This window comes from Charadrius vociferus, unplaced genomic scaffold (genome assembly GCF_000708025.1).
Source record: "Charadrius vociferus isolate BGI_N301 unplaced genomic scaffold, ASM70802v2 scaffold161, whole genome shotgun sequence".
Taxonomy (NCBI): domain Eukaryota; kingdom Metazoa; phylum Chordata; class Aves; order Charadriiformes; family Charadriidae; genus Charadrius; species Charadrius vociferus.
In genome coordinates this window covers 6,951,378-7,002,731 of record NW_009646928.1, presented here as the reverse complement: position 1 = coordinate 7,002,731, position 51,354 = coordinate 6,951,378, and the positions used below count along the sequence as shown (strand labels likewise).

The 51,354-nt window shown below is 36.3% G+C and overlaps 1 protein-coding gene across 1 annotated transcript; it reads left to right on the top strand.

Moving 5' to 3' along the window:
- Window positions 1-3,057: 3,057 nt before the first annotated feature.
- Window positions 3,058-48,414, top strand: PSMD14 (proteasome (prosome, macropain) 26S subunit, non-ATPase, 14). The gene is made up of 12 exons (XM_009894619.1): window positions 3,058-3,106; window positions 5,224-5,314; window positions 8,301-8,352; window positions 23,216-23,287; window positions 23,613-23,732; window positions 24,847-24,917; window positions 25,883-26,033; window positions 38,466-38,573; window positions 41,943-42,017; window positions 44,334-44,459; window positions 45,730-45,792; window positions 47,991-48,414. Exons 3-12 carry the CDS (start codon window positions 8,305-8,307, stop codon window positions 48,087-48,089), a joined length of 933 nt encoding a protein of 310 aa, XP_009892921.1. The 5' UTR covers window positions 3,058-3,106; window positions 5,224-5,314; window positions 8,301-8,304; the 3' UTR covers window positions 48,090-48,414.
- Window positions 48,415-51,354: the final 2,940 nt, after the last annotated feature.

Below are 51,354 nucleotides of genomic sequence, written 5' to 3'. Positions count from 1 at the left end.
AGGGAGGGGTCCGTCGGCGGAGCGGCCCGCCTGGGCCTCGGCGTCTCACGGGCCCGGGGTGGCCCTGCTGCCTTCCCGGCCGGGAGCAGCCGCCGTGTTTCGCCTCGGCAGCCTCTGGGTTGCAGCCGCTGGCGTGTGTCCGGGGACGCCGAGTGTCGCAGGCGGTGCCTCCGAGCAGCAGTTTATTCTAGGGTAAGCAGCGATTCGTTTCTTATCAGAGGGACTTGACGGATTTGAAACGCTTCTGCTGCTTTTGGAGCGAAGCATTACGACGATCCTCAGCGCTGCACGGCTCGATAGAGGGAGGGGGAAGTGAGGGCAAAACGCTGGCTGGGATATGTGAAGGGGAAGGAATCTTCAATTTGTGTCAGGAAAGATGAAGCAGAATCAAGTAGAAAAGGAGCACTAATCAAAACTAACAGTGCTGTTTCTAGCGCGCAGCAGACTTAGGAATCGTTTTCAGAACGATGTGATGTAGTTGGATACTTGTAAACAGTTGATGAATCTGAATGTGTGCTGATGTCATCTCGTAAAGTTGTTCATGTTTCCAGTACACTAGAAGATCAGAAAACCAACAAGGATCGAGACTGACTTTTAAAAAAGTTTTATGCAAATGTATTTGAAAGCTGCATAGGGCTGAAAAGCTACTAAGCAAGCTGAAAAGTCTGAGATGTTTGTGTTAATCTTAAAGCTTTCACCTCCTGTGAGTCCAAGGTGTACTGCATGCCTTGGATATAGGGAGTACACTTGGAAGAAGATTCTGCCAAGAAGAGCACTGTTGTGCTCTGTTGAGCTTATGTTATGGAAACAAGGAAAAGATTTGTGTTTTGAAGAAATCCAGAAATTGATTTTCAAATTGATTGCTTCTGAATCACTTAATGTGGCTGTGAGCAACTAGGTTTTGCCCATAGCTTAATGACAGATTTGTGTTCCATCAGCTGTTATAACATCAGGGATTTTGATTTGATATCTATGGTTAAGAAAATTAGAAGTTAGAGCACACTTCAAAATTGAGATTAAATAATACCAAAATATTGATAGGTTTATAAACTTTCCAGGAAGTGATTCAATCTTGACAAGCATTGTGGAGTGTACACTAATAGTAGCTACAATTATCTATCTCCTAAGATCTAGGATGATGGGGAAAGGACAGGTAGTTATGATACCCTGAGTAATAGAAAACTGGTGTGATGTGTACTTGCTGGAGTTGGTGGCGGGGGGCAGTTCCACAACAGTTGTGTGCCTACCCTCTCTCTTGCAGATTTCAGAGAAGCTAGATGTTTTATACATAGCATAAAATTAAAATTAATTTTGTGGGTTTCTGTGGTGGTGTAATTTGTTAATGAATCTCTCCTTACCTATAATTTTCATGTGGAGATACTTAAGTAGCTTTAGAGGAGTCTGCTTGCATCTGGGTTACTTTAGTACTGCAGTTCAGCAGTTAATGTAGTACAATTGGATTTGCTGTGCTTCTGGAAATCAGAAAGCAGAGTCTGAGAAGCTAACCTGCCTGCTTTCTAGTCCAGCTCAGGTCTATTGAGATTCAGGTCTATATAGTCCAGAAACATGGGGTTAACAGGGCTGAGCACATTATGGAAGTGAAATAGTCAACTCTGGACATACACTACTGAGACTGCATTCATTCATGGTGTGGTTAATCTTTAGCTTTAGTGAACAGAATACTGAGAATTGATGGTAATTTTTTTTTTCTTCTCTTTTAATACAAAATTTATAGAAAGATAGACTTCTCCCCACCCTGTTGTCACGTGTGAAATCTCTGTTCTGGTTCAAGTTTCTGTCACTCAGCATTTGCTGACTTTAGCTGCAGTGAATTTTTGTTCTTTTCTCTGTGAAATAATGTTTATCTGCAAGATCGAATTCCTCAACTAATTTACCTTTATCATCCCTAGTGAAGTTGAAAATGTTACAGTTGCAGCAAGAACCTTAAACCATGTTTTTGGTTTCTGTTAAGAAGATTGTTAATCCATCTGCTAATGTGGAACTTCTCAGGAGGAGATCTGGAAGTGCTTATACAAAGCTTAGTATGTAGTCTTAGGTGAAGAAACTGAGTTACCAAAGATGAAATTATTTGCATGAAGTCACTCAGCGTACAAATTGCAAAGTGTGGAGTAAACTGCTGTCACCTGAGTCTAGCCTGATACTCTCTCCACTAATAGGGCAGTTTAGTAGCCAGTGTTTTCTCTTCCATATATGTTGAAGCTAATTTTGATTTTACTTATTTTTTTTATTTACCAACTCAAAAGTTGTCAACCCAGGAGAACCCTCTTTCATTGAGGGATTGCATCATGAAGTGCTAATGCTAGATAAAAATAGTGCACTGTAGTGTGAAACTCATGTGTCTCATGCAAAGAGATGCAGTAATTTAAGACTGTTTCAAGTCGATTTCAAAATACATGGTGAAACATGCCAAGTGTAAGCACCGTAGCTATTGATTTATACCTAGACGTATGTATACATTTGTGTGCAATGCATTTTCATTATTAAAAGTCAGCATTTAAGTCAACATTTAAGTGTCTTGAAAGTAATAGCCAGCAACTGAATGGTGAACCGGAGCTCTCCAAATGGACAACTGTTGTCAATTATTACAGTTACCTAACAGTAGTATTATGAACAGATATTAGATTTTTAAAAATTTCTGTTTTCAGATCCGTTTTGAGATGCTCTCTGTAATGCTTCCACTGCATTATTAGTAACTGCAAACTTTTCCCTTTTGAGGCCAGGACAGTTAAAAGAAAATTGCAATGGTGGAGATTTGGGTTTTCTGAATACCATCCTATGACCAAGGTTTTTTAGCTGAGATGTTTCAATCACAGACATAAACAAGCAGAGAAGCTGCTTAACTTTTTTTTTAAGCCATCAGTGACCACATTGATCTCAATGACTGCATATCATCCAAATCCTGCAGTGCACCACAATGCAAATTCATGATGATTATAACTGGCCTTCTGCAATTTTCTGGTATGGATATTTGATACGTGTACTCACTTCCTTAAAGCTTCACTTTAAACAGAGACTGTTAACTCTTCCTTGCAGACAGAAGAAAATATTACTGAAATACCGTTTGCTGACTTTGGAAGGAAAGGAGGCAAGATTTAATGTGAACTGTTTGTTTACTTTTCTGTGGGTTTTATATATACCTGGAAGTGTATATGTGTTTGTGTATATAGGGGGAAAAAACAACAGGTAAGTGTGTAATCAAAACTAGCCTTTTGCAGTTTGCAGCAGAGAAATTCTCAACTATGGGTTACCATGTGCTGTGCCTCCCTCAGGGAACCAACAAAGCTCACAGAGATCTGTTTCTTTAATATCTTTGTAGGAAGTGGGGAAGGGAACGCAAGACCCTCGGGTGGCTAAATGTGCATTGGGTTGTAACTCTGAAGTCCGCTTGTGAACTGGTTGCAGTTCTGTTGCAGCATGTGCTAATACAACTGCTGGCTGTTGTGTTCCTGTCTCATATGATCTCTCCTGGATCATTTCCTTGTGCAAAGCTGGCAGAAATGTAGCAACTTTTCTTTTGACTTGTTAGTGGAATTCCACCCCAGCCTGTCAGCACCAAGAAACTGACTTGTTCTTTCTCCTCTAACCTTCCAGGAAGATTAACACATCTTCCTTTGCTTTTCTATTTCTGTTGTGGTTTAACCCCAGCCAGCAACTAGGACCATGCAGCTGCTCGCTCACGTCTCTTCCCTCTCAGTGGGATGGGGAGAAGAATCAGAAAAATCAGGAAAAATCACAAGTTGAGATAAAGACAGTTTAATAGGACAGCAATGGAAGAGAAAATAATAATAATAAAATATACAAAGTGACAAAAGGAGTGATGCACAACACAATTGCTCCCCACCCCACCCCCCTAGTCAACTCCCCTGGTTTATATACTGAGCATGATGTCATATGGTATGGAATATCCCTTTGGCCGGTTTGGGTCAGCTGCCCTGGTTGTGTTTCCTCCAGCTTCTTCAGTGCCCCTTGCCTCCTTGTTGGCAGGCCAGTATGAGAAGCTGAAAAGTCCTTGACTGCTTAGTAACAACTAAAATATTAGTGTATTATCAACATTATTCTCATCCTAAATCTAAAACGCAGCCCTATACGAGCTGCTAGTAAGAAAGTTAACTCTATCCCAGCTGAAACCAGGGCAACTTCTTTGGTATGAGGTTCAGAAGGGTATCTGTTAAATTACCTCAGTTACTGAAAAAAAAAAACCCAAAAAACAAAACAAACCAAAACAACAAACCAAAAAAACCCAAACATATTCTTTGGGCAGCCTTAGCTTAATGATTTGACATAAATGTCTTCTGGAGTCTGGATCAGTGTTAAAAGCAATCGGCTCTTCCAAGACCTCTTTTTCTGTTATGCCAAGACAACTGTTTCTGGGATGCAGTGTGAATCCTCTCAGAGAAGTGAACAGGGTTAAAAACAACATTTTTGTTAGCCTATCAGTTTGCTGCAAGGCTGCACAAATGGCTGTCCTGGCAGTACTGAGAAAGCAGCATCAAGTTGGTAAGCAGCAGCAGCAGCTTCCCCACTGCTCCTTATGTTAACATTGACATTGAAAAAAATGCCTATCAAATCATGGCTACAGATCATTTCACAGATCTCTTTTAAAGCACCGAACTGCAACTGATTGAGTGGCTGCAGTTAGTGGCCAGTATTCTCTGGGAGGAGGACAGCACGACTTTTAACCCCTAAACTGAATGTGAAGCAGCCTTTCTCAACCTGAATTCAGGCAAACCTAAGGCCATTGTGACTTTCCCAGTCACACCAACTGCTCTTGCAGAAATAGACAAGAAAACCATCCATCCTTGCAGACTGCTCTTTGGCTTTGTGCTTAGGTCATCTTAGCCAGGGCAAAATATTCTAAAATAGTAATAAAGGACCATAGTTTCTGTTTCTAACAGCACTTCACATTATTGATTAGCTTTAAATTGTTTAAACAGGTTATTAAAATACTTTGCTCTTCCATGTAATTTTGAGAAACTTGGAGACTTCTTTCAGTGTTACAGATACTTGAGCAAGATGTGGCATGTACCACTTCCAGGGATTAATGATACAAGCAAAAAAAAATAGAAGGATTCTTTGGGTTATTCTTCAATGGTGCTTTGTCTTTCTGTAGGCCATCAATGTAATGTTTCTTTTTACATGTGCTACTATTTCTAAAGTTTATTGGTTTTCTGCCCTTCCCCTCCTTTCTATTTCCTTCTGTAGGAAAGAGACCTACTGGCGTTATCTTTGTAGTCAAAAAGCGGGAGCTGCTGCTGCTGAGTTTGTTCTGTGATCACCTCTTGCTGAGCACCAGGTTAGAAATGCGCGTTTGCTTTATTTGTAAATGCTAAAGTTATCTTAACTAAGGTCTAAAAATTTTGCTCAAGCTGTTTTAAGGTTGACAAAAGCCTTATTTCATAAACGGCATTTATAGCTGAAATAATATTTGGGCACAGTGGATTAACAAAAAATAAAATTAGTTTTAATTTGGATTGCTAACCTAAATTCTTCAGATGTTTATACAGAGTAAACAAATATGTTTAGATCTAAATATACTATAACCTACTAAAACATTTTCAGTTACAAATAAGAAAGTAAAGTATTAGTTGCCAGAACTAACCAGAGTCAAGCTACGGCACTAGTGAAATAATTTGCAGTGCATCTAGAACTCATTTGTGGAGATTTTCTCTCTGTGCTAATGTCTTGAGAATCTGAATATCTTCAGTTCAGTGGCTAGTCTGTGATAGTTAGGTGGGAAATGTTACATCCCTCCAACTCTGTAAGACAATGAGATTTTGTTGTTCCAAAACATGAAAAGTTATGCTGATAAATAATCAGTTTGCATAACTAATTAGTCTAATCCAACTTTAATACAGCAAAATATGCTTCCATAAATGATGTACTATTCTGTTGGGTTAGAAATGGGAATAAATTATGTGAAGAAAATATTAATGATCTAGAAATAACTATTGCTTTTTACTTGCTAAAGGGAAATATAAATAGGTATAAGATTTGTTATTCAATATTATTTCTTAAATGTACATAGGTAATGCACCTCATCAGCTTATGGAAATTGCTGTAGTTGTAGGAAAGCCCAATTTTATGGTTACCAGCCGTAGAGACTTAAAAGAGTTTCTTAAAATAAATGTACAACCATGAGTGATTAAAATCATCATTTTGGTAGTTTAAATCTACTTCTCAGCTACTCTTCAGCCCTCATTAGTGTCATGAAAGATGAATCATTGTGGGTTTCAATGGAGGAGTATCTACCACAGAGGGGTAAAATGAAATGTAGTTGGCGTTAATTTGTACTCGTGACTGTATTATTGGAGCCATTTACCATGTCCTTACATAATAGCTTTAAACAGCAACTTAACCTTTCCATGGATATCCTACAACTTGATTTGGAATTTATTGTAGTTCAGGATAGAAAACTATATATACTCTGTGTGCAGCTTTTGCTTGTAATGAAGAAGCTTGGTTTCAATGACTGTCTGAAAAGAAAAGCATAACCACTGGCCCTTTAATAAACTCCTTTTTATTTCATAAAGTGCCAAGGTAGCTTTAAGAAAGTACTTATTGTTAGTTGAGGCTGCAGTTGTTGGGTTTGCATGTTCTACAGAGTCAAGGTAGTGAGTCAAATGAAGCTAATAGCTTGCTACTGCATTAAACCAGGAAAGTAAAATTAGCAAATCGAGCAAGTGTTATTGATCCATGTGTCTTAGATATTGTTTAAAATGGGTGAAATTCCATACATGATTAAAGTAGGAGTTAGATAATCTTGTCTAGTGGTGGGTTTAAATGCTGCCCCTTTGTGTGTTAACAAGAAGCTTAAAATACTTGTTTTAAACTTAAACTGAAATAAAGTCTGTTGGTATCTAGCCAGTAAAAATATTAGCAAATTTCAGGAGGAATAACCCGATGACATTGACCTTCAACATAAAAACTTTTATTTCTAATATACAGAGCAAATTTATTTTTCATGGTAAGTTCAAAGTTCTTTTGCATAATTAATTTTAAAAGAAGCTTCTTGAATTACTATTGTTAATGTGGTCTGTTGAAATTATGCGTATAATTCTCTAATGTGTAATGTAACGTCGATTTTGAGGATGAATGTATTCTGGAAATAACATTACTTGCTGTTCTCAATTGCTCTTATTTCACGTGAACAGGCTTTGTTGTGTTGTATTAAAACTTCTGCAATTATGATCATAGTTTCTGATGCTTTACTTTGTATCTTCTATTTCACAAATAAAACAAGCCAGTAAAATTTACTCATTACTGTAAGCCTTGGAACTGGCTGGATTTGCTGAAAGCAGCTGTTTAAAAAGTAATACTCAGTATTTTATCACTTAGTTTTGTTGTATAAAACTAAGAAGTTGCAAAAGCCAAGTAAGCAAGATAAAGGTTTGTTATGGCTGAGACAGAACCCTTACTTAGATACCCACAATTAAATAGTAGATTGCCTTTCAACAATAGAAAGTGAATAAACTGCAGACAAATAAACATCAGTGCAATATTTTTTAGTTGGGCACCTTAACAATTCTTATTCCTATAGATCACTCATGTGAAAGTTGCAAGATAGAAAAGCTTCTTTTTTTTTTTTTAAGTAACAAGTTAGTTACATTGATTGGAATAATCTTGCACTAAAGCAATGGCACATGCAACCCTGGAAATGTATTAAATGACTGTACTGTCACTAGTGTTCTAACTATATACACATTAAATGTTTACTTTACAGTATTTCTTTTAGTATAATGAGTTCATTAAAAAAAAGCTTTTGATGCTAATTCAGAGATCCATAATCTGCTCAGTGTCTTTCACATGTAGTTTTGATGATAACTGACAAGCTGTAAGTTAATTAGCGCAGAACTTACTAATGAGGATGCTAAAATCCTTACTTTCACATTTTTATTGATGCTTTCTGAGCAAATTGGAGTAAACTTGATTGTATATCTAATAAGTTTTAGGCACTTCCTGGATGTAGGTGCTGTTCTTAAGCAACAAAAATCCCCCAATTAACTGAATGATAGGAAAGTTTTGAAAAGTTTGACAAGAGTGCTTGTCTTCAGAACTGGGGATAACCCAAAACCAAAGCAATAAAACAAGGTCTGTTAATTAGCATGGAAGACAGCTTCTTGAATTAATATGTGGTGTTAATTAACAGGAAGTCTGATGTTGTGTTGTAATTACCACCAATATTTTTGACATACTGAGTGACTGAAGGTGAATTATATAGATAGCAATTTAGTAAACACTTCAGAGCTTGGGAACATTTTCCCTTTGTTTCTGTTTTCTAGAAATATGGATAGACTTCTGCGACTTGGAGGAGGTATGCCTGGGCTGGGACAGGTTAGTATATAGCTTGTCAATGTCTTCTCTTTAATGTTAATAAATTCTGGAATAATTTAAAAACAGCATCAAAAAACAGAGTTCATTGTAATAGCTGCTGACTACAGAGATACTATACAAGTGTATGCAAACCATTGTTACAGCCTGACTGGATTTTTTTGTCAGTATGAACTTTTATGTTGGCACTGAGTTTACAGAATGTTTATAAACCTTTCATTTGGTGTCTGAACACTTCAAAGTTTGGATTGAAAAGCATTGGAAACACAGAATAAAATTTAAAAATTAATTTCCAATAATATGGATTTTCAGAACATGAAGGTTGCTCTAAATGGGTGAGCATACCCACTTACTCCTTCATAAATGATGTATTTTGGTCCTTGGATCATGCTGTGATGGGCATTAAAAGATACTGAAGTATATGTAAATTTCAGGAGGTAATTTGAGTTGAATTTATCACTTGCAGGTAGTTGTAGCCACCTCTGCGTGTGTTTTATTGTGTCTTGTCTTGTATGCTTTGTCCTCACCTCTGTAACTCTGCTCAAAGCAAAAAGGCCTCCCTGGCACCTCTGCTGTTCCAGTGGGAGACCTACGCACGTTGTATGGCTTCTCCTACCACTAAAGCAAGTCCTAGTGCTTTTTTCCTTGGCCAACTGGTGTGGCCAGCAGTCTTCAAAAATAAAACCAAGCTGATCCTATTACTTTGTACTGACTACTGTGGATACAGGGGAAAAAAAATAATTTGCAACAACTTTGTCTGCAGCTTGTAGGAAGAATGATTTCCTTAAGGAAAGGGCTCCAGTGTAATTTCCTTTGTAGTCTTGGCTGGGCGAGGTAGCTGGTCTTTCTCTGCTTTCCTCATCTGCCTCCAGGGCTCTGTTCTAAATCAGGAATCCAGGCTCTTCTTCTGGAGGAATCAGTTCTGTTTGCCTTAGGCTTCATGATGTGTGTGTGTTTGCTTCTGGGATGACTGAAATTGCTCAGCGCACAGCTTCTTTTGGTTGTGTGTAGTGCGTTTGTGCCCAGTGTAACTGGGAAAGGAGTGGTTTAATAGTGAAGCATTTGGTGAAATACTGTAAGCTGATTTACAGCCTCTTGGTGTTTTTGCCAAATAAGCTGTAACTTTTGGTGCATAATTTTTTTCCTTTTTATAGCTAAAATTCTATTCACGCTCTCTTACTGAATCTTCAAGCAGCCCTTAGTTATTTTTAGTTTCACTTTCTTAAACAGTTATTTCTCTTGTTCTTCTGAGCTGCCAGCCTGCTTCATGACTCTTCATTTTTTTTTAACATCTGTGCAGTCTAATCACTCAAGCTTTCACTTCTTAGTCCTCTCTGAACTTGACGCATATCAAAGCTGTTTTTCAAATTTACAGTTAACTCTCTCTGCTGCTTTCTGAATTTCTCAGCTTTAACTTAAAGCTTGCTAGGAAATTGTGGCAGACAATAGAACATAACATTCAGAAGCAGCTCGCTGAACTCCTCTGACAGCTTTGGCCTGCAAAGCTGCTCTGTGTTTGTTTAAATATGGAATTGTCTCTTAAATGAATTGATGAATATGTGTTGGATTAAAAAAAGAAAAGCAGAAAACTGAATTGCTCTTTATACAAGTTGCTGCTTGCACTGGATATCTTGACTACTTTTGTAGTCTTTTGGTTTATTGAATCAGCAGGGAGGCTTTTCAAAAAGAATAATTTTATATCCTTAAAATATGGTGTTTCAATAGACCTTCAAAGCTCACTTCTTTTCTGAATGTTGCTTGATTGATAATTGAAATTGAGAGATAATCCAGAGTGAATCAGATGGCTTTGAGGTAGAAGAGAGAAATTGGGTATTTCTTGGACATACTTTGTCCTGCTAGAAAGTAAACAAAGTTATTACTGTTCATTTATACTAGACTGCTTTAAACAACTGTACAAAGCTTTCTGTTTTTCTTGTTGCTGTGTTACAGTTGTTCGGTCTTTGGAGGTTTTGCTTTTAAGGTTGAACATAGTAAAAAGACTTGACAGTCATTCTTGCTAACACAAGAGTCATCTGTGTGTATAGTTGCATAGAAAACGAGAAGCATTTTCAAAGTGATTTTATATCACAGTTTACTTTTTTTCCCTTGTAGCTAGGGTTTTGCTTAGAAAGAGGACTGCATCTCGTGAGGTTTGCTAACAGTTGGTTTGATTTGCTTTGTAATTAATGTTCAAGTAACTACGAATGCTTGGTCAGCACAGTTCCTATTTGATCGCTGCCAAGGAATTCTTTCTCATTGACTTGTCTTAGCTTCTTCAACAGCAGTTACTTGGCTTTTTCCCCTTAGTAAAACCACCTTTACTGTTTATTATCTAGTTTAGGTTTTCATTTGTTTGTTTTTCTTCATTTCCCAACTGAAATAGGCTGTCCCAAGTGCTGTTTGGATTCATGCTTTTACAACTTTCTTTTTAAGTCTTTTGGTGTCTTGTATTCCACTTGAAAAGTGCTCTCAGTGAATTCATGGTTCTCTTTTCTTACTACTTACTCCTTCAGTGTGCTATTGAGCGGCTGATTGGCTTTCAATGTTGAAGAGGTGGTCGGTGCTCAATTCCGTTGACCCTAAGCCTGTCTTCATGTGGCTAATAAACAAATATTTAAGGAAGTGACCTTAAAGTGATATTTCAACAACAAACTTTCCCTCCAGTGACTTGTGGCTTAGAAATTTTGAGCCATTTCCTCTCTTTTAGTCTTAGGGGGACAAAAGACTATCTTCATAGGGCAGCAGGTGGACAAGAGATGAGGGAAGAGACTAAGCCATCACATAAGCCATCCACAGTATTTTCTGGCAGTGAAATTCATCATAAACTTTGTGTTCTTTGTATGGGAAGGTACCTGTGTTTAGTTTTGAACTTGATACCATAACTAAGACCTTCTTTGCAGCACTGCTTCACGCAGAAATTGTCTTACATGCCTGATATTGTAGGCATTTGAATTTCTGCTCTCATGATACACGCATAAGAAGAATGAGTGATTGAAGCTTTTTACAAAAGATGTGGGGGAACAGTTAAAGTTTGAAAGTGTTGTGATGTCCCAGACAAAATGCTTATTACTTTAATTGCTCTTCTGTAGTTCATGGAATTTCATATTTTGGCAATGGCCTTGTTTTCCTTCTCCTGTATGGTTTCCTCTCTTCCTCCTACTGCCCCTTGTCATGTTGGGGTTTTTTAAGTTATTGTCTTCCCTTTCCTGGTTCATTCTTTTCCCTCTCTCCCTGTTCATCCCCCAGGAATACTGCCTACCACAGAATTTCATTAGTGATTTAATACTTCACTGTGCATTGTACACTTGCTGCAGACAAATTAACAGGCTTTGTGGGGTACGTAAAAGCATTCTACTTATGTAGCAGGCAGGAATTTGGAGCAACACTCCTCTTCATTTTGTTTGCGGAACTATTGTTTGCAAGTGAAATCAGTTCCACATATGCCTGTATTAGGCAATTCTACTGGATACCATTTAAGAGCGTAAGCAAATTAAGTGTGTTTTTAGCAGACCTCTCTCTCCCTAATGCATTCAGAACAATCATCTATGCTATACAAGTTCCTGTCCATGCTTAACACATCCTGTCTGTTTTTCTGAATCCAGATGTGTTAGGAAGCAGTGAAATAATGACACTTTTAAATGCTGTTGAAATAATTTTTCATTACTTGATGGATTTTTGAAAATATTCATTTGCATTGTTCTGTTGGTGCAGACAACTGATCTAGTGCAATAAATGGAAAATAAAACTGATTCTGTATTTCTGAATTAACATATTTGATGGCAGAGGGAAAGGGAAAAAATCCAAATGGGAAGGGAGGGAGAGACAGAGAAGTGACCTGTGTCTTATAAGGAGTGTTTACACCTTGACTTGGAATATAGAAAATAGAAGTGTAGATAGCTATTTTATTTGAATAATGGACTTGCCAATTAGCCATCAAGTGCTTCCATCTGTGAAATAGTTGATCAGATGGGTTATCTGGGATGTTTCCAGATTAGGGCATTGTAAATGGCACTTGAAAACTGTCACTTTGATTATGAGGTTTCAAGTATTGTACTGCTTGATGCTGTGGAACCTTTTTGCCTCATATTATCATGTTTTTTTAGAACATGCTGATCCCATTTAGTAAATCTATGGCACCGTGGGAACTTGGGAGACCTGCCACTGATCTAAAGTTCTGTTTCATCTGCTGATCTAGCCAGGATGGTTATTAGAAAAGAGCACTACTGGCTCAGTATTTTGCGGGGCTTCAGAATAAGAGTTGGTAATCTGGCAGGCAGAGGAGGGTCAGGCTCAGTGTAGATCATTCTCAATTAACAATTAAATGCAAGTTTCCTTGAGTTAGTTCATTAAGCTGATGTGTCTCCTGAAGTAAATGATGTGTTCTAGCTCGCTAATCTGCATCCTAAGATTCCCTATGCAAAAAAACCAAACCAAACCAATAAAATGCTTCTCAACAACAAAAAAATCTCAAAATCAAAACATCCAAACAAACACCTCCATCCCTCCAGCCCCCCAAAAACCTCAGACCCCAAAAACCCAGGAAAAACCCCAACACCTTAATATCTTACTGAAAATTGTTTTGATTAATTGATTCTTGAAACAGGTTGGGGTTTAGTTTGAAAGGTGCAAATGTGTTGTCTTTAATGTAATGAAGTGCTTTTTCTTTTGGAAAGCTGTAGTGTTTTGCTATCTCAGTATCTGTTGCACCTGCATGACTTTTTCCTTCCTGTGTCTCCTGGGTTTATATGCTTTATGTGGTTTGAATTGTGGTGATACACTATTGTCTGCTTCTCACAAGTATTTGAAGCTTCAAATATTCCTTTTGAGAATATTCCGCCAGGGGAATAAATCTGAATTATTGCTCTTAAAATTGTGCATCATTTCTGTGCCATTGCTTCTGAGACATTTTCCAGCAAAGTTCTCAAGTGCTAAGAGTGTTAGTATTTCTAGAATTCCAATATACCTCCCAGTAATAAGATGGTGTACAATTTAGGTGGGTTATTCCAGTTCTACTTTTTTTTCCCCGGAAGGTATCAACCCATTTAAAGGGCAGAAAAACTTCCTCGGTGACAAACACATTTCATCCATTAAAAACATCCAACATCAAGTCCCATAAAAAGTTCAAAAGATTTAATTGATTGCCTGTGTTATCTATCTCCTGTAGAAAGTCTCAGCATCCATTTATGTATCCAAAATACATGATTTTGTTATACGGAGGGGTAAAAAACCACCTTAGCTACAGTAAACTGGGCTGTTTTACTTTCATTGACTGGGATGAGTATTTTACTGTATTTGTTGGTGTTTTAATAGAGGGCTGTTCGACCGAAATCTTCATATAAAATTCAGTGTAGTGGTGTGGCCTGGGTTTGCTTACACTGGAGATGATGACAGCTCCATGGGTAGTGTAGGCTTATTTGAAAGTTGTTGTGGATTGCTAAAGGCTGGGTATATTTTTTTTCTACATTTGAAACACAGTTGAGTGAGTCTAACGTGATTTATAGCTAGAAGTGCTAATGGGAGAGAGAAACATGCTAGAATTTGGTTTAGAAACAGTCCTACGATTGTACTTACAACACAGTGTGTACTTTGTTATAAAAGCTGCCTTTAAGTATGATGGGCTGCACGATCACAAACAAACAAAACTAAAAATAACAAAGCTGGTGGGTTGTGCCTGAGCATTATCAGTTTCCTCTGTTCTACTATTTTCCTATAAACTCTGGAGACCATTTTTAGCTGCCTCCTCTTGGCTTCAGATCTTAAACTTCCGTATTTCTAATAATTAGGCAATTAGCTTCTCTCTCCTCAATTTAATTGCCAGTGTAGTCCAGCCGACTTTCCCCAGAAGAGACAAAGAGGCTTGGACAAGGAAATGAGTGTAGCCATAATGAGAAAGAACAGGGGGAAAGACTAAACAAGAACAAGCGTCTTTGCCTTTTGCATTACACCTGTTCACTTGAAACGTTGCTTTCTGTAAGCAGGAAACAGCCTTCTTACAGTGATCGATTTAATTATTTCTCTTAGAAATTGTTTCTTCTTTCTGAGATCCCATGCCATCGAATATTAAGTTGGAATGCTACTATATAGCATCTTTGAACAAGGGCTTCTGTTTTCTTCCTGTGGTGTAGAAGAATCCCCTTCAGATTTTCCTGGGAATTTGAAGTGGTGTTCTTCTATTAATAGTGGTGTGGGTTTTTTTGGTTTGTTTTTAAAAAGTGTTACAAACAACTAACCTTCCTGCATTATTGCCACTGGGTATCCCAGTTCACCTGCGTGTGTCCTGAGGGCAACAGAGAGCCTGTGGGCTTATAGAACCCAGTGCATTCTTTTACATATTGACTAAATCCCTTTTAACTGCTCTGCTTCACAAAGTGTACTTTAGGGTGACTTCAGGCAGCACCCGCTGAGGTCTACCTTGCTTTCTTAGCAGAACTGTGTCTAGAATGAAGTAATTAAAAGTCTGCATTAGAGCAAGACTTGTGGAGGCAGACAAAATGTACAAATGCTGCCTCGTTATCTGCCTTGAGGCTCTTATTTCTAAATCCCAATACCTTCTGTAATGGTGATAGGAACAGATAACAGGTTAGTCCTGGTTTTATTCTAGAGTGAAACTGACCTTTGTATTTTCTGGCTTTTCTTTTCTCCCAGCAGCTTGAGGTTGGGGAAAATAGTAGTTCTTTTCAAAAACGTGTACAATGTTACTGAGGATTTTTGTGTCCCTTATCTTATGGTTTTTCGTTAACCATAACTTTGTCATAGAATGGTTTGGGTTGGAAAGGACCTTTAAAGGTCATCTAGTCAAAACAGTCCTTAAGCTTGATAATAAGGAATATTAACTGCAGTGATGCAACATACCTCCCCTTGCTTTTTGCGTGTCTCAATGAACTTGTAGACTGTATGGGGTAAAGAGAGAGGAAACACTAGAACCAGGAAAGATTATGCTTAAGCAGCCATTTCGTGCAACAGTTGTGTTGGGAACATTGCAGAAAGTCTGTCTACTGCAAATTGCATCAAGGTGATATATGTAAATAACTTTATATCATTAATATATGTTAATATGGGGTAATAAATATTTCTTAAAAAATTAGACTAAGTAGAATGACTTTCTGTAAGGTACACTTTGATAAAATTAAGCTTATCTGACCTCAAATAAATTCAACTAGCATCATTTGATGCCAAATCCTGCCAAATTTGATGCCAAAATTTTTCTTAGTAAGCTTTAAGCCTCAGCCTTCAAGAATATTTTCAATGGTGCTATTGGAAAATAGGAGTGCTGTTTTTGTAAAAGACCTTTTAAACTTTTTTTGGCAATTTTGGCGAATTAGATGAGCAAAACACCAAAACATTACATTCTATAGGTATATGGGAAATCCTGCATGTGCCTGTGTTGGTGGATTACTATACCTCTTCCATGAAACTGTTAGAGGTACAAGAGAGATTACTGATAGATGGATAGGATAGAAACATGAGCTAAACTTTGGCTTCTTCTCTTTCTTTTTTGCTTTCTTTAACGAAAATTCTGGCCAGGCTCTCTGTGGTGTGTCCCCGTGAACTAGAGATTTTTTTTTGTTTGTTTGAAGTTCTGCTTAATTTAAAAAACCAAAACCCAGATAAACAAAACAGAAAAAGTAGGTAGTAAAGTTTTGGCTCTGCACAGAAGACGTGTTTGCAAACTGGTGATTCCAGCCCATTTAACCAACTGCTCAGAGCTATACAAAGTTCTGTGTTCTGTAATTTTGCTTTTTGAAAAGGAGAGGAGATGGGAGATGTTACATATTTTATGTCCATCTATATTGCTGTTTATGGAGTTCTGTTGTAAATGTGAACCTGGATAAACTTTTTTTAGGAGACAGGGTTTTGTAAAACATACTGAGGCTTTTTTTTTTTATCTAGCCAGTTAAGTTTTTTTGGCAGATATTTTTAATTTAAAGTAGCAATTGATGCCATAATATTTCCCTAGTATCTCCACTCCATTTTGGAGGCTATGAAACTGTCTATGAGACTAAACATATTACTACAATTTTTATTTCATCTGACATATGGTGTAACAAGACAATGTGATCCTTTCAGAAATCTAGGCTGTTTGTTGAGACTTATGGTATTTTGTGGTCTGTTATGTATGCTTGATTATAATTGGTATAAAAATGGGCCTAAACATACAAACTGTTTAGACATAATGCTAGCTTCAAAATATAATCCTGTTGATGTGGAACTAACTGTAAAATTGTGTGTGTGCTAGCTTGAAAACTGCAATAAAATTTCAAATTGCTACTAATTAGTGTGTGATTCACAGTGCAAAGTAATATATTTTTCCCTTTTTATGAACTCTGATTTTTTTCAATTTTTTTTTTGAACCGGATCACTTTCTCTGTCAGGACTGATCATGTTAACTTCCTATACTGCAGAAAATGCAATACATGGCTTCTGGTGCTTGTCATGACAATGTTGCTGGAACCATTGAGATCTGGGAATATGGCTTACTCCCTTCACCCCTTCCACTGATGGAATACAAGTTGGTATTTTCTGTAAGCGTATTCTCTCAGTACAGGAAAATTTTTTCCAAAATCACAATTTTGTTTGGATTTGTAGGCTTAGCAATGTGTAAAAAGCACTATGCTGATCTCGGAAATCTTTTATTCTTTGTCACTATATCATCAGGTTATACCACTTACTGACAAGGGGCAAGTAGAGAAGAGCAGTGGTACTCTGGTGAACTTTTAAGGTCTTTTTGTTATCACTAATACCTATGCCTCCTCTGCACGCTTGCTCGAGTTTGTGTCCTCTCTGCAGGTAGTATTCCATAATGTTTTTTTCCCCTCGTACAAAGCTATATGCCCACCATTGGGTTTATCTCCACAAAATGGTAGTTTTGAGCTCACTTTAAGGGCCTGATCTTTCCACACATCCTTTAATATGATAAATTGTTATTTTACAATTATTGTCGTTGCAATTATACCCCAGTTGCCCTTCTCCCCCCCCCCCCCCCAATAAATGTCATGATTATCTGAAACACTTGGTTTGGAGGAGGTAGAGAAGGGAAGGGAAGTGGGGGAGGTGAATAGTTTTTAAATTCAAAAGTAACGTAAGTTTTTTCTATCTTGTTTTTTAGTTAATCTTTCTCAATTGTCTTTAGATATAACAGCTGAAAATATGTACTGAAAGGGTTAAGTCGGCATGAAAGAATTCATTTCCACTTTAATGACCTAGCCTTGCTGGGTTAGGACGATGGGGAACATGCTTCTGACTTGTACTCCTATTGCCAATTAACACCTCCTATAACAGGTTGCCTCAGCTAGTCATTGAAGCAGAGGCAGTAGAAATAGTTTACATGCAGCTTGTTTTTCACACTAGTTGTTTAATACTCACAAAATTAAACTATTAAAAGGTTCTTTCTTAGCTTACTGGGAAAGAAATAAATGCTATAGCGGTCAGTGTTCGCTTCTGTGTCCTATGTTCACATTTAAACTGTTCCAATTGCAAAAATAAAAAAAAAAGTAGTAATGATTGTAGCAGCTCTTATATTTTACACTAAAATATGTTGTTTCATGCAATAAAGCCAAGATTTGCTCTACAGCGCTTTAGTTCACTGCCTTTTTTATTACCGTTCCCCTTGCAAAACTGAGTTTCTTTGTTAAAACAGCTATGATGTATTTTAAAATCATCTTTTGTACCATTGGCGTGCCACCAGAGCAGTGTGTAGGATCCATTTAAACAATAGACAGTGCCTCAATGTGTGGAATATTTCTCGGTTGCTTGTGTAATTAATCAAGTCCGCTTTCTGTACCTATTTGAATAAATGTAAAATAGTACAAATAAAGAGCAGTGCTCTAAAATGACACTTTAGTTCACATTTAATCAGCAGGTATTTTAATAACATAATAAAATTGGCTAAATAATTGATACCAGTTCACACTAAGAGAAAGGTGGAGTAATATACCTAAAAGTGTTAACAAATTTGCTAAAAGGCCTGAGTAGCTAACACTTCAAGGCGTTAGTTTTTATCCTGTTAGAATGGCAAATGCCTTTAACACTTCATCAACAAGGGCTGCCCAAGTAAAGGGCTGCTTTTTATATTGGATCATCTTTTCAACGGTTTGAAACAAAAATAGTATCATGCATAATTTAATATTGCAATGTAATCTTCTGTTCATAACTTGAACGTGATTTTTTTTTTTCCATTGCAAGTACTACTGAAAAAAAAATAAGCAAAAATAACATTTGTTTTAATAGTGGTAACTTAATTTTATCAATTATTATTGAAATTGGGATTCTAATATTCTAAACAAAATCAGAGTTTGGTTGGGTTTTACGAGATGGCTGGCCATCAAGCAGCTCATTTCACTGACTGACAGCATGTATAGTTGCTTCAGAAGAAACATCCATTTTCAGTAAGTAGCACAATAATGGTATTTTTTAGAACAGTTTTTGGATTTTAATAATTACTGTATCCAGCTTATACAGGAATCCCTGGGAAAAAGAATGTTCATTATTCCTTGCAGTTTCCAAATTCATTTCTTCTCCGGTTCCCCAAGAAGTTATCCAATAAATCTGTAGGCAGGCAGCATGACAACAATATTCGTTGTTTTGCAGTGAGATGGACAGTCTTACAAAACTCTGTGCAGTGGGAGAACTGTCTGACCTTCTTTGAATACCATAATGTAACCAAAAGTACCAGCAGATCTTTTGCGTTGCAAATACAAATGCTTTCTTGTTTGTGTTTCTGACACCAGTTAATTTAATTTGGTACTCTGCTTCATAAGGATGGTGCTCCTTTGTTAAAGTTGGCAGGCAGTGAAGTTTATGAACAGTGATAATAGCACATGCTGTGGAGGGTCAGTGTAAAATACTTTGCCTCCATGTAGAGATTGGCTAATAAAGTCTTTCTTCCTCTTTGCTTCATGAAAGAAATGCATGAACTTCTGTGGAAGACTAGCAGAAACAGGCCAAAGAAATCTCAAAACATGTAACCCGTAGCTAGCTCCCACATACTGTGTAACTCACACACAGAAGCTGCGGCTGTCGCTCCAAGGCTCTCTTAGGTTATCAGCCATTTATGGAAAAGGATGTGGTCTGAGATGGAAGTAGATTGGTTCCAGTTTCCAAATGTCTATTTTTTTTAAATGGCATCACCTAAAGCCAAGTAAACTCCTTCAAAGACCCAAGATCTATTCTGTTGGAACTTTAAAAGTTTTAAGTTAAGAATTTGAACTTTGGGTTTATAATTTTCTGTAGAAAGACAAGTGTACAGCTATAGTATGTTATGTACCAATTTTTCTTTGGTAGAAAAGTAATGTGAAATTAAATCTGTGGTGAAGGTAGATTCTGGACAGGTTTTGACCTATGGATCCTTTCCTCCTCAAAATTCTAGCATTGGTACATCAGAATAATTTCAGAACTCTATTGAGCAGTTCATTCTAACCTATATTCAAAACAAAGGAATATTGACATGAAAATTAATACACATAATTGGTACAGTGCAATGAGTTGTTTCCTTTTCTCGTAATATAGTTAGTAATTGTAATCTATAAGGAGAACAGAGCTGACTGAAAAGGAGATAGTGAGGTCTTCACAAAAGAAGTGTCTGTGACCAAGGAAATACTTGGTATGTGCTGTATTTTCTAGGACGACTGCGAATTAGTAAACCTACGTTATATTTGTATTGTATACTACAATAGCTAATTTTTAAGTATTTGGGTAAATTGGTTGAACTGTGTGAGAAGAGTGGAAGCTAATCTTCAATATTTTTGCTATCTTGGGCATGTGCTTAAAGTGAAATAGTGAAGTTTGCAGTTGATATCTCCCAGCACTTAGTGTAATCACTTTTATATCTATTTAAACTCACATTTAGTGTGCAACATCATTCACAGTGAAGACTATGGCTCAAAAAAGAAAACATGCTAAGCAAGTTGATTTACACCAACGTAGCATTTCTTTATGAATTAGCAATATTTCCTGTGCTGAGAATGAGTTGTTGGCTATGGGTGCTGGCAGCTGGAGAGAGAACTTTAATGCCTAAAGGATTGATAAAGTATAATCCCTCTTCTCACCAAGGGAAACAAGCATTTGAAAGCTCCAAGAAGTATAGAAATAATCAAAGAAGGAAAGAATAGGAATGGGCACCTTTCACTTAAACTAAAGGTAATCTAGTTGCCTTGTTACAGAGACAAAATGTAATAATGTTTGTCTCCTCCCTATAGCGTTGAATCTACTGACTGATTTTAAAATAGGAAAAGTTATGAAGAATAATTAAACTCTTAGAAGTTGTGAACACAGTTGCCTACACAGGGGACAGAGATGTGATTAATGCCTGGGCTGCAGGAAGGGTGTCAGTGTGATCTGCCATCTTAACAGACGTTACAGATTCCATATGGAAGAGGCTATTTAAGAGCCATAGTCTGTGGAATAAACCTCAGTTCAAGCTCCTGATTTTTGAGAAGCTAGTCTCAATCAAACATCACCATTAGCCTTCCAGAAATCACAAAACTACTTATGCTAGTTTGGGGGAGATTTTTTTAATGCTATTCTTTATCTAAAAAAAAAACCCAAAACCTGAAAGGTGTAATGGTGTGCTTGCTTGCAGTGAAATGTTAAACAAATTCTGGGACAAATATAGATGTGTATGATGGTTACAGTATGGATGTTATGGTTCTTCCTAAAGCAGAAGGTTACTGTGTTTGTGCTCTTGCCCTTGTTTCAGACCCTTTTTGGTCTAGAACTGGTAAAAAATTGGAAGAGAGCTTTATGTATGAAGAAGGGGGTTGTTATCCAACTCATAAGCTGTTTTGTGGGGTTTTTTTTTAGTTAAACCCCAACTCATTTCTGCTTCAGTCCTTAGCAATGATTAAGTGGAAATATGAGTCTTTGTGCTTTCCAAAGTATTAAGACTTCTAAGTGGGGAAAAAAGATCATTTAGAATAGACTTAAAATCAAGCAGGAGCGATATAGTTAAGAAAGTGAACTTACATGTTTATGGAGGAAAAAAAATATAGTAACAGTATCGGAAAACGATTGGGCATTTGAAGCTTCATCAGTCAAACAATTTAGTTGTAGTAAAATTGGAATAAGTGATTCAGGTGCCCTGTGCAGCTGGTTCTGGGAAAGGTTCTGAAGAACTGCTCTCAGAGTTTCTCATCCTAAGTGTTGGAGGAACACTTCTCCAACTGGAGCATGTCAACTATTGTGTTAGGGGTAGTGAGGGAAATACTTGATGAAGAGATGGAATTGATTAAAAATGACCTTTGGTGAGAATATTATAGAAGGTGAAAAGGAAAACCTGCTGGAAGATTACTGGTGGAAAGGCCAAAGCGTAAGAAGAATCAGCAATGGGTAGTAAAAGGTGAGGGAGAGCAAATATCAAAACATGATGGTCAGCAGTACCAAAGCTGGAAAAGGTTTGAAGGTGTTAGGAAGCAGTTGTGGTTGACACAGATCCATGCGTGTATGTGAGTTTTCAAATGTAGAGATTGGATTCAAAATACAAGGATTGGATCTGGAGCTAATAGAGAAGGAATTAATTGAGATTGGGGGGGTTGGACGACTGAATTTTCTTACAGTCTTTAAAGCGTTCTGAAGACTAGATTATGTTTTTCTGTATGTGTAAAAGCGAAAGTATGCAGAAAGGACAGTTGCTATACAAATTCATGCTGTTTACTTAAGTTCATGGTTTTGTCTTCAGGGGGTGATGGCTTGTGTCAATGGCTGTCTCTTCTGTTTGATGTCATGTGGACACACATTGTACTGAATTTTTCCACTTAAAGTGAAAAATCAGAAATTTACTCCAAGCTTTTATTTTGCCCAATTTCGCTTATAACTGTGGAATCAAAGTTCTAAGTCTACAAAATGTTTATGTAAAGGCACCATTTTTTTCCTCCTTTAAGTTAATGTGGGGTATTTTATTTTTTTTTTACCTTACTCCATAGTTGCTTTGTTGCCCTTCTAAGTTTACGTCACGTAGTGCAGTAGTAACCTTTTGTCTTTTCAGTGGAAATTTGTTGTACACAACTTGGTAATAAAGTAATGAATATACTGTTAATTGGCTGTAATGAGGTACGCTGATACAGAATTCTGCATATAAGAGCAATATGTCTCTTGCTCCTCGAGAAAGGGACATTTAAACTGCTGCCTCCTGTGTTTTTCATTTTCAACAGTACACAGAACCTGTTTCAACCAATCATTCACACCTGGGACAGTTGTGCTAATTTTTGAATAACTACTCATAAGGCAAAGAGCAAAGTATTTTGTTCACAGCTTTTCCACCTAGGGATCGGAGGTCCATTTTTTCTCTCACTGTACCAGTGTATCTGCAAAGTACTCCCATAGCCTTTATCTGCAAGTCCTCTTTAGCTGAAAGCTGATGAAGCAAAGGGAAATTGCTGTTTGTGTTGGTGCCAGTTAATCATGCTAGCCCAGCAGCATTTACATTCACACCACTGTAAGAAACACATAGTTAATTGGAGAACTGGCCGTATTTTGCAGCTGACGAAGGTTAGCATTGCGGCAAGGCTGACTAATGGAAACTTCTCTGACTCTTAGCCTGTGTGTCTTGTAACAGGTTTGTACCCAGTGCAATACTTGCAGGTTTTTTATTTGATGGATTCTGATAAGGTTGCTCTTTAAATTTGTATTGTTATGGGGTGGGGGAGACAGGATGATGGCTAGGTGACTTGTGTTACAAAATAGGTTAGTGAAGGAAGTGTTTGGTGTTTAGGTGTGCTTTTTTGTTTTGTTTGTAAGAACTGCATCTAACACACAAAGTCAGAATTATATATGCATTTTTTCTGTAAGTTTTGTAATATGGAAAACAAAATAAAATGTTTAGAAACTGCAAAATAATAATGGTGGAGAAAATAATTATTTCTTCTTTTCAAAGGGGCCACCAACAGATGCTCCTGCCGTCGATACAGCGGAACAGGTTTATATCTCTTCCCTTGCACTGCTGAAAGTAAGTGTTCTGCGTGTACTGCATCTGTGTATAGTGCTGGAGATAGAGCGCCTGGCACCTATCCAGACTTTATGGACTTGTGCTCCTTAGGTCCTAGACAGACTAATTTTTAAAATAAATTAATACTGTTTGGAACACTCAGAGTAAGAAATTAATTTTAATTCTCGTTTCCTGGCTCCATTTTTACTATTTTACGGCTCCTTACAGTTTGCAAAAGTGCTACAAGTTGCAAATTATCTATAGATCAGCAAAGACTGAAAGAAGTATCCCAAGTCAAACTTGAACCTCCTTTTAAACACACAGTGTCGTTTGGTCTTAATTCCAGATGTTGAAGCATGGTCGTGCTGGTGTCCCTATGGAAGTTATGGGTTTGATGCTCGGAGAATTTGTTGATGATTACACTGTGAGAGTGATTGATGTTTTTGCAATGCCACAGTCCGGAACGGTGAGTTCTTTACACCTAGACCTTGATAATATTGTTTGCTTGTTTGTTTTTTCCTTATGGTAAATGTTTTTTTTTAAAGCTTTTTCCGTTTTACCACATTTATGCAATGTTAAGGTATAACCTACTAGGTATAATTCAAACATGTCTAGTGGATTTAAGGTTTTCGGTAAAAAAAAAAATAGTTAAACCAGATTTATTTTATTTCTTTTTTGTTTTAGCAAAGACTAGTACGCGAATGTGTATGTCAATATATGGAGATCTTATGTCTTTACGTATGTATGAATGTATTGGTATAACATCGCTTATGAAATTTATGAATTGATTGCTTTAAGAACTCTTATACTATGAGTCAGGGGAAGGATTCAAAATGTAGAAGGTTTGATTAGAAGTCTATCATGCCCTTTATTGTGAGGTTGATATATATACTTCAAACTTGCTCTGTTTGACAGATCTTACAGTGGCATGTCTGTTAAATGATATTTTTGTGATGTGAAAAAAATGATGTATTTTAATTTTGAGTAAGAATATTCATGTTATGGAGAGATATTTTAAAGAGATGATGAGCCAATGAGTATAATTGAAATTTATGATCCTTTTTTTGTGTAACTTAAATGAAATACTGTTCTTAAAAGAAACACGGATTCCTTTGTAACTTGGAGCTGCACATCAATGGATTTTTTAAATTCTTTTGTCCTGAGTTTATTCTATGCATGTGCGTAGTATAAATAGGATCTGCAAAAAGCAGTACGTGATATTTGTCTGGAGTAAAACCTGTAGAGCTGAACTTGTGAGAAACAACAGGCCAGAGTTTGCAGAACAAAAGGAGGAGGAAAAGATTAATTCCTGTGCCTATTTAGCCATGTTTACTCATAGTAGCGATGACTTAAACAGCAATTCAAAATCTTCTTTCAGCATTTTAAAGTCACATTGAAATACGTTTATAAAAATTGTATTTTACATCTAAGGGTGTTCTATCAAGTAGTTCTAAAGTAGTCGGGTTGCCAACAGATGCGTATGAAAGGTGTTTAAATTTTTGTTTGCGGAAAGTAACAAATGAAAAGATAATACTGCTTTATGTACAGCTACTATGATTTTTCTCTGTCTTCTACATCAGGGTGTCAGTGTGGAGGCAGTTGATCCTGTTTTTCAAGCAAAAATGTTGGATATGCTAAAACAGACGGGAAGGTAAGTCACCCTAAGGAGGGCTGACAGTAACAAGTGATCCCTGCATGTTATTTAGAAGAAACAGCTGGCTTTCCGTAAAACTAGTGATCTTGGGGCTATTAATAATCTTTAAAAAGAAATAATTGGCCCAGAAATCAGGTGAGTAGCATGGCACGTAATTCAGTCCACCTCATGCATTTCAATTGTCAGGAGATCGTCACTGATGTTAAACCTACAGCTTGATTATTGCACAGAAAGATTAGAATGCTGCTCCATTTAGTATAGGCAGTTACTAGACAGTACCTGCTTAAAAAATTGATTTTTTTAAAAATTTCTTTTACTTAAGATAAAAAAAATTACACAGTTATAGCTTATTTATGAGCAATTTTAATGAAAAGGGAAAATAATTTTGTAAAAGATCCTAGTATTTAAACAAATTTTGATTTCACTCCTACCTCTCAACAGTTGTCGTCTGCTTGCTCAAATTCTTTTACTGTGGGAAAAACTTCAAAATTAATGTTAGCAAAAGGCTCAGCAGCTGAACAGAACAGTGCAAATTGCTTTTTGACTGAGTTCCTAGTTCTACTGCTGGTTTAATTGATATTTAATCCTTTCCCACCGTTGGTTCCCGTTGTCCATGTCTGAAATGGACTTTCTGCCGTGAAAATTCAACCCTCGACGCCAAGGAGTTAAAGAGTAGATATTTACTCAAGTGCTGAAAGGGTAAAAACTGCTTCAGTGAAGGTGTGGTAACAGGGTGAAAAACTGAAAGCATGATCTACCACTGCTAATGTGCATCCCTTAATGATAGCCCTCTTTTGTCGCATTTATTCATGTCCATGTTTTCACCATACTATGGTGAGTAATTTAAATATTCCTAATGGTGTTTTTTTCACAGCTCATCCTAATTTATGCCCTGATACATTACTATTTCTTCTTGTTACATGTTTTTATTCTGAAGAATCTCAATGTTCTCTTTGTTTCAGACCTGAGATGGTAGTTGGTTGGTATCATAGTCACCCTGGCTTTGGCTGTTGGTTGTCTGGTGTAGATATCAATACTCAGCAGAGCTTTGAAGCCTTATCAGAAAGAGCTGTTGCTGTGGTGGTGGATCCCATTCAGAGTGTAAAAGGAAAGGTATAGTAGGCTTGCTTTTTTTTTTTTTTTTTTTTTTTTTTTTAACTTCAGTAAGATTTAATATAGAAGCACTGCAATTACATTTAAGTTCTTGAATTTTTTGGAGGCCCACTCTGCATTAAAAAATAAAAATAAAAAAAGAATTCTCCTTGTAAATGAAAAGATCATTTTTAGCTTGTTCTGTATCTTGCATCAGTAGTCCTTAAACAGGCTGAAAGTCTTTCATATTGTCAGTATATGTAACCAATCATAATCCTCCCTTAATATTTTGCTGTTTGTGTGTCACTCAACATGTTTGCAACTAATAATCCAAGTATGCATTGTTTCAGGTATTACATTTTAGCCACAAAATCTAAGACCAATTACGAACAGATTGGAGTAGGTTCAGCCCCTTAACGTGGGTACTAGGGTGGCATCGATTTATAGGCGTCGCATACGATGACTTTTAGTATCGTTTCTATTCCAAATGTTTTGGGCAATAAAACTTTGCAGAAGGCTTGGTATCAAGCATTTGAGTTTTCGAGAAGCATGCGGATAAATGATTAAGTATGTTAAATGATTATGAAAAGAGATTAACTTGCAAAGCATATTGGGTTATAGTTGTCCTTTGTTGAAATCTCTTTTGTTCTTGTTTAGTTCTCTTTTTATTTCTTTCTAGCCCCATATGCCATTTTCCTATTTCCTGCCTCATGACAGCAGGGAGCAGCTCTATTATCACCTTCACAGAGCTGTCTGCAAATGTGAGAGGCAATTCGATTTTGCTCAACCACAGGGAGAGTGGATTAGAAAAACTACAGAACGTACAGAAATTGGCTAGGTGGTTTACTGCTTTAAAATACTGCTGAGGTGTTTTGTTTGAGCATGCACTCCCATTGTATTGTAGAATAATTATTGAAATGCGTCATGGTATATATGGATGATATTAATATAAATGTATAAATATTTAAAAAATAAGTGTTCATCTTCTGTAAAGCTGTAGTATCATATTTCCTGTGAGACAGATCGTATTAAAGCTACCAAACAATTCCCTTAAGGGTTCCCTTAATTTCATAATAAAATATTCTGAAGCTTCAGTTGCATTTTCAGTTGGGTTTTTTAAGTTCTGATTTTTATAGCAAATTTGTTTATGTAACAAGCAATTGAAAAATTAATAGCTTCTGGTTGTTTGGAAGCTATTAGACATCTGAATCAATTTTGCTCCCTTTTAAATTGCAGAAAGAGTAGACAAAAACTTAAGTAGTTTTTGTGGAGGAAAAAAGAAACCCAAACCGCACAGTAGAATATTTAATTACTCCTGACTTATTTTTTTCTAGAACTTTTTCCTTCCGCTTTTTCATATTTTCCCTCTCCATTAGAAATGTTGAAATAGGATTCTTTTAATTTTGTCAAGATATGGTTTTCAGGACTATACTAATAATTAATTTATACCTCACTAGCTATTAAATCCATTAAGGAGAAAGGCCTCGCAGTAAGTGACACTACTGTTATACCACACTTGCTCACTAAGTGCTTTTTTTATATTTTTTTTTTTGCCACTGTTGTTTGACACAGATATCAACTTTGATGGTCTTTGTTCTCCTCAAGAAAATAATCTTTGGCATATTTATTTTGACTGCGAATAAATTTTTGTCCTTCTAAACACTTCTGGAATTTTTGTCCATCTAAACACTTCTCAAATACAGCTTTTCTTATAGCATTGCTGCCAGTACTTGAGATCACTGGAAGTCTTGCAATGTTTGTTTTTCATGCATGTCTAGCTGCTACAGTCAGATTAAATTACATTCTCAGGATTCACATTAAAAAAAGTTTACATCTGTTGTGTTTCTGGCAAGTGCATCCTTAAAAGCTGAGAAATAGAAAGAATCCCCCAAATTATGAATACCACTTAGAATTAATTTCTTGATTTTGGGGGCGAGATTGGGCTATGGAATGTCTATGACTTCTGTGATCCTGGTTGGCAAGATCACTTTTATTAAAATGTATTTTGATTTTAGGTGAACTGAGAGAAGAACAGATACATTAGAGTGTAAGGGGGTTTCCTAGGTCAGGTTTGACTGCTTCATGTGCATGGCTGCCTTAGGATGGCATCTGGTGCCTCTTCGTATGTTGGACAACTTGAGCTAAGCCTATTTCAGGGAAGTACCTGCTTTTTCTCAGCGCCAGCAAAAGAACTGCTTGCAGAGGTAGTTTTGCTGGTGTAGGAGCCACTATACTGGTGGGCTTTTGCTCGTGTATATAGCTATGTGAGTCCAGGATCATTACTCAATATACCTTTTACTAGTGTAACTCTCTGGCAAAAAATTATAGTGAGCATGTGGCATAGAAGATTTTAATATGGTGTGTTTTGACTGAGATTAGATGTATTTAAAAACAAAGTCCAAAATAACACATTAGCTAATTTTAAACCTGCCTCAGGGCAGGTCCATGCCCACATAAATTGCTATGGCTTGTAGTCAGTGAAGCAGTCATGGTTGTACTCGTGAAGAATAACCGGGGCAGAGGTTATTTTCATGTGTCAGGAAGTTGAAATGAATTCTGATGAGTAGCCTCAGGTTCACCTTGACTAGCTAAAGCATTAAAAAGCAGTTTGCCCTGTCACTGGTAGAAAGGGGAAACTTGTTAACTTCTTTGTTAGCTGTCCTCATCTGGATATGCATGTTCCAAACACCTAGTAGGACAGGGGTATATGACTGCAATTTAAAGATAAGATAATTATTTTCAGTTAAAAAAAAATAATCATTTTATGTTGTCTTAAAGCCAATGAGCAAAAATAAAAAGTCACATAAAATCCTTATATAAAAATAAAACCCTCATATAGGTCTGTAGATTAAATGCCAACTGCTTTAATGACCATTTTAGGACTGGGATGTTATTACATAAATATAATAGGACACATGAAGGACAAGTAATTCTAAATACTGATCTTATTGCTTTACATATATGTTCTTGCACGTGCAGTATGCTTTTTTCATGACTGTGTACATATATTGCAATTTTTAGGCTAATGTTCTAGCTGTCTGTGAAATAAACTCAGAACAGATTAATGAATTTTGTCTGAAGGTCAATGTTACCAGAACCCAGAGAGAAAAGGCTTTATGTTTTGGCTTTTTTTTTTAATTGATTTCTGTGAATGATGTCACAGGAAACATGCTGAAATATGGCCAGTGGGGCAACCTGGTTAGTTGCTGCTTCATCTTATACTTACTAATAAACCTTTTTTTTTACCCCCTCCAGTTTTCCAGTCTGTGCGATGGAAGTTGTAATACATATTTAGAATATTCCACAGAAGCAGTAATTTCATTAAAGATCTGGAATAAAGCTAAATATTGACATTTCATATTTATTTCCAACATACATTTTGAAATGTCTGTACAGAGATCTATATACCTTTGCCAAATGTTAAAAATAATATTTTTTTTGGACCTTAACTTAGCAGCTGTTCCTCACCTCTTAAGGAAAATATAACTACACTAAATCCACTGTAGCATAGTATCTTTAACTCCACAAGCATTAACTTACTGTGTTGTACTCATATATGTTAAATTAAGGGAAAAACGGTGTTTTCTTTTTTGAATTGTTTGAAACTTTAAATCTTTATAATAAAATAAGTCATTGTTTAAAATGGTTTGTTTTTCTGAGGCAGTTCATTGGTCTCCCTTGATTAATAATTGCTGGCATCAGGATCAGTAAAATATCCAAAAATGTTAGAAGTCCATTTTGTACATCTGAGAAGTTTGTTGGTGCTTGTGGTGTTTAGTAGGATATGTAGCAAAAGCTCTTATTCATACAGCAAAATTTCATGTCTGTTACACCGTAAGTTTTCTTAGCAAGGCACTGTCAGAAGTATTTGTAGGAAGATTTGTTGGTTTATGGCAAAAATCTTTTTTTTAATTGTTTGCTGAGGAAAAGACTTGTCTATACAATAACTTGCGATAAATTCTACTTTGCATGTTAATCGCCTCCTGACAGATAAAAACAAATATGTTATGCATCTTAATCTTGTGCTTAAACCACATCCTGCCACTTTCATAAAAGAGGTTTTTGCTGTGGTATTTTATCCTTATCTTAATCTCATGCCAAGTGTACAAGAAGGAAAAAAAAATCTGGGTAGCCAGGTCAATCAAAATAATGCCAGTTGTAAATGATCTCAGGACATCATCTAGTCCAAGCTTGTGCAGAGAACAGTGTCAACACTCAGTTCAGACCAGCTCGCTTAGGGTTTTGTCCACTTGAGTCTTGAGATGCAACAGCCTCATGGGAATACCTGTTCTGAGACTTCATTGTTCTCCCAGGTTTGTCTGTTTGGGGTTTTTTTCCCTCTTGTGTACAGTCAGCAGCTCCCTACTTCAGTTTGTTACTACTGTCTCCTGCCAAATAATTCATTGAGGAACCTTGTTCTGTGGTCTGTGTAACCTCTTCTGGAATTGGAAGGTTTGATACTTCAAAGAATAGCCAGAATGTGGGCTGTAGTCTTAAACCATTTTGTTCAAGCTGTTTCTTTTCAGTGGCAGTCATAAATTGTTTTCTTTAGCTCAATTTATGAGATCTTTAGAATTTTATTCTAAAAGGAGTAACAAATGTGATGAACTTTTTATCATTTGTTCTTTTACTCGTTTTTAAAGTGTGAAAAAATTATTCTTGTCATGCTCCTAGAAGTCCCAGAGAGGGACAGTTATATTGTATTAAAAAAGAAAAAAGAGAAAAGAAAAGAGAGAGAGAAGAGAGCTTAGCTGAGTTGCTGCTTGGAGGTCCGTAGCAAAGTTATGTCTGTCCAAAACCAAGGTCATCTTGAGGAAGGTGAAGGTCTCAAAGTCTTTTTGAGCTGTTAACAAAGAAAAATAATATCTTTAAATATTCAAATTTCTATTTAGAATCATAAAGCATTCTATGTCTATGGTAAAAGTGTGGTGGCTCAAATACTATACTTTGAAATTTGTGGTATTCCAGCATGTTTTTAATTCTTATTGTGCTAATGAGATTTTGTCCATTTTGAAAAATGGACAAAATTTATGTAGCCATGGGATAAAATGCTGCTGTGAAACCAACAGTTCATATGATTGAACAGAGCTTTGTTTTTCATTTGCTGGATGACCTGTTCTGGCAACGTCTTCCATAAAACACTTCTCTTCCTCTTTTTGTACCCATTGGTAGTTCTAAATCTAGGTGCCAACCTATGTGTAATTAGTTATGTATATGAGCAATATGGTTTTGTTAATACCTGATTTCAGTTTTTAACTGTTCAGAGTAATAGGTGTTCATTTTGTTGAGTGCTGACCATAAGAATAGTGATTTGCTACTTTTATGTTCCAGTTTAGATTAAATTTTGTGTACACTACACCATCTCAGCATGGTGATATATGTGGAGAAAGGCAGCTGAACTTCTTTTCTGGTACAGGTTTTGTGTTGCAAATCCTCCCATCTTATCAAGACCATTTATGTGAATGGTTTTATAACTTGGTAATTACTTGATAGTCTAAAAGAGTGAAACCAAAAGCAGAGATTTAACAATTACTCTTCTGAATGCTGGAATTAGCCTCAAGAATTTTCTTCACCTGAATATAAGCCTTACACTAGTTTTCTGAAAGATTGCAGGTTTTCAGACCTCCACTCTTTCATCAGAGTGCTGTTAATTTTCCTTTGAACCTGTCCTTTTCCCTTGTTTGTTTGAATTAACCACAGGATTGGAGGAGATGATGACTGTTTTTAAAGAAGCGAGGAAAAAAGTAATCCTTAAAATGAGATGTGTGGGGAGACTAGTGAAAGACTTGAAATTTCAAGTAGCCCATTAAGAATTAAGTTTTTGAGAACTCTAAGTAGATCAGAGCCACCTAATAAAATTTTCTTTATATACCCAACTCCCCCTTCTCACTTCATGCATTTGTCTTAATAACCTTTATCTTAATAAATCTTCCCTAGACACAAGTGAATTCAACAGTCATTAGGGTGCAGCTTGAACTAATTAATTAATAATAACTAAACAAAACAGTAAATTGACTATATTGTCACTACTGCTTTGGAGTCATATCTGTTTGTTGTGATTTATTGTGCAGATAATATTTTACAAGAAAATATATTTCAAACGTGATACCTACGATTTTCTATCAGAATCTTTTATACCTGGAACAACTATCATTATTAGAACTGGACCTGCTAACACTTTTCTATTGTAGAGGGGAAAATTCTAAAATTGAGAAGATAACTTTACAATGTGTAATTTTGGTTGAAATTTCAAGGGTACATCTCTGTACATTTTGTACAATGCCTAGTACATTTAGATACTCTTAAAGTACTGTGGTGTTTCTTAATGTTGACTTCACGGACCATTTGGTGCAGTAACCTGCATATCAGAGATGGAAACGTCCTAATTTGATCTAGGCAAGAACTGAGTTTCAACAGGAGCCTGAATTGGAGAATAGGGAAGTAGATACCTTTGCGCAGTTTGATTACTGTTGATTCAATAAAGATTGATGCTCTTTTTCCTGAGGAATTGCATTTGTAAGAGTTGAATTGCATCTGCACTAAAGTGTAGGCCACTCGATCTTTTCAGTTCAGAATGTGTTTTTCTAAACCTAGTTATAAACTGCAAAGTATTGAACTGTTTTATTACTGCCAGTATACCACTGTTTTGTTTGAAACCCAGCTTTTTTTATAGTAGTTGCACATATTCAGAATAACATATTTTGCATATTTTACTTGCTAATTTTTTAATGGGATGCCAGAACTGTTAATATCAATGCTGGTGTTCTAGAATTTGTTATGCCATGTCCTTTGGACTTGCTGTGATTTAATTAAGAGATGTATATTTACCTACTGAACCGTTTATATAGGTTACTTCAGTTCATGCCCTTCCTTAAAACAAAAAAGTTCCAAGAAGACTTTTGTTGAAAAGTACTGAATGTTTCATTTCCTTTTGCTGTGGTGGATGTAGAATAGTCCATTTCTCTTCATTAAGGCATATAGCTTTAAAACTTGTGGCTTTGCTACTTGGGAGTTATGGATGCATGCCCTCACTTGTCAAGATAAATGTATTATACTGTAGTTCTCTCCCCTTCCAGTATGGATATTCAAGTCGTACTGCGGATTTGACCACAAGTAAGCAATTCTCTAAGGATAGAAAAGGAAAATGCACATACTCCTAGGAATATATTTTCCAGAGCTAAAATTGACATTTTATAAATAATTTCCATGTTGCAAACTTCAAACTCACAATCACAGCAATTCAGTGATATGCATTTGGCATGAGTCAGTTTCAGTTCTTAGTGCTTTTCATTGGAAATGGCATAAAAAGTAAGATTTCTTTGAATTTTTTATGTTGTGGGCTTACAGGGGACAGAAGATGTTCTTCACTTGTAGTTGTCTAACGGTGCATGGCAGCATAAATAACGAAATGGTCATAAACCTGAGCTGCACTTCTCAGGTCACATGTTCCATTTCATTTTTAAAGAATCTAGAAATCTAGTTGATAACAGGTCAGTTGCAGGTGATAAAAGAGATTTTAGATGGGACATTACTTCTTTTTCCACACCTGGCATAACCACATTATATCCTTTGCAGAGTGTTCTTTAAGCACTGGTATGTTTGTTCATAAACATATGGCATAAACAATACATCACTATTTGAATTCCAAGGACACAATACATTTTTAAAGATAGTCACCATATGCCATAGATTCTTCACTGGAAAAAATATTGATGTTAGATTTTTTTTTTAATTTAAACAAAAAGGCTGACTTATTTCTAACTGAAGTTCACCGTTAAAATATAGTGGGTTTTGCAACTTTCAATATTGTTTGTAGATTTGATATTGGAGGGGTTTAATGGAATCAAGTGTGTAAAGTACACTTGAAATTCTCTTAATATTTCTTTTTTTAAAGAACACCCCACAAAGATATGAAGACTGTTTTAGAAAGAGTGGTAGTATATATATGGCATTCACACTCTCAGAAGAAGCTAAAATATGTCTGGCTACTAAGCATCCTAAATTTTAATCAAGCCATTATTTTTAATAACTATGTGCAGACTATAAAAGGCCAGATTTTTATCTAGTTAGCAATTGAGGAGTCCAGCACTTGTCTCTGGGTTGTGAATAACTATGAATCATATTAATTATAGCTATCCTCAAATTTAAGTACACTGAAGATAATTGTAAATTTTGTTTCTAAAAATACATTATACGGGCTCTACTGTGGGTTGTTGACCCCGGGGAATTGCTTTAAAAATGCTGTATAGTTATTGTTTTTTAGATTATTATGCTTTTTGAAGCTAAGACAGATGTACAAAAAGATGCAGTTTTTATTTTGTATTGGCAGCTTCCAAATATTTAGTATCTATTTCCAAGAGCTGCAATTAGTAAAGCATCCATGGTACTGAAATCCACACATCCCACAAGCTAATTATATTTGCAAGGTCAGATTGAATACATATTTTCAGAAAAATAAAGGGTTATATAAATGTGTCTTCTACTTGGCTGTTATATCACAGTTTGTTGATCTGGAGTATAATGTGTACAATTCACAAATTTGTCTGATAACAGAAAGTGGTGTGTGATTGTGTTTATTTTACTAACCAGTATATTCACAGCAATCACTTCCAAATATCTCTCCAGTAAAGATGTGTTAATTACAAAACAGACAAGGTCTTCTATTATATTATCAGGAATCACAAATGTAAATAGCATCATCAACCCCTATTTTAGTCCTCTGTTTTGATCTGTGAGTTGCGCATAGACCAAAGGTGCTATTAAAGACTCAGTATATGAAATAGGCAGCATTATATGAACAAAATTTATTCAACAAGAAAACAGACCTTTAACATGAATTTAACAAGCCTGAGAAATTATAAACTCTCATATGCTGCAGATTCATGCAGTGATAATAAACAAAAAAGGAAAGTAAGAGGTTTCCTTAAGCTAGCCAAACTGCTAATGGTTTTGTTATAAGCTGTCTGCTGTTGAAATGACCTCTGAAAAGTCTGAAGACACTTGTACTAGGAAAAATTAAATGGTCAGAGTGGTGAAAGAGTTGCACTAGGGAAGTGCATTTTAAAAAAAATAAATCTACCTTCATATTTCTGGAAAATATCCTGATGGCATAGACTTTTGTTAACTTTTTTATGTTTATACAGAAAGGGAATTTAGCATGAAGCTTGGAAACTTTAGTTTTTACTGAAAACAGTGCACGATGCATTAGGTAATGGAAGTGCAATGAAAGCTTAGTGGATTTAGATGAGAAATGCTGACTTCTTACAACAAAAATCTAAGTAACTGTAACTGAGTGAGTTTTTGTGCTGCTTTTAATTAATCCTTAGAGGTTCTTTGTTCAGAATACTGTGTCTAAAGTTTCCACCGTAGAATACGGGGTGACCATGTTGCTGTCATCTGGTTGCATCATGCTGTACTTCAAAATACACAAGCCTAGAGAGGAGACTTCAGCTTGTACACACCTCCAGGTGCTCACTAGGGTTTTTTTTCTTGAGTCTTACTGTGGCGTAATTAACACCTACTTCGCCCATTGCTCATTAGTGCACTGGACATTAATAAGTCTATTTATTTTGATATAATCCTTTAAAGGGGGACTGATTTGTGCTCACTGTGAAAAAAAGCAATTACATTTCATAGCATTGATTATGTAGGATTTATTGTTGTATTTATGTTTTTATTGCGTATTAGGTCTAAAATTAGCCTCCAGGTTGTTGAGCATGTTAGTTTCTTTAAGATGGTTGCTATAGTGATAGCAGCAAATTCCTTTAATCTTAGTGTAGTTAAAGTATTTAGTTACCATTGGTTGTCACAGTGCAACTGAGATGAGAAATATCATTCACACATGTACTTTTTGTACCTCTCTGAGATAGAAGATATTGCAATTTTATCCCTGTTTAAAGCTTAGTATTTGTGATTTTAATATTTCATACCACTTTCTGTTAGATTGGTATTTGTTCTGCTTAGGAAATACTTGCACGTCATTCCTTCAGGAGGACATACAGAGCTGGCCGTCCTTTCCCACGTAGGTAGTACCTGAAACATAACGGAAATTACTGCTGGTCAGAATTAAGATGCTGGAGTAATATTCAGTATCACTCAAAAATATTTTAGCTGCTAGTTCTCATGTTTTAATGTGAAATTTATCCAAACATAACCTTGAGAACACCAACTGAAATGTTGAATTTGTTCTCCAAACCAATTTTAATCAGTTTTTTAATTTTGTGTTTTCTTTTTATTTTACATGACTCAGTCGCAAAACAAATCCATGCTGGACGGTGCCATTCGTTCTTGAATAAGGTTAACACTGTCTGTGAAGTTCTCGGTTAAACTCAAATCTAGAAGTATGGCCATTAGTTATAAAGCAGCGCCTGGTGACGATAGTATACTGCCAAGTTCATGTTTCTTACTCCTCAGGGTAAATTTTTACTTGCCTGGGTTTTTTTTCCCCTCATCTAGCTAGTCTCTAGTGAATCTGTGGTGTGGGTTTTTTTTTTGCTTTGCTTGACTTTTTAATTTATACTGCCTGTTTGTTATGGTTGGGCATTTCCAGGTGTTCCTGAATTAGAGCATCTGGTTAAAATGGAACCGAGATATATATACAAAAGCTTGTCACAAGTGTTTTGGGATAGAGAAAAATCTGATAGTGATAAAAAAGGAAAAAATACAATTATTTTGTATGTTACCACAAAGACTGTATAGCTATACAGAAACTGTTTCAGATCTTTTTGAGAATTACAGGAGTTTTTTAAATGTAATTCCTTTTTTGTAACTTTAGTATCAGGTAGCGTGCTTTTGCTGCATATTAAATGTGAATTGCGTTTTGTTTTTGTTATTGTTCAGAAAAAAATGTCACTGTTAAATCACTTTAATTGGGTCACAACCTAACATTTTTAATAAAGATGATTATTTTTTTGTACGTTCTGCATGCAGTTGTAAGACATGACATACGTAGTTGGATCTGGCCAGTCAGCTGAGGGTCCGGGCAATAGCCCTTAGTGGCAATGAGTCACTCAACACAACTGAAATATTTGGGTCTCAAAAGTAAATACAACAGGTGATAAGTTATTAGGCTTTTTCAGTTCACACTTTGATAATGTTTTTTATTATAAATACTTGCCAATTAATTTTATTTCCACATTAATTACCTCAATATTTATATTGTGCTCCCAATAAATTGCATACATATTTAGGTATTAATATTTGCATAAAAGGATAGGAAAATGGTAGAACAAGGTGAAAGACTCGATGTGGCTTTCTCTGCAGACTTGCAGTGACAGTGGTTGATTTCTTGTTTGTTCAGTGTAAAAGATTTGATTCAGATCTAATTCCTCAACATATCAAACCAGCCATATAAATGCATCTGTTGTTGTCCAGCCCATAGTATGGAGAGGATGAGAATAAAAATGATTGTAGAAAAGCTGTTAAAAGGCGTTTTAAACTGTTTAGTTTAATGAACTAGAATAACTCTTCAAACATATGTGGACAAGATGCCTGCAAAGTGTGCCTGCTGCTGTTTCTGTGGGTGTGCAAGCCTGTACATGCACTGGTCCAGCTAAAAGACTGGGGCCTAAAGGAGAAATCTTACCTTGCAGTTATGACTCTGTAATGGCGAGTACCCAGTAAGGGCGGGTTTGAGAGTATTGTCGGTATGTTCTCGGTTCTGTTCCACCTCATGGAGGTGTTGGAGAAGAGCGTGGGGTTTATTGTATGGGGCCATGAAATACTATTTCCAAAGATTTTCGTAGACAAATTCAGCACAGGACAAAATAAAAATCAGTGATGTTTTTACTGTATTTGCAATGAAATAGCACTGAATACTACCCACCATGTAGCTTTAAATCATAAATGACCTTGGTTTTCTTTTCCTCTATTTTTTACTCCTGAGCATGACACTGACAAGGACTTTTTAATCCATCAGACAGTTTATAGACCCTTTCGTAGTCACAAGAAGCAAAAAGCATCTGACTAGAAGGGAATACATGGGGCAAGTTCCTTGCTGGCTATAATTTTGTTGTCATTTCAAGTATTGTGGTAGTATAATTGATGTGACAGGACTGGGCTTTAGACTCGGTCCCTTAGCTTGTGCTCACTTTCAGTTTTAGTCTCTCTCTGTCATTCATTTTGATTGGATAAGATTTAGGTGACAAACATATGCATACCTTTGAAACTTAGAGTAAGCGTACATAAAAATTCAATGTTATATGATGATATCATGTATATAAAACTTACAGCTCCATGGAAAAGGTAATAATTGGTGTCACCGTACAATACAAGGTAGTGTAGTGTGCTGATAGCATAGCCAGCAGGAGGCTCTTTTTTATTAATATTATAATTAAATGATTTTCTGGATAAGGGCCAAAACCAGATGAGAGTTGATTGTGCCTTGTCCACTGTTGCTTGGCACTATTAGTTGCATTTTCTAAAAAGAATTGACTTGACATCTTGTTTTTACAGGTTGTTATTGATGCCTTCAGGTTGATCAATGCTAATATGATGGTCTTGGGACATGAACCAAGACAAACAACTTCAAATCTGGGTCACTTAAACAAGCCATCTATCCAGGTAAACCCAGTGTTGATAGTCCTGTAAATTGCAAGATTTTTTCAGCAATTTTGGGGAAAGGTACCGAAAAACAGTAAGCTACTAATTGTTTATTGTTCTCTCTATAGCATTTTTCTGCATGCATTTATAATTGATGTGATTCATCAATGGAGTTATATATGTGAAGGGTTTAAAATTGAGACCTAAATTAGCTACCTAAGTGTGAATGCCTGTATAAGTATATACTGAAAAGGTTAAAGTACAGATTTATGGAAATGCAAACTTTTAAAAGTGACAATTGATGTCATACCATGTGATGCAAGACAGGTACTGTTTTCGGGACTGCAATTTAAAAACTGCTGCTTATTAACATCTTGGTTTTCCTAACGATAAATTATTCTGAAGCAAATTATGGAAGAGGTTCCCTCTTCATTAATAATCTTGTCTTTCTATTGTGTGCTTATGTAGGTTCTTGCTTAATCTGGATTTAACCTTTTATTGTGTCTTAAATAATTAACCTCTGATTTTTATATAATGGGGTAATTTACTGAAAAAATGGTGGAGTGGATAAAATGGATAAATAGGATGTTTGATCGGCTTCAACTGTAATGTTTCATTTGAGTATGTTGTCTTACGTTTTTTGCAAGCACTTGTGAAACTAAATATTCAAAGTTTGATTTCTGAAGTTGACTTTCACTAGTAAGACAAAAATGTTGGTCTTCAACGAAGCAAACCTTTATTTTGAGAAATAGCTTCTGTCCTGAAACAAGTATCCTCTGGAGTGATTAATGCTTTTATCTGTATCACTTTTCTGCGTCAATGTTTTTCCTTTTTTCTCTCCAGAAAACTTTTTTCCCTTACTGTGCATTCTAAAAGGCATATGCACTTGCAACCATGAAGCCTAATTCTTGCTCTTTTGATCTGTTACTTGAACAATAAAAGTAATATTTGCTAGATAAACATCCAAGAAAAAGACCATACGCTCATAGTAGAACTGAAATAAGGGCTAAATTTCTACTGTAAGAGAGCCATCCTTTGGGAGTTACTAGGTCACCAAACCCCTGTCTTACAAAAGATCAGTTGTTTTTTATTACTAATGCATTGAAGCCCTCTACCATTTATAAAAATGCTAGCCAAAAAAATCAGACAATTAAAGAGTGTCTGCTTCAGGAGGTGGTTGTGTTCTACTTTTGATTTTTGAATTGGTAAAAACTGCAAACTAATGAGTATGAAATAAGCAGCTAATACTCTTGATTAGATATAGGCAAGCCTGTGCTTGCACACTTCGGGGCTTTTCTAACTGGGCTGTTCTGGACCGTGTGTAATGACCTCCCTTGTAAACCCCTGTAGTATTGTTCAACTTCATTATTTTAATATCACTGTCACTACAGCATGGCATATTTTGGCCATGGGAGTTTTGCGTTTCTGTTGTTGCAGTGGGTATTTGTTGTTCGTGTTGGTTTTTTTTGCAAGTTGGCAGTGAGAAGTTGCAAATGTCACTGTTAAACTAAAAATCATTGTTCAAAATTATACTCTGTTCGTAAAACTGCAAGGGCTCTTGCAGTGTTCTTTTGCTGTTATCCTAAGGTCGTGAATAAAATTGTGACCCAGTTGAAGTCAGCAGCAAACTTAATATTGACATCAGCTGGGCTAGAAGCAGGGATTTTAAGTCATTCCTTAAAATCTCAGGAATAAGAATAGTATATGGCTTGACTTCGTTCCTTTTTTTTTATGGTTTTTCTTGTGTCCCCTTATCAACATCTTTTTTACTTGCTCTACGTGCATCGAATTTGTAAAGCTTGTTGGAATGATCGTTTCCCTTTGAAACAAAACACACAAAGCGCCAGCTTTGCTTTAAAGCATATTATGGGGTTTAATTTAACCTGTTGCAGTGGCTAAACTACAACTACTGTTCAAGTTTGAAGTGGAACAGTTGTTTACCTTTTACATTTGTCCCATCTTTTAAAGAGTGACTTCAGAAGGGGAGAGGAGAGAGAGAGAGGATAATGGGGGAAGGTAAAGATGTTTGTCAAATTTTAGGAGTTTTAGAGAACTCCCTAAATATCTACAACTGAGTTTAAACACAAACCCCAAAACCGCTTATGCAACCATTTTGATTGGGGTAAGAAAATGGCAGTGGAAGCTACTTATTGCTGATAGTTTCAACCATAAATTACTTTATTGATGATAAAACCTGTACTTTACAGTTCTAATTGTAATAAGTGGCACAAGTAACGGTTATCTGTAACAGCTGGTTCTTGTAAATGTAACCATTCAAGTCATTTTGTATCTTTGTATATGTGTTCGCAAAAGAAATCTGTTTAAAATGTATGTATGAGAACACTTTCAGCTTTCATACAGATAATTTTGGAATGCTGAAATATTAAGTTGCATAAGCTGCAAATAGACATTCATTCTGTATAGTTCTAAAGACTATATTTAAACATAAATACATGGAATAATTGAAACATAAGAAATATTTACCACTAATTCTGCATATTGTATGTATGATTTACCATATCTCATTTCTAAATGTATACTTCATATGTAGAATTTTATTTGAAAAATAGACAATTGTAGTTGTGATGAGGATTTATCATAGAATTTTCTTACCCACGAATAGTAATCCAACTCACCCTCAAGTCATAAATGTAAAAAAAAATAATAAAAAAATAAAAATATGTAGTGCACATGAGCAAAATAGAAGATCCATGCATAGAAGTGTCAGTTAACCTAATCTCAGTCGATCTGATTGTGACACAAGTTTAAGGACAAATTTGCAAAGGACATAAATGTAACGAGAGAGGCCTTTTTTCATTTAAAGCTAAAGAAAATTAGCTTTAATGTGCAAGGTTAATTTGCTGCGCATGCGCATAGTTTAACCAATACTTGACGTGTTTAATCACTGCTTCAGCTACTCTCTCTTTTTATGGTACCTTAGAGAATGAACTTGGGAATGTTGGCAGTGGTTGTAAATAAATAGAGAGCTAACATTCTTTTGTAACAGAAAGAGCCTTATATTTTAATAGAAGTGATAACCAAATTTATTGAGAGAGGAAGGATTTGAGAGAAATATGTTTGTGCATATGTATCGGTCAAATGTTTGCAGGCAGTTACCACTTTTTCCCATGATAGTTGTTACTGTGTGAAAAAATCCGTGGTTTAGAAATAGAAAGTATAACTGTCAGTTAAAAAACACTGAAAGAGAAATAAGAACAGGTATATTTACTTGATGCCTCCTTACAGTCTCTGTGTATTTGCTTATTTGTGTGTTTTCTTTTGTTTAAGTGATGTTTGAAGACAGCTTTATTTAAATGAACTCTTCCCTTCTAATATTTCTTCATTCCAATGGTGGGTAATTTTTATGCAAACTTTCCCTGAATTTTACAGGCACTAATTCATGGACTAAACAGACATTACTATTCCATCACCATCAACTACAGGAAGAATGAACTAGAACAGAAGGTAATTGTTTTAGCTTTTATTCAGAGGACAAAGAACACTATACAAACTATTTAAGATTTGTGGCAATATCCTGATTTCAGCTGCTGATGTTTTCAGTAGTTGTTTTAAGTCTCCTGGAGTAGATGGTTTCTCTTCCAGAAAGCACTTAGATGTGTAGTCATGATGATGAAATCTTCCAAAAGCACATTCTAATATGCATATATAGAGTTTGACAACAATTTTGTCCACATGTTTTATGAAAGTCCTTATGCTGTTCTCTGCACTTAACAGGTTTGTGCAAAGTTCCAAGTTTTCAGTGATGAAACCGAAAGACATGCTAGCTGCCTTAGGTTTTCACAGGCTGGAAGTCCTGAAGTTAGAAAACTGTATTTTCCAAAATCAAATTGTATAACCAAGGAATCTCAGTTTTTTATTGGCTATAGTCACTTTGACAGACAGGTGCTTCCAGTTGGTATGAATGGAGCTCCCCAAGACTTCGTTGAGTATCAGGAAGTAGTGACATTCTGCGTTTACAGAAAAAATACCATTCAGTTACTGACAACAAATACTGTCAGTTACTTTTGTACCAAACTTCCTCAGTTACAAGTAAAATCTAGCTTGACAGTCTCGATCAGGAAGACAAACTGAAAAAAGCTTATATATCATCTGGAGAAGTTAATTCTTGAAAAGCCAGATTCTGTCCTCAGTTATGCTTGTGTATGTTCATGGCCTTGTTAGGGTTATAAATTAATCTCGGAGTTGGAGTTTATGATAAAATGGTCAGAATAGTTTTCTCACTTAATTTTGACTTTTAGAGGTCTAGAAGTAATTTAAAAACCCAATTTTGGACAATGGAAGAGTATGCATGCAAATCAGGGAGCTGAAACGAATTTGTGAAATGCATAACCCTTTTAAGAATGGTATCAGGCTTTCAAGACCTCTCTGTGACTTAAGAGCAACTGATTCAACAAAACCAGTGCTCTCGGAAAATGTCCGTGAAGCTTCCAGAGGTTACGGTTTCTGTTCAGTACAACAGTGTGGCCAGTCCAGTCTTTTCTGAAGTTCCAAGTGTGTATTTTCTGTCGTGGCTTTACGTATGTAAGTCATTACCTGTGCAAGTGGGAGAATAATCTTGACCGAGTTAAGGAAACTTTAATCTGTGAAGCAGCAACTATCTCAACGCATCTTTCATAAGGCAGGTTCATACATATCTCACCCCCCCCTCGTGTGGTGGTGGTGATCTGTTATCTCCATCTGTGGTAAGAAGAGTACATGCTTCATGTATTAGATAAGGAGCCCATCACACCAAACCATAATTTTAAAATCCAGATAACCTAGCTAAACTGTCCATATGCAGTTTGCCTACAACTCCTTCTGTCAGTAATTAAGATCTTGTTAATACAAATTATGACACAAACTTTCAACTCAGTTCATATGTTCCAAAGCCAGGTTTCTTTAGAAGCTGTACATAGGATGAAACAGGCACTTTTATTCAGGCAATAGCAATTACAGGGCTTACGGGTTCTCAAAGACATCTGCAGTGAGTGTTCGCAAATTGAAGGCAAGCTGAAACTGTTTGCTGAAAAGGTCCTCTCTACAGGCCTCAAGGCACGGAAGATCCATAAAATATGCTTTCTTTATTCATGAAAATCAGGAAATTGCCTTTGTAGCTATTCCTTCGCTCTTTCAAGAATGACATCAGAGTATCAAGTAAAACATTTCAGGTGTTTCTAATAGTCCCCACGTTTATCACCATCAAAACTCTGCATCACTTTATCGTGTTAGTTTTAGGGCTGTTCGGAGGACAAACACACACAAGTTATGCTTTGGTTGCTTTTGAAGTTGACTTCGTCACAACTGTGGCAGCTGCTTGCAAACAGTTCAGGATAATCAGGGAAGCCCAAATAACTACTTAATACACTTAATCCAAACATTAAAATATTTTTCAGCTTCTTCAGAGGCCAGAAGCTTCAGCCGTTCCTTATTTGGCAGCTAAAATACTCACCTTCCTGTTAGTTCTGCAATGCCATTATGCATTCTCAACCTACAGCAAAACCAAAAAATTACAAAAGAAAACTTAAGTATTCCCTTCAAAGTAAATGTGACCCTGGTTTCCATGCCTCATTTTCATATTTAGGGTTCAAGAAGCCTAATCTTTAAAAACTTACGCAAAATCTATTGCCTGCTCTAGCAGAATAGTTGATTATTGTGTTTCCTGTATTTAACAATAATTTTTTATTATATTCTTACTATTATAAATGGGTTTTCTGTCAGAGCTCTTCATAGCACTATGAATGCATTTTACGATGAATGCTCTAAAGAGATTTTGTTTTGCAGATGTTACTAAACTTGCATAAGAAGAGTTGGATGGAAGGTTTGACACTTCAGGACTACAGTGAACATTGCAAACTCAATGAAACAGTAGTGAAGGAGATGTTAGAATTAGCTAAGAATTATAACAAGGTATTGATATCCCTAAATGATAGTATAACTGTAGCTGTGTTTATGAAGTGAAGAAATTTGCTACTTGATTTGAGAAGTAAAGAGTTGGTTATTAGAAGCTTTACTCAGAATTTGTGAAGGACCAGACTATAAGAACAAAAGAAGTGTTGCAGGAATTCTTTTGGACCTTGGTGGTTATTTGATTTGTATAATCTGTTTTCAGCAAAGAGTTTCCTGGGATTTGGTTAAATTAGGCACCAGTGTGTCTTTAATGGCCTTGTGGAGACTGTTTCTTATTAATCAGCTATGTATCATTTCTCTGTGAAGTTGCCTATAGCTCTTTGGGCTTTGCCACCCGACTCTTTGCCCTGATCTAGCCAAGCGTTTAATTACATGTTTTGCTTTGGAATTTGAGTGATCACATCAATTTTATATTTCTACTTAGTAAAGAGAGTATAAGGTTCCTGTAGATCAAAATAAGCAGTTGATTGTATTCTTCATTCCTTCAGTCAAGGACTACTTGACCAGTATAGCAGAATAAAGGTTATTTGTCTATATCATTCCAGTAGACAAGACAGTAAGTATTTCGAACACATTCTAGAGCCCAGCGCAATGTTTTTTGTAAGAAAGAGGAATCACAGTTATTTGTACTGTTTTAATACTGGCACTTACACTTAGAAATATTTTTTATAAATACTAGATCTCAACAAGAACTCTGAGTAGTAAGCACGTCAGTCATTCTGGATGAGTGCTATTTTTTTTAAAACTTCTAAGAAGTCTTTAAAAACCAAATTCAATATTACCTTCACTAGTTAAGTTAGTGGATTTATATAGACACCGTGTTTGAAAGCAACAGAATATTATAAAAATGTATCAAAAGAAGTGACTTTAAACAGTGTAACAATTTATTGAGATCAAACCTCCAGTAGTTGAAACAATGTATGTAATGTTCTTTGTTATGCTTTACTAGTTTAACTATCTTCAACTGTCTTTAACTATTGAAACTGCTCATTTAATATTTTTGCTCAAAAACAGTTTTGTGAATATCTGACAATAAAGCCATTCATGAGTATTTGCCTTGATCTTTTGCACTAACACTTAGTAATTAAAACCACGTCTGCTGAAAAGCTGAAGTACCTTTCCTTTTGACTTTCTGAAATGTGTTGCTGTTTGATTTTTTTTTTTTTTTTTTTTTTTTTTGAGAATGAGAATTATATTTTGAGAATCTTGTGGCTCGGGGAAAAAGTATATGAAATCTGAAACACTGACCTTTTCTGTGTTTCTTTCACAGGCTGTTGAAGAAGAAGATAAGATGACACCTGAACAGCTGGCAATAAAAAATGTTGGCAAGCAGGTGAGGTGTGATGAATTAGAGTGAGGTGGAATGATATGCTCGTTCATTCTAAATATTAATTTTTTTTTACATGTGCGTAGGTGATTTTTAGTTCTACGTGCAAGATATTCTCAACACTCCAAGTAATGAATTTATTTTTGTTGAAGATTGTTGTGTAAGGAATAAAGCTTTTGACTATAGGTAATCAGTAGAATATCTGCAAGTCGTGTTCTACGTGCATCTGTATCACATGCTGAGGAGCAATGTTGAGATTTGGTAGTTTTTCTTTTTTGTTATTTTTTTCTTTAACTTCTTTCCAAGAAGAGGCATAAAGATATCCAAGTCAGTGTCAGAGAGGCCAAAACTGTGGAGACTTTGAAAAAATAGTAATAATTGAAAAATGTAGGAGTGTTGTTTATATGTTATCATGGCTAAAGAGCCATCTCATCCCTCTCCTCAGTTCACGAGTCCACTGTCAGTGCTTAGCTCCGATACACACGTATGCAAGTGAGCTGCGTTGCTTTGTATTGCTGTTGAGGGAGAGCAGTTTAGGACCATAGCTGACACTGAAAACACCCACTCAATTCATTCTGTGCCTTTGCAATATGAGGATATAATGTCTTTATAGAAGACTTGACATAAAACTATTTCTACGTTTGACTTCAACATAAAGGTTGAGGAAATACACTTTGGTGAGGGAGAGGAGAGCAAAACAAGTTTGTAAGAGGTTGTGTTCAAATTCAAGAAGGGCAATAGAAACAAGAAATAACTTTAAAGTTATCCAGTGTGTCCTTAAAGAACCAGTATTTTTTGTATTGCTAGTAGCAGAAGCAGAATTTAAAGGCTTCTGGATTGCTCTTATGTGTCAGCTTCTAGCAGCTATGTCATAACACATCTGCACTATTGTTCAGTCACTCGTGTATTTCTGTAGCATTCAGAACAATGGAGTTTATGCACACCTACACATACATAAATACATATATAAAACAGAACATGTAAGAAGGGTTGTATTTTAAGGGTTATGATGTCATCTCAATCAGAACTTGAACTTCACTAGTTGTTTAAATCATCACACATACGTGAAAAAAATCTGTTTTTATAATTTTTTTTTAAAAAGCAAAGATTTTTTTCCTGATAAAATTATTATGTTTTCTTTAAATTACAAAAAGGTTCAGTTAAGCAATTTCCATGTAGTTTTTTTTATACTGTTTATATAAAAGCATTGTAAACAAACAGCTGCTCACAATAGGGATATTATGTTATTAGGTTGCATAATTCGCTAGGAACAGAGAGAATATTGGAGAACTATATGGTCTTTGAAAATTAGTTATTTAAGGACAGCTTACACAGATTTTTCTAGTACGCTTTTATATGAACTTAGATGGGTTCATTAGATTTTGACAATAGTTCTTTTTTTAAAAAAGTTAAAATTCCCACACATTATTGTCTTCCATATATTAATTTCTTTATACAAAAGAATGCTACAGTAATACTACAATGAAGTTGAGAGATGTTTTTTAAACGTGCCTGATAATTTTGCAATATTAATTACTTAATTCTGAAAAAGAAGTAATGTACGGGTTCAGTTTTTCAACCAGAAATAATCATATTGTTCTACGCAGATGCCCACAAATGCCTACATCAATTGAGTAATAGTGTGTGGGGATGTGTATTTTCAGAACACTGCTAAGGCTTAACGTTCAACTTTTCAGAAAATTTGAACATAGCATTGTGCATTTTTTTTATTTTTATGGGTATAAATATGCTAATTTTCTTGCAGTCAACACAACTATTCAAAGACTGTGTTAGATCATGCTTGAGTCTTTACAGGATTAGAAAACACATTTGTACAAAGATCTGAAAACAAATTGCAATGTACCAGAACTAAGATTAAAATATTGGCCTTAGTGAGATGCATAGTAAATTCCACATATTGTATGTTGTCCTTAAAACTCACAGCTGTCATGGTTACTCTTCAGATGCTGGATAGAAATTTACTTCCTAAACGTATCCTCAACTTATCTGAGTGATAGGATGGACTAATAAAATCTTACTTAGGGAAATGCAGTCATTTGCTAGGTCTTGCTAGAATGGAAAATGTAGGAGCATTACTGGACTGTGTTCCTTAACTCGCAATCATCTTTAATAGACCTGAAGTAAATTAAATCCTTCTGAGATGTGTTCCAGTCATTTCTCTCATGGCATCCTTTGTATTTCAGGACCCCAAACGTCATTTAGAAGAGCATGTGGATGTGCTGATGACCTCAAACATTGTCCAGTGTTTAGCTGCTATGTTGGATACAGTTGTATTTAAATAACCAATTTACTGTTTGTGATGCTTTCTGTGTATATTTGTTTATTGTTTCTAATACTCACAAAACAGAGACTGTTGAGGGTATATTTGATTAAACAGAGACATCTGACTTCGTTTGCAATGTAAGTGCAGCACTATAACACCTTTCAGTCTCTAATTGTGCAGTTGCTTCAGTTTCTTTATGTCAGGGTCTTTACAGACTCCAAAGTATTCAAGAACACAATGTGGGCAAAAAATGTATTACTTTTCATTTAATATTTGGGGGGAAAATCAGTAGTACATATATATTTTGATTGTTGCAACATAATAAAAATACATTTACAAACCTGTCTTAAGTTCTGGAAGGCCTTTTTTGAGAAAGGACGGTGGGAATTAACAGTGTAGGAAAAGTGTCGGTAAAGGTTTATGGCTGCATACTGTAAAACTACTGAGATATTAATTGCTAGGACAGCAAAAATTCTCTGGTGAAATTTGGCTCCCATTGATTACCAGATACTCTCATTGAGATTCAAAAAAAAGAAAATAAAAATTTATAGTAGTGCTGAATTCTGAATGTGTACAAAAACCAAAATGCTGAAAATTCCCCTGCCAGCTCCCTTTCAATATTATTCAGACCCTAATATCCACAGAAGACAACTGACCTTAAGAAAATGAATTCAGTTATGCTGATAACTGAATCGCACAACTCTCACAAGCGGTGTCATAAATAGCAGTATTCTGAGAATAAACATTAAAGTGATAGAGGCTGTTCTAGGTTACATGAACCCTCCCTCCCGCAAAAGTGAACGTACACGAGATGTCCATATATATAAATATATGGAAAGAGTCCCAACTGGAATATGACATTTAAAACGGTTTCCACTGACTAGAGAGGGAAACACTGACAGGAAGGCAGGTGGGTTGGCTGCTCGGTTTTAGGTTTGGTTGTTTATTTGGTTTTTAAGGATGGCACTTAGGCTGAGCTGATTCCTTTGTCTGGGCAGAAGTGTTCTCTTCCTGTGTCACTCGCAATATTTTGTTTACTGGGTGGTTTGGTTTGGTGGTGGTGTTTTTTGTTTGTTTTTTTTTTTTTTTTAAGAACAGCAAGAATTGTGGCAGGCAAATATTTTAAAACTAGATGCATCTTTTTGTGTTGAAGATTATTTTTTTAAATTTATTTGACTTCTTACTTGTAAAGTAAAAAAATAGCCCATAAAACTGTCTTATATTCCACTTTATGCCCAGTAAATTTCTATTTACTTATTCATTACTGTTCAAAGATTTTTCTTTTGTTTGGAATTTTTTATTTAGGCCTTTTAATTTACTATTTTAGACTAACTCTCTCTCAAAGTATATTTAGCATGCACTTACTTCAGAGGGAAACATGCAGATTTTTGCAGCTGCCCTCCTTATGGCCTTCCCTCTGCCCCCACAGTAGGCAGTAGAATATCAGGCTGGGAAAATGGAGACATACCAAACGACATTTGCCTGCATGTAGTTAAATGGAAGCGCTTTCTGGCGACTCGCACTAAAAACCTGCGTATTGTCGAGGAAGGCTGTATTTGGGCCTTGCGGTTGTCCGATGTGTGCATACACCGCTGCACCCCAGGGTGAGATGGGGCAGGAGCTGATCAGAGGAGGGGGGGAACCTGCCCTGGGGCTCGTCTGCCGACGGGGCTCTGCATCCCTGCCGCTATCTGCGCCCACGCACACGTGTAACACCACGAGGGAGACATAGTTTGGCAGGTCGTGGGTAACATGGCACTGCAGAACAGGAGAGAAGCTATCGCAGTGCTGCAGTGTGTACGCGCCTGAAAGGCCAGTGTAAGCAGGGAGACAAAACAGGGAGTCTTGCATATTCTAAATTAATTTTTGTCAAATGTACATCTTGCAGAGGGTAGCTGAAGGGAGTCCGTTGGAGATGCAGTTCTCCTGTCGTATGAGCTTGTGCCGTGGTACCCTGCTTTCTATCTCCTCCTCCGTTTGACTTGGAGGCACGATTTTCCATTTACTAAGATGTTTCATGAATAATCAAAAGGCTGTTTTTCGGGGCATTTTTCCTCATTTTTGTCCAGTGCTTTAGGAGCTCCGCAGAGGATTTGGAAGAATGTGCGCATGCAGTAACCTGAAAAGCAGCAGCCCATATACCATCTTGGAAGAAGAAAGGGGTTTTCAAGCAGCCACCTTCTGAGCCTCCAGCCGCAATGGAGCAGACCTTCATTAGCAGCTTGACCCCTCGTCACCTGCCAGCACGAAGGACGGGCATATTGTATTAGCGAACCTCTCTCCTCCTTTCTATGACGATTCTATAACACCACCTGCCATTGCATATCCCCCTATTATACCAGTTTAGGAGTTGTGCACTGAGGATTTTTGGCATATATTAGCACTTCCATGTGATTGGCAGGATACCACTGAATTCATTGCAGCTCCACATCTATATGGGTGTAGCTCCGTAATTCAGGGCAGCGTTTCCCAGGGTTTATCTGCGTTTTGACCCATCTCCTGCCTCCATAAGCCCATTACCTTTCTGTGGGTTTCAAGCAGGGAAAGGGAAGGGTGAGCACGCTGGTGAAACAAGTGTCGGAAACAGTAGCTAGAACTAATATTAATGAAACTATTTTCTTAACACTGAAAGGAGAAGGTGTAGTGTGGAAAGTTGCACACGCCGTACCACCCGACTGCAAGTAAAACAGTGAACTACTTGCTTTTGCTTCATAAATTAATTTATTAGAATAATTTCCTTGCAGAGAGCGTGTGTATACCGGCTTCTATGAAACACCAAATAACTGAACTAGCTCACAGTTAAGCAACAGAAAAATAAATGGCTGTGGGATTTGAGTGTTGAAATAGGCATTCTGACAAGTCATCATCCCGGTTCTGGGCTTCTCTGGATTTGAGTTTGTAAAGTTTCAGCCTAGCTTCAGATGATTATACGCTGGTCTTGGTTTTATTATGCGATGGTCCAGGCTGCCTTAAGTATCGGTGGAATTCGAAGCCGGCTGCTGATGTCACCTGGAAAGAGGCACGATCTGTAAAATACCTGAAGTCCAAACCGCTAAGGGGAAAATACTAAGAAAAACGCACAGGAGAGCTCCTCCCCGGGTAAAAAAAAAAAAAAAAACCCGGTGCTTTTTCAAACTCAAAAGCTCGCCTATGCAGGGCAAGCGAGACTGATGCTGGGCAGAGGCGGGGTGGCAAGCGAGTCCCCCCAACTCTTCGGGCGCATCTTCACGCTTTGGAGGGTCCCGTTCCCAGTTAGCCCGAGGCTCACACGCATACGCTGCGGG

Coding starts and splice junctions, on each gene's coding strand:
- PSMD14 (XM_009894619.1), top strand. CDS start 8,305: ATGGATAGACTTCTGCGACTTGGAGGAGGTATGCCTGGGCTGGGACAG. Junction 23,733..24,846: donor CAATGCCACAGTCCGGAACG/GTGAGTTCTTTA, acceptor CTTCTACATCAG/GGTGTCAGTGTGGAGGCAGT. Junction 45,793..47,990: donor TAAAAAATGTTGGCAAGCAG/GTGAGGTGTGAT, acceptor TTTGTATTTCAG/GACCCCAAACGTCATTTAGA.